Here is a 72,089-nt window from a genome sequence, read left to right on the forward strand (position 1 = left end):
ATAACCTCTTCATGTCATCCTGATATCTAGCTAGTACCTCTTCATGTCATCCTGATATCTAGCTAGTACCTCTTCATGTCATCCTGATATCTAGCTATAACCTCTTCATGTCATCCTGATATCTAGCTAGTACCTCTTCATGTCATCCTGATATCTAGCTATAACCTCTTCATGTCATCCCGATATCTAGCTAGTACCTCTTCATGTCATCCTGATATCTAGCTAGTACCTCTCTCCTCTGTCATCCTGACATCTAGCTCGCTCCTACAATATGAAAGTTGTAGGACATGCATTGTGAGTGGTAAGGTATGAATATGCACATTTGTTTGCGAGTGGTAGACAATCACCATCATCACCTAGCTGAGTGATAGCCAAACAATCACCATCATCACCTAGCTGAGTGATAGCCAAACAATCACCATCATCACCTAGCTGAGTGATAGCCAAACAATCACCACCATCACCTAGCTGAGTGATAGCCAATCATCAGCATCACCTAGCTGAGTGATGGCCAATCACCATCATCACCTAGCTGAGTGACAGCCAATAACCATCCTCACCCAGTTTTGGGGGGAAATATTGTATCTCCATACGCCGATCTTTTCAGAGTAGTCAGCCAAGTAGCAGAAGGCCAGGGAAAGCAAGGTTATTTAAACACCAACGATCCTGACCAGGCTGAAATGCTCACTGCAGCAGAGGATGAGAACCACAGAGACACCACTAAATCACAAACCTATTTCATGTTTTGTAAGGACTTCAAGGAACTCGAAAGACGTGCAGTTTTGGATTCCGAAGCGAAGTTATGATGTTGAGGGGAAAAGGGGTCTACAGGAAAGAATCATGAAAGCAGTCGGTTTTACTTGTCAAATGTATTTATAACATGAAACAAACAATAAAAATGCCAACTCTGATCCCATGATAAATAGTACATTAAGAAATATTTTCGTTTGTCAAACAGAAGCATACAGGTTGCATATCTATGAAAAGAGCCCAGGAAATATTACTCACAGTGGGGTTGAACTTCCATGGTTTGATGACGTATGAAGATGAAACAGGATGTTTAGGAGGGACTTTATTTGAATATTAGAGGGTAAGTTAAGAATGGTGGAGTCGTGGCTCTATTTCCTACTCATGGATGAAGTTCAAGGGTCAAAGGGTCAATAATCCACGCTGTGCTTCATACTCAGCAGTGGCTCAGGAGGATACAGTATGTGGCAGAAGTTGTAAAGCGCTTTGGATAAAAGAGCTATATTAATGCAGTCAGCATTTATACTCAGCTCATCCTAAGTTAGCCATAACACATTTTCCTCAAGTTAAAAGGGGCAACTACAAAAAAATACTTTCAAACTAACTTCTTTGCTTTGGGTGTGGAGCAGGTTTCAGCGTTCATGTCAGGGCATATACAGACTGAAGTGTTGCCCCGTTACTTGAGTGATGGGTATCCAGTATGAAGTCAGAACAGCATGGATTGTGCAGAGACTACGGATCAACATCATTGGGCAGCAGGACTTGGGTGTAAAGAAATTCTGAACTTCAATAAAAAATTACGCCAAATTTGAGAGTAACGATAGCCTTCACTCTTGTTGTTGAGATGCAATGCAAATTAAGTTGTACATGGTTGTAGTGGGAAAATGGGATTATCTGAACATTGATCATACTTTATGGGAAGTGTTGTAGAGGATGAGTCATGAGTTAACAAAATGAATAAGACTTTTTCACACGTTTCTCAGAGTTTTTTTTATAGTCAGGATTTCCTCGCAAACTTGGTTTACCTGCAAGACCGTTTAAGGGACCCTTCCTGCCTACTTCATTAACCATCTCCTAACATCTCCGTCCCCCTAAGAGTCCCATGTTAACGGAGTATCTCCAGAACTCCCTCCTATCTGTAGAGATAGGGGGGAAAGAGGTTAAGACGGGATATGACATGACTTCCATCCTCGTTGATGCGTGGCCTCCAGCCCCCGATGCCTCTGCTCAATACCAGTAGGACTTCTGGGGTCTTCTGGTCTCCTGGATGGCCAGTTTCTCCATGACCTCCTCCTCCAGGGTCTTCAGAGAGGGCACAAAGGTCTTCTCCAGGGTGTCTTCAGGACTGGTGTCTTTGGGACCATCTGGGGTGGCAGGAACAAAAAGCCAGTCACTCAAAAAAGCAAATGTCACTCGAAAAAGACAGGAGCTCAGCACTACCGACTTTGCATTGGTTTGTGGCTAACTAGTCAGAGCTGGTGTGAGGAACAGCATGGACTGTGCTGAGAAAGTGCTCTACCGATCAACACCATCATTGGTAAGTAAGAAATAGGGCTAGGGTTCCAGAACTATCCATTTAACCTCTGCTACAAAAGCATCTGCTTTGCTCCGCTTTCTTATGCTGACAACACTATGGTTCTCGGTATAGACCACCGCAACACTTCCGGTATTCTCAGCTCATGGGAGAGCGCATGGGAGAATACAATGAATGAATGTTGATGAGAGCCTTGACGTAAGTGGTTGTAGGCCAAGATAAACTCTGCATGCGCAGATTGCCCAGGGACTGGAGTCTCTCTGGATTGTCCAGACACACTCCCTGGGCAATCTGCGCATGCGCCGGTTGGGGAGTAGGTGCGGAAAAAGTGACTATAGCTCGGCCGAGAAAGTGCAGATCGACTTGGGATTGGTCTCTTCGTGTTCAGGAGACTTATAAAAAAAGGCGTATAAAAAGTATGTTGGACCATGTCTCCAGCACCCCCACAGCCGTAGCTACAACCACTTACGTCAAGGCTCTCATCAACATTAATTCATTTTACCCCCCCGCGCTCTCCCAGGAGCTCCATGTAACGCGGTGCAGTGGTCTATACTTGCTTTTAACCATGCGTACGATGTAGCAACATAAACATCAAACACGGCAACACTCGAGGAGGTTATGTTGAGATCATGGCAGAAAAAGGTCTCCGACCTGTGTTTTTCATATTGAGTTTTAGGCGTTTAGCCCGTCACATCCACACTGCCCCCACTGGTGACATGCTTCATTGCATCTTTCGGACATGTATCGTTAATTTCTGAGGACGTGCACAAAGTACATGCCAAAGGAACGCAGGATACACGGCCCTGCCCTCTTACGCACGTGAAAACATTAAAGAAAATAAAGGATACTGAGCATAGCACCTTGACTGTGATTAATATATTCATCTCTGCATTGTTAATCAAATAGTCTCTACATATAATACAGAAGGTTAGAATAGCGTTATTTTCAGATCTACTGGTTAAATTTGGCTAAATCGCAGCAGATTTTACGTCACCTGAAGGCCTGTTACTAGGTTTTGAATATTTGCTTTAAATTTGGGTTGGATATTGTTTGACTTTTTTTTCCAATCAAATTTGATAGTTCAAATCCATGCCGGTTCCTGAACGGTTCCAAAATCCATACTAAAATTGCATATAAAAAAAAAAGCCAATACGGAATTTCAAATTAAAATTTTGCGAAGAAAAATTGTTGAAAATGATATATTACTACATGGAATTATTTCAACTCAAGGAATACCCTTTGGCCAACATTAACCTTAGAATATGCTTCTTTATATTGTGTTTGTGGCAGGGAGAGGACACCACAGATACTTTCTAGGTCACACTGTGTTCCAGGATCCAGGTTCCCTCCTGAGACACTTTATTCAAGTCAAGCCAAGTCAAGTGTTCCTTTATTAATCCCCTTGTGGAAACTCAGGTGTCATAGCAGCATGGGGGAGGGGGTGGGGAGGTACAGGCAGGAAAGATAATAGAAATAGCAATAATAATAGAATAGAACATAATAATAATAATAGTACATGGTATATATTGTAGTAGCACACTGCACCAGTCTGTGCAGTGTTTAGTATTAAAGGGGCACTTCACGAAAAAACAATGCTAATTTATTTTGCACATAATCTCACACAGCTCTAAACCATTTTTCACACATTAATTTAGTTTGACAGTTATTGAAAGTAAATTAGTTTGAATATGGCCACCAGTGATGTCATTGGGGACATTGAATCCTTGTTGTGTTAATTACAGCATTAAAGTAAATGAAAGAATAGCCATGTCCAATATGGACTGCTACTTTATAATTTCATTGAGCTGTAATTAACACAACACAAGCTGTAATTAACACAACACAAGGATTCAATGTCCCCGACAACAGTAGTAGTGGCCATATTCAAATGAATGTACTCTCAATAACTGTCAAACTGAATTAATGTGTGCAAAATGGTTTCTGACATTTGACCCATTCACTCACACATTCACACACCGACGGCAGAGGCAACCATGCAAGGTGCCAACCTACTCATCAGGAGCAATTAGGGGTTAAGTGTCTTGCTCAAGGACACTTCGACACGCTGCCCGGGAGGAGCGGGAATCGAACCAGGAACCTCTGGATTGCCAGACGACTGCTCGACCTCCCACTGTCGCCCCCAACGACACAACACTATCTTGAGTTATCTTGAGTTTTCAGATGTTCGCCCTTTTCTCAAAACGACATAAACTTGGTGAATTGCATCCGTTGCATCATATAACCGTAGAGACGTAATACTCTCTCGCTGTTCCTTCCGTCTGACCAGTGCTGCATCAGACCGCTTACATACATACTACAGTGTTCTTGAATTGTGTCCTTGTTGTACTTTAGCCACGGAAACTCTGCTAGAAAAACAAGACCTGTGTTGGGCAGGGTGTTTCACAGTGTCTTGTCTTTCAGTTTCACCTGCTTGTGGCACTGGTTGATTTGCTGAAGAACTGTTAAGGGGTTACAGGCATGTTTATGGAAATGTCAGGGAGAGACCTCAGACATTTTGTCCACAGTAGAACACTGGAGCACACAGATGTAATGCAATAAACTTTGTTTTAAGCTGAGATAGACACAGGTTGTGTCTTCGTCAGAGTATAACCGGCAGTGTTCTACTCAGACTAAATCTCTGAAGTCTGGGACTCAACACTGGTTGGAGCGCGTGGAACTTCTTCCTTCATCTACGACTCAGAGCGCTTTGTTTTGAAAAATTCCATTTCTATTTATCCAGGCAGGAATAATGACGGCCTGCTGAGAGGACAAAATGCGCTCTTGAAGGGTAACAAGGAAAGGGGATTTTCTTTAGATAAAAGATTTATAAAAAAAAAAAAAAAAAACAGATAATACATACATCACAGAGAGATAAGGGAAATAATTAAAACACAGACCAAACAGAGAGAGAAGTTACACATGCTCCCACCAACCAACCCTACTCAAGAGGAGATGGTGGCCTGTCCGGTGCTCTCAGAAACGAGGGCAATGTTGAATCAGGGAGAGACTTCAGAGATTTAGTCCAAGTACAACACTGGAGCACACAGATTAAAGGCAATAAACTTTATTTATACCTAATGTTCGATGCAGGGTCTTCATCAGAGTCAAGACGTGTTGAAACTATAGTTTTCCTTTGATCCCCATTCTAAACACTCGCACGGACCTCCCTGTATCTCCCTTGCACCGCTGCCTACGTTAAAATTGCAATGACGATCGAATGGCAGTATCGCCTACCTTTTGAACTGGGATAGTTTACTGTGGGGCCACTTTAGTGTGGGGAGTGTCTGCAGGAACTCCTCTCCCTCAGAGGGAATCAGGACAGAGCAAACCTATTGTTTCCCGTATGATAGCCATGCCCAATATACACGAGTAATTGCGATCGCGATGGGATCACTGGGATTATTCTTTTTGGAGTACCTTCTGGCTAAGGTAAGGTCTATTCTATGTCTATTTTACCAAACCTAAAACATGCTTTTGTACCGATCACAGCGTAGTCTTTTACCGAACCTAAAACATGCTTTTGGTAATGATCGCAGTTTCGAAGTAAAACGACCCGCCCCCCCTTGATGATTTTGTGAAGAAACATAATATATATGGTATATACCTTTGATTTGAAAATATTTGGAGTTTCAGGCGAGCAACCCCGAACGATTTGGGCATATGCATATAAGACGTCATATCTCATATGGTTATTATGTTTTTTTTTTTTTTACTTTTGTTTAAGTCTGTTTGAACCCGTCAGCGGATAACAAAAGGATTTAAAAAAAATGTTGATCCACTTTTTCTCCTTATTTTCTATTTTTCTCCCATCCCAATTTCGTGTTTCCAATTCTCCCCTCCCCTGTCTTGAACGTTGCTCGCATATGCCCCCCACTGGTCGGTTGTAGGGAGGATAAAAGCCTTGCATCACGTGTGCCCTCCGGTACACGAGGAGGCAGCCTGTCACATCTTTTCACCTGCCAGCACGGACTCTCATTGGCGAGGTGTAACGTGTGGGAGGCTCACACTACCCCCGCCATTTCCTGTCTCTGCTGTGCAGGCGTCCCCCAACGACCTGTAGGAGTCGCTGTCCACAACATCCAGATTACCACCCATCGACTTCCACCCGCTGACTCTGCCAATTGAGCCAGTATGATGGCCGGCCCAAGCCGAAGGCAACGCCAACAGCCGGATTCGAACCCGGTGTCTCTTGCGTTGGTGACGAGCGCAATGTCCGCTGCGCCACCCAGCCGCCTTAACAAAAGGATTTATAATTTCTCCCAAATGCTCAAAAAGTACCTCTTTTCAGAAATCGGTTTAAATAGAAAAATTACATTTTAGAGTGCTTTGAGATGTTATATGTCTCCTTACTTGCTAAACTTAATATGACTTGTAAATATGTTTAATTCTTGCTAGATGGTATGATTGTAATTATCTCCGTTTGCCAGAGAACTACATTGCGTCAAGAAACGCACATACACACACGCGCACACACACAAGAACGGCGTGTGCGCTGTGAAAAGGTGTTAGACCCCGCAGAGGGGAGAGGTATCAGAGCCTACCCCCCATCCAAATTCTAAACAACAGATTGGCTTTTCATAATATGTATGAATTATCTCTTGCAATAATATCCACAGGACTGTGTTTCTGTGTGTGTCACGAACACACACGCCAACTTTCTCCTGCGTGCGGACATTCTCTCACAGCTGATGGAGAAAAAAAAAGCAATAGCATACTTTTCCGGACAGATCATCTGAGCTCCTCTCCAGTTGAACTGCTACTGTGTTTAAATCCAAATAATTCTCTGCCATTGTTGTGACATGTCATCTATTCTCTAGTATTCAGTCGTGTGAAGTTAAATCCTCTCTAGAAGTGAAACTGAAACTTACCAAGCCTATAAGTTGTTAAAGGGGCAATAGGCAATTAATTTACTCAGTGAATGCCTGAACACAGAATGACACCAGTATCACTGACTACCACGGCAAGCCTATAGAAAACTATTCTATTTAATAATAATAATAATTATTATAAATGTCTCTCTCTGTCTATATCTCTGTATCTCTCTCTCTCTATTATATTATATATTATATTACTATACTATTATATATCTATATATATCTAAATATCTAAACCTCGATCTATCTAGTGCAGGGATCGGCAATAGGCGGCCCGCGGGCCGAAATTGGCCCGCCAGCAATCATTTCTGGCCCGTCAGTTTATTTTGAGAATATGATATTTATTTTATTTTAATCATTTTTTTTATTATTATTATATTATATTAATATTATATATATATTCTTTTTATTATATGCATACTTTATGTTTTATCCATGTTGAGAGTGAATAACAGGTGAGTGCACCGTGTATATAGGCTTGCTCAAAGTGAGGTGGACAGCGCTGGTGCTGAAATGGGAAACGCGAGTCCATGAAATAAAAACACCATGTTCAGTAAGTCATTCAAGCTTTATCTTTACTCATGAGTCATGACTGACGGCACCACACATGCATGTGAACAGTAATGCAATTAAAAACAATGCAAAAACAATGCAATTAACTTTAAAGAAAAAGTGTGCTTGAAGAAGCTCCTGAAATGACGGCGCTATAGGTATTTGAATTAAATGAAAAATACAATTTTGCATTAAACAGTAATGCAATTAACACTTTGAGTGCCAGAAGACGCTTTCCAGCGTCCTTCCCGGTCATGCTCAAGTTGCCGAAGACGCGTTACAGCGTCTTTGATATCAATATTTCAAAAATCTGTGATCGGATTCATATTTCCCCTCCGCTGGCCTGAGATCCACCAGGAGGACCCACTGAGCTCTCTGGCGGTTCAGGAGCGCCATCTGGTGGCCGATCGGCGCAATCGCCAAACAGGAAGTGCTGTGGAGGTTGTGCTGTTCACCCATAATACTTCCGGCCACTCGGTTTGGCTCCCGGCACTCTGGCTTGTCACAATACATAGCGATCCATTGCCAATAACTCGATAAACATGATTTGGACGTATATACCATTATACAACCTGGAAATGGACCGGGTAAATCGACATCCCATAATGGTAAAATTTCTACTCTACGCTGATCGCCCAACGGCGCGAGGAGACTGGGGTGAGTTTTAGCGTGTAGTATTACCGTCTTCGATTCTAACTGCTATGATCAACATTTGACCCACATTAGATGATTGGTATAACGCTGCCCACGGAATTATAAACGTCCCCTCGCCCATCCGGTCAACATCAGATGACGTGTAGTAACTTCTAGAAGTACGTCTAGTTGGAATTTTTTATATCGCGCCGATTGCCAGCAAACTGTATTGCATCATCAATATAATGCATTTGGGGCTATAGATCACGTTCTGGAGAAAGCTGCAGAAAGAGATGAAAACATACTTATACATTAGACCATACTTTAGTATGAATATGTGAATGAAAAAGTTTAACGTTGCTTCACCCTGAACAATACATATAGGACTTTGAATGGGCCCTAATAATGGCAATCTAGCAATATGATTTAAAAAGTTATAGCCCTGCAAAGAAGGGGAACTTATCCATGTTAAATATAGCTGGCAATCCACAGTCATTTTCCGGATTTCTGGCCGGCACCCAAAGTGTTAAAAACATTGCAAAAACAATGCAATTAAACTTTAAACAATTTGGCAATAGCAGGCTTAGTATTCACTTTAGTTTAGTGTGAAAAGTGGCATCTCCCGTCGGTCACTATTCGCTGGATATCTGGTGATATGGACGTCACTTTAATCCGCAGGCATTTCTCAAGGCTTTTATGCGTCAGTCGGTTCCTCTGAGATGTCTTTATCGCATTCATTGATGAAAAAGACGACTCGCATACATAGGTGGAAGGAAACATTGTGAGCACATACAATGCGAGTCTCTTGATGTTGCTGTACTCTTCTGAGCATGCTATCCATGCTTTACATTAGCTAGCAGGCCTAGCAGCAGGTGAAATGTAAATGTCTATTTATGTCTGTCACTATAGCCAATTGAAATGCTAGAAATGATCACGTGGACTCGGAGAACCAATGGAAAATTCTTATAGTTTCTCTTTTCCGGTGCAGTGATCCCCCACGGCGTGCGCCAGCTAATTTAATTCAACTAAACCACGTTAGTTAAATTTAGTAAAAACAAAACAAACATCTTTGGATAGATTCTTTGCAAAGAGGAAATACCAACTCAGGACCCAGAAGAGGAAACTACGACTTCCAAGACACAAACAAAACGAGGAGTCATATTTAAAATATGGGTTTATCGCAACCGGTGTCTCTCGCGTGTTCACATGGCAACACGAGGCTGATTGATTGATTGATTGATTGAAAACTTTATTAACCGATTGCAGAATGGGTTCAATGAAGCAAGCAACTGTGTTCAAGTTGGGTGGACATGGGTGGGCATTCAATGCGAGTGGACATTTGACATATTTCAAACATTAGCATGGATTTTGGAGGACCGAAGCAGAAACAATAATAAGCCCAGGGCTGCCTGCATTATGGTGAGTTGTACATTCGATGTATAATACACCCGCCGTGGTGCTTCAAAAAATATCTCGCGATCCAGAAAAAGACTGGATTATTTTGGAAAGGGGCGGTGTTTAGCGTGTAATAGCACACAAACTAAAGTATGTAGAAATTAACTGGTTTGTCAGTGTTGGACTATAAATAGTGCCTGTCAAATGAGCCATACTATTGTCTCCATAGCTATAATACAGAACACAAGATGGGTCCGCAAACATTGCGAAAATGGTCAATAATGCTGGTGCCATTGAGTAAAGATGGGAAAACAGCATGGCAGTCAATGAGTTAATCTGTGTGCTCCAGTGTTGTATTTTGGATTAAATCCACCAAATTTAGAATAAATCCAATGCTATACTTCCCCCGTGGCACTAGACCACCCATCACTGACGTATTCCCTGTGATCTGTCCACCCGTCCTCAAGTCCCTTCACTGGCTCCCTCTCTCACTCAGGATTGAGTATAAAGTTTCCCTGTTCACTCACCAGTGCCTCCACGGAAACGCCCCCCCTCTACCTTAAAGAACTCATTATCACCCCTCACTCCTCCTCACGACATCTCCGCTCTGGCCAGGGAAACCTCCTCCAGCGCCCGAGGACCAAACTCTGCACCATGGGAGATCGGGCTTTCTGCTCATCCGCTCCCAGTCTATGGAATGCTCTCCCTGACCACCTGAGACCACCATTTTTATCTAGTTTTAGCTCGACACATTTTATGTTCTTTTACTAGTTTTAGCCCTTATTTTATGTTCTTTTACTAGTTTTAGCCCTTCACATTTCATGTTCTTTTTACTCTTTTACTAGTTTTTTTCCTTTTTACTTGTTTTTATGTTCTTCTACACTGTAGCGCAGGGGTCGGCAATAGGTGGCCCGCGGGCCGAAATTGGCCTGCCAGCAATAATTTCTGGCCCGTCAGTTTATTTTGAGAATATGATATTTATTTTACGCAAGGGAAATATTCACTTGTGACGCCAGAGTGTCTTTGAGAAGCTGTATCTATCTATTCATCATATCTAGGTCTGTCACTATAGCCAATTGAAATGCTAGAAATGGTCACGTGGACTGGGAGAACCAATGGAAAATTCGTATAGTTTGTCAATAGTCCGGGCCGCGTGTATATTTTCCCTAACGCACTTTCACTTCCGCGTTCGGGTACCGGGCCGCGTGTAGTCTTTTACCAGCAAAAAGGTGTTAAAAAAAACAAAACAAACGTCTTTGGATAGCTTCTTTGCAAAGGGGAAATATCAACTGAGGAGCCAGAAGAGGAGCCTACGACCTCCAAGACACATAAAGCTTCTTTTAATAAACAGGAGTCATACTTAAAATACGGGTTTATCGCAACAGGTGACTCTTGCGACATCCTCTCTGCATAATATGTGGCGACAAGATAGCAAACGAGGCAATGATGACAACTGTGTTCAAGTTGGCAGATAAAGTAGCTGCATTCAACGCCAATCTGGAATTTGAGGGCGGCGAGTGAACATTTGACATGTTTCAAACATTAGCAGGGATTTTGGAGGACTGAAACAAGCCCAGGGCAGTTATGGTGAGTCGTGTTTTCATGCATTCTGATCTGCTGTTCATGTGTTGCTTATGCACTCGCCGCGGTGCTGCATGAAAATCAAATGCCCATCCTACTGATCTGCTGTTCATGTGTTGCTTATGCACTCGCCGCGGTGCTGCATTTTTCACTATCATTATATTAAATTAGCCATTGTTTTTGGTTCTGGCCCGCCATTCAATGGCTTGGGGAAGAATTGGCCCGCGGCCAAACCTAATTGCCGACCGCTGCTGTAGCGCCTTGAGATTTGTTCCACAAATATAAAGCGCCCCTACAAATAGAATATTATTATTATTTCCAGCAAGACATTTCTATATTTGTACATATGAAGTAATTTGTGTTCTGTAGGTTAACCAGTCATTCATAATATCCCATCATCCTAATCTATAACAGGATCACCTCACATTCTCAAACTACACCCAAATCTTGCCCCCCCCCCCCCACCCCTTCCCGCCATGTGCGCTCACCTTTCCACTGCTGTGGCACGATGCCGTCTCTACGCTGGAGCACTGGTTTGGGAACGATGCGACCCGTCCTGACAGATACCCGCACCTTCTCCCCCTCCTCTGTGAATCTCCAGTCCACCTCCGTGGGCTTCCTGGAGGGGATATCAGCACGTCAGAGCCGGCATCACTTCAGACACCATTATGGGAAAATACACCAGATGGCAGGCGTTTTGTAGGTTTTGTAGTTTAAAGGTAGATTCTGTAAGGCCGTCAAAACGGTGACCTCTAGGCAAAAGAGCCCCACTTGGCACTGCACTTTGTTTACATGTTTTGTTTTGGTCTGATGTGTGGGTTGGAGTTGAGTGGGGATAGGGGGTTTCAACTGCTGGCCACACCGCAGGCTCTGCCAAGAGAGGTCTGGAGAAATTCACAATATAATAAGTTACTAAACTCAACCCACACCAAAAAATTAATTATGTAAACAAAGTGCAGTACCAAGTGGGGCTCTTTTGCCTAGAATTACAGATTACAGTGAAAGTTAAATGACACCACAGATGCAGTGGAGCAGTGCGTGGCCCTTTCTGTCATTGGGGAGGCGGTGGCCACATAACCATACTCAGGTTACACCAGTGGTTCCCAAACTTTTTCATTCAGGCCCCACTTGGGTAGTTCGAAATATTTTCGAGCCCCACCTAACCTGGTCCCCACCTAGATGTAGGCTAGAATACATTTTAGGCTACAACAAGACACAAAGACAATTATAGTTTTATATTTTATTTTAAATTGAACAAAAGCTTGGCGAAACGTATTTAGGCTTCTGAATGTGCTCTAGGGCTGGGCGATATGGCCTAAATATGATATCACGATATTTTCTGACCTTTCGACGATACAAATCACGATGTTTTTCCTTTTTTCCCCAAACAATTCATTATGAGGCTTACCAAGACAGTATTTGAGTTTGCAAGCTAACATTAAAGACAAAAGACTCATGCATTTAGCATTTTTATTATTATATATTAGATTTAGATGATTGGATTATTAGATTATATATTGCATATATTTAGCATTTTAGCGTTTCGTTTTTTTAGATTATATATTAGATTATATATTGTAACTATTTATTGTAGGGCAAATATAACTGAGAGGGCATACAGTACATAGTACTTATTATTAAAAAAAAATTGACAGTTTAAAAATAAATGGACCACACATTTACATTAGATATAAATACTGATATTTTTTATGTAAATCTACAAACTAGTAGTTTATAACTGGTAATCGAATGCTTTTGCATACATTTATATGAACTATTCCACTTACCAATGGCCAGGTGAAGCCTGTGCCCAAAACACTGGAGTCGAGTCGACTTGTTCAAAGCCAAGGCTTTGACAACGTTGGCTCCGCGGTCTTTTCCATGGTTGTCAATGGAACCATGTTCTTTCCTATGTGGAACGTTACAGCATCTGTGATCTCCCTCCATCGCTTGCTCTTCTTGTCATAAGGGATACTGCTGCTAGCAAATTATGTAGTTAGCGTCGTCTGTTTTGGCTGTGGTTTTAAAACACTCGAGGTACTATAGTAGGGCTACCGCGCAACTTAATGCTTTCGGCATATTGGTAGTGTTTCCTCCCGTTGCCCCGACTTTAGCTTTACAAAGTTTGCACAGAATGGTGCTTTGACTCACGTCTGTTCGCGTGTAGCCGAACCAGGTCCACATTACTGATGTAGAACCCTTTTTTGGAATTAATTCTACGGTAGAGTCCTCGCTTTAGTTTTCGCCTTGGTCACTCATCTTGTGGCACCGAGCCACCGCCTCTGGCTAGGTGTGTGCGCCTGCGTGCGTGTATGTGCGTGTAGATGACGTAATTTGGGCAAGTGTGTGTGTGTGACTGACTTTTTTTCTACGAGGGAGACTGTTTTTCTGCGAGAGGGAGAGGCGAGAGGAGGAAAGCATTATACATTTAGCGCTGCGCTTGTCTAATTTCAGCCACGGCGGCCTCTAACGTGAGGGCATCACGATATCCACGATACGTTTAAAAAGTGTATCGTTAATGAACTGTACCCGATATTTATACAATATCGTCATATCGCCCAGCCCTAATGTGCTCTGTATAAAGAATAACACAGGACAGTCAGTTAATTTTGAGACCGGTGGGAACAACTTAGGCCGCAGCAGTTCGTCACGCTATGGGGGCGGAGTTTGGCGCAAAACCCGCCTGGCAACATGTTGTTCGCACTGGATTACTCGGATGAAGCTGCAGAGCCAGGCTAGACTAATATCACTGTTGCGTGTTATTCAAATCAATGCAACACTCGTGGAATTATTATAATCAATGTTTTTATAATTTTTTTTGCCGACACTTGACATATTTTCACCAAGGCAGACTGGGAACCGACCAGGGCGGCCGCCTCAGAATTCCCTATGCAGAAAAAACCCAGTTACCTGTCTGTGGGATCAATAAGGGCAATGTCTCGAAGCAGGAGGGGTGCCTCACTGGCGATGTAGGTCCCGTGATAATCCACAGTTTTGCCAATGTACCTGTAATGCTGACATGGAGAATAAGAAGGCTCTTTAGTTCCGTCTTGTCCAAACCTCTGGGCTCCTACACATTTTACATTTCAGAATGGCATGAATGTCTATACTTTTTCAAGATTTTGGTCAAGATTGATTCCACACAAAGTTTAACACAAGGATCCCCTAAGGAGGCTTCCACACTAAGTTTAACACAAGGATCCCCTAAGGAGGCTTCCACACTAAGTTTAACACAAGGATCCCCTAAGGAGGCTTCCACACTAAGTTTAACACAAGGATCACCTAAGGAAGCTTCCACACAAAATCAGATCAATCAAGTCAAGTCAAGAGTTTTATTTGTCACAGCATACAAGTATACAATGAAATGCGGGTGGTCTTGCCCGCAACGATGTGCAATACAGTGGTACAACATATAATAGAATCCAATAAAAACAACATTGTGCAATAACAGGTAACAGGTAACATGGTGTGACATCTCGGTATCTGTACATAGTTATTTACAGAGCATATAGGACATGCTAGGTAGCTTTGGTAGTGCATACACTGTTACTGTTGCTATACTAATTTAAAGTGGCCTTTCCTTTTGGCAATAAGTGTGGGTGAGTGCGGCATGAGTGTGTGCCCGCTCATGTTTAAGTGTTAAAGTGGCTGCTATTGCACAGCGTGCGTGTCGTGTGTGTGCTCATGTGTGCTTGTGTGTGGATAGTTCAGTGTTCTGTGGCACTCAATGTTCATTGTTCAAGGCTCTGATGGCCTGGGGGAAGAAGCTGAGCCTAAGCCTCTCTGTCCTAGTAGCTGGGGTTCGCAGGCGTCTGCCTGACCTCAGCAGCTGGAACAGGCTGTTATTGGGGTGGTGGGGGTCTTTCATTATTCTGCAGGCTCTGGATTTGCACCTCTTGTTGTATAGAACCTGCAGGGGAGGTAGTGCAATACCCGTGGTCCGCTCGGCTGAGCGCACCACTCTCTGTAGGGCCTTCTTGTCCTGTGCCGTGCTGTTTCCATACCAGGCAGTGATGTTTCCGGTCAAGATGCTCTCTACAGCTCCTGAGTAGAAGGACTGGAGTATCTTCCCCGATACTCTGAACTTCCTTAACTGTCTCAGGTGGTAGAGGCGCTGCTTTGCCTTCTTTACTACTGTGTCTATGTGTGTTGACCATGTCAGATCCTCTGAGATGTGGACCCCCAGGTACTTAAAGCTGCTCACCCTGTCCACGGTAGCCCCGTTAATCCTCAGTGGTGTGTGTGTCTCCTGCTGTCCTCTCCTATAATCCACGATCAGCTCCTTGGTTTTACCAATGTTCAGGAGCAGGCTGTTGTCCTGACACCAGCGTTCCAGTACCTCAACCTCCTCCCGGTAGGCCTTCTCGTCGTTGTCCGAGATCAGCCCCACCACCACCGTGTCGTCTGCGAACTTCACTATGGAGTTGGAGCTGAACTTGGCCACACAATCGTGTGTGTAGAGTGAGTACAGCAGGGGGCTCAGAACACAGCCCTGGGGGGACCCGATGCTCAGGGTGATGGTGTTGGAGGTCTGACCCCCCACCCTGACCGCCTGGGGTCTTTCGCTCAGAAAGTCCAGTACCCAGGCGCTCAGGGCGGAGCTCAGACCCAGCTCGATCAGCTTGTCCACCAGTCTGGTGGGGACTATGGTGTTGAACGCTGAGCTGTAGTCAATGAACAACAGTCTCACATAGCCCCCCTTCTGACGGTCAAGGTGAGAGAGGGTGCTGTGCAGTACCTGGGAGACCGCGTCGTCAGTGGACCTGTTTGTCCTGTATGCAAATTGCATAGGGTCCATATCACTGGGGAGGGAGGCACAAATGTGGTCCTTGACCAGCCTCTCGAAACATTTCATGACCACAGAGGTGAGTGCCACCGGTCTGTAGTCATTTGGACATGTTGGGGAGGGTTTCTTCGGTACAGGGATGATGGTAGACATCTTGAAACAGGCAGGGACCACTGACTCCGCCAGGGATTGATTAAATATGGCGGTGAACACTGGGGCTAGCTGGTTGGCACAGGACTTAAGTATGCGTCCTGTTATACCATCTGGGCCAGCAGCCTTCCTGGTGTTCACCTGCATAAGTGCTCTTCTCACACTGTGTTCCGACAACGAGAGAGCGTCCCGCCCCCCCGCGGTTGCCCCCCCCCCCCCCCCCCCCCCCTCCACAACAGCCGGGACGCCAGTGACGTCACTAGCCGGCGAGCTAGCAGCGCCACTGTCTACACTAAACCGCAATAAACATATAGTCAGTAATGTTAAATGTCACTTTAAGAATAGTATAGTATAACTTGAGATTGTACAATATAGCATTGTATAGCAGTGTACATAAAGACCCAGTGCCTCATCCGTAGCTAACAGTGTATTGCACTACCACAGGACCTAGCATGTCCTACCATCCTCTGTAAATAACTCATGTACATATACCGATATGCCCTACTTTGATTACTTGTATTATTGCACAATGTCGTTCTATTGGATTCTTATTATATATTATTATTGTATTATGCACAACCGTTGCGGGCAAGACTCCCCGCATTTCATTGTATACTTGTATGCCGTGACAAATAAAACTCTTGACTTGTTTCCTCAATTTCATCAAGGGGAGGGGGGGTTGGAATCTCTTACTGTGTTCAGTCCTTCCAGGATCACCCAGTTTCTGTGTCTGAAGACTTGGACCACTTTTCCCTGCTTGCCTTTATCTTTCCCCGCCAGAATCTCCACCTGGAAAAAACAGGAACCACACTCTTCCATTAATTTGTGCTAAGCGAGACTAGCTTGCAGCTGGATAGATTTCTACTGAATGCACAGAGAGAAAATTGGTATCCATCTTCTTGTCTGACCCTGGAGAAGACGGTGTGTTCCTTTAAGGCATGAATTTGGAGTCACTGGAAAAAGACTAGGCTTAAGCCATCGGTGGCCGACAGCACAGCATAGGCTATATCCCTATATATATATATATGATATTAAGTTATATGATATTAACCTCTTAAGCCTGAGCCATATTTTCAGAAAATTCGCCTAAAAGTACATACCTAAGTAAATGGAAAATTGCTCCACTTCTACAAGGTCCATTTGTATGTTCTTGGTATCTGGGGACATCTATGGATCTCAGGGAAAGTATTCCCAGTGTCAGAAATATTGTGTCTGTTACTAGGCTTGAGTAAATTGTAATGAAATAAGAGAATATCGGAAGAAATGTACATTTTTGACGGTGAATAACACCATGCTAACATTGACCAGACGTGAAAGATTGCCACTGAGCTCATTTAGCATATATATTTAAAAAAAATCCCCATTGAACAAAATGTCTTTTATTACAGTGCACAAACACGCACAGCTTTTCTGTAAGTGTTATTATGAATGTGTGAAGACTGTTTGTATTACACACCGATGGAACTGTCTGACCACTTTCAAACCAAGTACAGATACAAAAAAAAAAAAGATAAAAGAATTCCAAATAAACTTTCATGATTATGAATATGTAGGCTACATGTCAAAAGGGCAATACGTTTTGTTAATGTAATCTACTTGCACAGATGTATGTTATATAGCCTAGTACTATTCTTACTGGATTAAACATACATTTTGACGTCGAGTTGATGTTTAATACATGTTTAGCGTCGTCTTTCGACACCCCGCCTTATACTCCTATCCTTCGGCACTACACTTTCATGATTATGAATATGTAATGGACGTAGGCCAATCTCGCTAACATTAGTCAACCGAAATCAATTGGCAACATATCACCGGTACTAGTAGCTAGCTGGCTAACTAGCTAACGTTAGCTAGCTCCCGTCAAAACAAGCGGTTTATATGGCCGTTACGTTATTTATAATTGACATTAGCTATTTATGGGTGGAATATTCTGATTCTAGCTCACTAGATCAGTCACATTAAACAGAATTTTTCGCAAAGAATAAACACGTTTGACAGACGCTGGTGTGAGCTGGGTAGTGTAGTTTTATGAAATTTCGATGTCCATCGAAAGCCCCGGGTCTCCTCTCTCTTAGGTCTACAAACATGAATGACGGTGTAATTTCCTCACGTCTAATTGATCAGGTTTCCACCGGGATGCGCAGAGATATTTATACACTCATATTTCGCTAATAACATTAAATTAGCAATAACAATGACAATAAAACAAACAGTGCTGAAAATATACACTTTGACTGCTGTTTTGATGGGGTTAGGGTATTTCCTCTTACATTTGAAAAAGAAACGCAACATTAATTAATACGGATACTGTATTGATCTATTTATGATGTGATATTAATTTAAGATATATTAAGTTCATATCTTCAAACCTCTTAACATGCAACGGCCCTGGCCTGGGCCGTCGTGCCTGCCGTCGTAACGGACGAAGGTCACGGCACTTTGCAAGCATCTAGCGGCTTGAATAAGGGATCTACTGTAGGTGAAAGGTGACGAGCGAAAACCAGAAGAGAAAAAGATTCTGAATGAATCACCGTGGATGAGGAAATGGAGAGCTTTTTTCTTGGCACACGGTTTACCCAGATCTCTAGAAGACTCCTTTCTGAACGGATCTTTATAAAATTTGGACCTGTACTACATAAGACTTCAGGCTATGGATTCGCTGTGTTTTCCAGCTAATATTATTATTATTTTTTTTTTTTTTAAATGTGAGTACACAAGTTCAACTCAAGTTCAGCCCTATGTTACTCTATTTCATTAGCACTAAAGGTTCATTTCCTTTTTTGCATTAGTAACTTCAGAATGTTATCTTTCAAAAGAGACCAGGCTTATGTGCTATAAGCATAAAGTATAAAGGTACACTTTTAAAAAAAAGTAGGCAGTCCTCAAGTTCAAGTAAAAAAGATTGCCACTTTTCTGGGTGCACGTTAACTCATTCACGGCCAACCGGGCGGCTACGTGGCGTAGTGGGCAAGGCGCTCGCCACGAATGCGGAGACGCTGGGCTCGCCTGTTCGAGCCCAGCGCTCCACATTGCTTTCAGTTTAGCTGGTCGTTCATACTAATACACATTGGCCGTATTAGGGGGTGGGAAACTGATGGGTGGGGATCGGGCGTTGTGGACAGCGACTCCTACAGGTCGGTTGGTGCGCCTGCGCAGTAGAATCAGGAAGTGTCGGGGGCAGCGTGAGCCTCCCACGCGTTACTCCTCGCCACTGAGAGATCGAGCTGCGCGGGTGAAAAGATGCGACTGCTGTTACCTCAAGTACCGGAGGGGACTTGTGCTATGTATGACTAAAGGCCTCTGCATGCTACAGCAAATTCAAAGCAACTTCAACACAACATCGGCGCGATTTCAACGCGCTTGTTGCAGACAGTCTTGTAGACTGTGTTGCTTGGGCGTTGCGTACCTGTCTCCAAAATCTAATCTAAAGACCCGTTGCGTTGGTATTGCGTAGCAGTGATTGGTTGGTAGTGAATGGGGGCGGGGCTGTCTGTCACTTCTAGTGTTCCTGGCTCGAGACCAAAAGAAAACTTTCTGACAGGAGCTCGAGACCAAAAGAAAACTTTCTGACAGGAGCTCGATAGCTAGTGTATTGTTTCATTACACTTGTTTAATTGTTTGTTTAAAATGAATCAAATGCAGGAACGTATTGCAGAGGAGGTCCGAAAGTACCAACATTTATATAATAGCGGGTCTAAAGACTACAAGGATAGCATTATGACGATGAATTTGTGGAAGGAGATTGGGGAAACAATAGGGATGGACTGGGTTGATGTGGCGATATAACTACAAGAACACAAGCGAAAACAAACATAAACAGGGCTATTATTAATTATACTAACGATGTATGGTTGAGAAGGGAAATCCGTTTGTAATTGCTAGAGTGCGCACCTTCGGCTGCCCAAAGTATTCAGGCGGGCTGGGCGCGCTCGAGCCGCACATCCGGGGTACATTTTGTTGCATCATAGGCTGCGCGTTGATTTTGCAGAAGCATAAAGGTAATGTGTCTGCAACACCGTTGCTTTGTCGATGTTGTGTTGAAGTTGCTTTGAAGTTTCTGTAGCATGCAGAGGCCTTTAGTCCACATTGCAGCCGGCTTGTGGGAGGCAAGAAACAGCGTTCGTGACAGGGGAGGGTTGAATTGGATGACACGAAATTGGGATGGGAGAAAAATATAGAAAATGGGAGAGAAAGTGGATAAAAAAAAAATAAAAATCATTCACGGCCAACCACGACTATAGTCGGGTTATCTCGCCATGCGTTGAGCGCCAGAACCCGAGTATAGTCGGGTTTTTGATTGTTTATCGTATTTTCTTTTATTCGATTTTTTTATTCTATACAGTCTCACGGACCTCTGTGTATCACTGGGACTCATTCTGAGAAGCAAATATTGCAATGCCGGCCGAATCCTGCTGGGTGGCAGTATCGCCCACCCTTTGAAACCTTATTTCACACTGTGTGTTACATTATACATCGGACCGGGTGGAGAATTTGGACTCAAGCAAGTGAATCGCTTCATCCGAGCACTTTGGAACGTGTTCAGCACACTTCATGGATATTTTGTGCCATTTCATGTCAGGGACCCAATGGACATCAATACTGGAAATCGCAATCAGAAAATTGGAATATTCTTTTTGGGATACCTCCTAGTAAAGGTAAGGACTATATGACATCAATCCTACTTTGATCCAACAATGATTTCACATCGATCGCAACGATTCTATACATTGTTTTTAGTGATCATTGAGAGGGATTATGTTTGTATGAGTCTATACAGAGTTGGTTGAGAACTAGAACCATAGAGACTCATCACCGGTTCGAGCCCCAGGCAAGGCCGTTGTCGGAAAGTGGTGTTGTTGTCCAGCAGGGGGCACTCTGTCCTCTGGACTAGTCAGTAACAATGCCCCTGTTACGATGATAGGGACACCGTACAGCTGCGAGTGCCGTCCTTCGGATGAGACGCTAAAACCGAGGTCCTGACTGAATTCGGTCGTTAAAGAACGCAGAATGCAAGAAAAAAAATCTGATCCAATATTTATGGCTTAACACTTTGACTGCCGGGACACGTCTTTAGACGTCTTTGCTGGCCATGCTAAAGTTGCCGGGGGACGCTGTACAGCGTCCTTATATCAATATTTCAAAAATCTGCGAGCGGATTCATATTCCCCCTCCGCTGGCCTGAGATCAACCAGCAGGACCCACTGAGCTCTCTGGCGGTTCAGGAGCGCCATCTGGTGGCCGATCGGCGCAATCGCCACACAGGATCTTGAATAGAGGTTGTCATGACGACCGTAGTACTTCCGGGCGCTCGCTATGGTTCATGGGACTCTGGCTCGTCACGCTACACTGTGATCGATTGGCAATAACTCGATAAACAACATGATTTGGACGTATACCATTATACAAGCTGGAGATGGACCGGGTAAAAATATATCCCATAATGATAAAATTTCTACTCGACGATGATCGCTCAACGGCGCGCGGAGACTGGGGTGAGTTTTAGCGTGTAGAGTTACCGTCTTAGATACTAACTGCTATTATCAACATTTGACCCACATTAGATGATTGGTATAACGCTGCCCACGGAATTATAAACGCCCCCTCGCCCATCCGGTCAACATCAGATGACGTGTAGTAACTTCTAGAAGTACGTCTAGTTGGAATTTTTTATATCGCGCTGATTGCCATCAAACTGTATTTCATCATCAATATAATGCATTTGGGGCTATATATCACGTTCTGGAGAAAGCTGCAGAAAGAGATGAAAACATACTTATACATTAGACCATACTTTACTATGAATATGTGAATGAAAAAGTTTAACGTTGCTACACAATGAACAATACATATAGGACTTTGAATGGGCCCTAATAATGGCAATGTAGCAATAGAATTTAAAAAGTTATAGCCCTGCAAAGAAGGGGACTTTCTCCATAGACAAATAGCGCTGGCAATCTATGGTATATCATTAATTTAACCCAAGGCAACCAAAGTGTTAAAAGAAAACCAATTTCCGACAATTAGTTACACTTTAGATAAAAAAATTATATTTCTTGATTCAGAATTATTTTATCATGGATGAACAAAACTTTCAATGCGAATGGTTGATTTGAATTTCAATGACTTTCTAAGGACCTTGTTAAGTTTTCTTTTGCGGTTTAAGGAATTCCAGGCCTTGACTTTTTTTGGTCAAAAATCAAGCACTTTAAGCACTTCAAGGACCTTGTGCGAACCCTGCACCTGATAAACACGTTGCTGTTCCGTGCAGTCCTTGGTTCTCTGCTTCAGTTTTCAAGAAGGAAATCGGCGTGTCAATTTCTCTCTTTCTACCTAAGTTGAATCCAAGATATGTTTATGACATTTTTAGTGGTAAGTTGTATATAATATTGCTGGATCTTGAGTCATATTTTATCTGCAATGCCTAGTTTGACAGTTTGATCATAAATACATTCGATGGTAAAGGCTTCCGATATAAACACCACATTGTTTTGGTGGGCTCTAGCAACATCTAGTGGCTGGAACTACTTAGCCTTAAAGAAAATAAGTGCGTTCATAATTGTAAATATATTTTTTTTTATCCACTTTTTCTCCTCCTATTTTTCTTGTATTTTCCTCCCATCCCAATTGAGTCGTTATGCCAATTCCCCCCCTCCCCTTCCTGGTCGTTGCGCACATTTGCCCCCTACTTGCCTGTCTAGGGAGCCCTGAAGTTTATCACATGCGTCCTCCGATACATCCAGCAGCCTCTTTTCACCTGGCAGCAAGGACTCTCATTGGGTGAGTGTAACGCGTGGGAGGGCACACTACCTCACCCAGATCCCTTCCTCGCTGTGCAGGCGGCCTGTATCCTTTCGGCAACAAACCTTCCCTTCCGCGTTGCTCTGATTGGCCAGCGATCTACGCTCGTTTCGCCCCTACGCCGGTAACGCGCGCATGCACATTTTGTTTTTGCCCCCACACGCCTCACACGCTCAGCCACACGCAGGTTTTAATAATAATAATAATGCAGGTTTTGCCGCCACGCCGGTAGATAATAATAATAATAATAATAATAATAATAATAATAATAATAATAATAAAAATAATACTTAGAATAATAATACTTAGACAAATGCACGCAATTGGCACAAGTGTAAATTATGCATTCGTCACTCAGTTTTAACATCGACGCACTTAGCTCAACTCGTTCGCCAGCTTGCTGTGGAGCCTATGGTCACAAGTTCAAATCACTCTTAGTTCAATTTTTTTTTCTTTTTTCGCTTAATTAATTTATCATCTCTCTATATTAACGTAACTAGCTATTCATATCAATTGAAATAATGTATTGAATTGTTTTCATCTCTATATTGACGTGATTCCATCAACACATAGGTAATATTTAGATCACAGGCTGGTCATGCATAATCTCGCCCACCAGACTCTTCTACCGAATTGACTAGGTTGCGCAAGTCAATCAATAGATTACACTTTCTGTAGGCCTAACACTCACCTACTCATTCTGTTGTGACACAACATGACATGTTAGGGTTGTCACCTTCCGTGATCGCGTTTGAACCAATGTGTAAAAAATCTGTTTTTGATTAGGCTGTAAAAATCATCAATTTATTGCCATCATGGACCAATAACAGAACAGATTGACAGGTGGTGACAAAGCACAAGACTGGGCATTTATTTAAAAAACATACATACCCTAACCACACAACAGATATTTAAAAGGTAATTAACAGGCATGTTCTGCAACATATATCCACTCTTGAACAATGGAAAAACTCCTTTTTGTTCTATTTACAAATAAGAGCAGCTCTGAAGGCTCACGGAGATGAACGTTATTTCAATAGCAGTTGTTGTGAAGGGCCAGATTAAACCGAATATATATATTTATTTATATATATATATTTAATTGTATTTGTATATTCTCTAATATTCCCTGATATCCCTTGTATATTCCTTGTACAATATGCATTGAATATCCATTCTAGCCTACTGAACATCCCATAATAGTCTCCATTCTACTATTGGTCGAGACCTTGGTGCCAGGCTGCCATACCCCTCAGACCCAGTTCAAACGTACTGCTCGACATGTACGAACAAGTCCTAGTTCCGCGTAGGAATTTGGCTACCGCACCACTAATGGGACTATTTGTTCATAGTGCGTATATATACTGCGCTACTAAAGTAGGATTTTCTTTTCAGTCCAGTTTCTTACCCTCCAATAGAGTCACAGACGTAAAGCCTCCCCGCGATGCCACGTGTGGGAGTAAGGCCAAGTTCGGCCTACCATCGGTATTGAGACATTGTGTATATTAATATTTGAATAGTCATATTTGGCACTATATCGTCGAGTTGGACGTAGTCTATTAAGCTAATAATAGTCTGTTAATATATAGTGCTTCGTGCGGTGAGAATACTACCGTAGTCAGTACCCCATCGTTTCGGGCAGAGAACTGGCTGCTTACCCAGGGTGGTTGACCCTATGTGAAGCTGCACCCGAGGAGCCCCAGAGCCGACGAGCGAGTGGACCTGTATACCGGATTATTCTACCGACGACAGCCCGCCTTCCCAGGCACGGATTATGCTTTGGATACTTTGATTATTCTATGGATAAAGACCCCCGACACTACCGTGTGTTGGAACCCCCCCCCCTGGAGAGGACGCAAGGTGAGGAGACGCTCTGCAAGACGAGGTCTCTCCACATCTCTCCCCCGTGGACCGGAGAGAGCCGGCCCACAAAGAGTCCACCTGCTTTCATCTGTGGTCCAAGGATCGCCGGCGCATTGAACGGCACTACAGTGGGTTCACCTGGGATACCCTTGGCCGGACGAGGCAGCTGGATTCTACCCCCCCCCCCTCCTACTCCTGTCGGCTTACAAGCGACCGGATTAACCCCCTCTAGTGTATCCAGCCTATAATCATTAAAGTATCATTGCTGTTATTCCTTAACTATTCCAGGTCGTATATTTACCACCTGCGCCTTCAGAGATTGGACATTATCTATTGATATACCGACGAATACTCCTTGCCATAAAAGTGCATACTATTTCAATTCATAAATGTAATTAAGTGATTAAGTGCTTATTCTACACACCATCGCTGTGTAGGAAATAAAGACCTGTTTCTAATTCGTACATTTGTGTTGGATCCGTTTCATCTACGTGAGAGTGTTCATGATAATATATTTATGCCGTGTACTGGGTGGCCGAATATTAAGTACAAAGGTAGTGGTAGTAAGTATCATATCTAGTAATACAGTCAGGGAATTGTACCCCTCAGTTACAATTGGTCCTTCGAGCCGGATGGTAATTAGTGTAATATTAATATAGTGTTATTAATATTGAAATGGCCTATGATGAACACTCCACGAAACGATCCTCCTAACCAACGCCCGCAGCGCGAACGACGGCTCCCTCAGTACTTAGAGGCTTACGCTGTCAGTCAACAACCTAGTCTTCTACTAACAGTAAACGCGGTAAAACTAGAAAGTAAAAGTATGTCTAACCCCAACGCCCAGACTACCCCGACCATAGAGGCCCCTACGGGCTCTAATGTAACTGACCAAGTTCACGGTGGGGACCAGTGGGAACCAGACATGACTTCACACCCCGCCAGTACTGAAGAAGTAGTCCCCGATGAGTCCCGGGAGGAATACAACGCTACCGAGAGAGAACTCGGCACGGAAGAAGACGGGGAGAGCACCGTGGAGATAGAGCTCCAAGGCTCCGCAAGGAGTACCCCGAGGGAAGGCTCCCCTATACAACCGCCTTCTCCCAGCGAGGCAGAGAGGACCCTACAGCAGGCATTCCTCGTCAGCCTGAAAGCCTCTACTGAACGCGATAGACTCCAGGGTGAACGCGATCGATTGCAGATACAGCAACGGAGCGAAGAAGAGCACATACGCCTGGAAATAAGACGCATTCAGATGGAAGAGAATGTGGCCCGAGACCGAGCAGACAGCCAGCGAGCAGCTGCTGGTGCTCTACGGGACGCAGAGCGCGACAGACAGCAAGCGCAACTAATAGAACAGCTGATCAGACGGACAACACCCTCTCCCTCCGCCAGAGGCTCCAGGAACTCGTCTAGACACACCTCCAGGGCGGCATCCCCTAGCCGAGTAAACAACCCTGAACTTGACCAACAGACGAGGTCTATACCCCCCACAGACCACCTCCCCCCACCGGTCCAAGCGAGACCTAGCAACCGGGAAGGAGCAGCATATCCTGTGGAGAGGCTAAACCAGAGACTACAAGCACTGGATGACCTAACTGAAGACGAAGAGGAAGAGGAGGAGAACCGCGCCCGAAGACAGCACAGTACTCTACCGGACCAGGAGGTCCGGTACAGCCCAGGCTATACTCCCGCGGAGCTGCGCTACAGACCCCCGACTCTATACACGGGTGAGCACGACGCACGACCCGCACCGAGGAACAGCACCTGGACAAGCGGGCCATGGTACACTGCCGGTACCAGCCCATACCAAGGAGCGGGAGGAGACTCGCCTAGGAGGCCTCTCCCCCAACGCTCGCCGATGTATCCACAGTCAGCGTCATACATTGGCACGCCTATGGTACCCGACTTCACCCAAGAGAACCGGGCCCAGTATACAGAACTCCGCATGTGTCTGGAGACCATGTTGGTGGATGTATTGGATGAACGCCACAAATACGCCATCCTACTGCAGCACTTAAAGGTGCCCCGCGCACATAATATAGCGCTCGCCTACGCGACTTCCACCACCCCATACACAGCAGCGCTGGTAGCATTGGACCAGAGGTATGGGCGCATATGGGATTACGTGATCCAGGAGATCCGACACATCGACCGCTTACCCCCAGCAATAGACAATCGAGCACTGGACGACCTGTCCATCAGAGTGCAGTCCCTGGTAGGGATGTTGGGAGCGCAAAGAGAGAAGGGGAAGTATGAACTTTACGCCAACTCAAATGTGGAAAGGATCCTGGAGAAGCTGCCGCCCGCTCGTCAGGAGCGCTTTAGGCGGCAGAGGGACCACAGAGACCCGAATGGCCCCGAACCGAACCTCCTCGATCTAGCAGACTTCCTGGCGAGAGAAGTCAGCAGCCTACGGCTAGATACATTCGGACGGAGCACCCCTGGCTCCAGAGAAGGAACCAGACGACTAAATGATGGAAGAAGATCGGTGACTGTGATGCACCAATCGGAGTCAGTACCGAGCAGCAGGAGCCACAGTACCCCCTCCAGAACGGAGAAGTGGAAGAGAGTGTGCCCCTACTGTGAGAAAGAACACTGGCTAGCGCAATGTGACTCCTTCCCCAAGCTGAACGCGGAGGAAGCAGGTCAATGGATAAAGTCCAACAAGCGCTGTTTTCGCTGTGCGCGCTCACACATGGCAGCCGAATGCCGCTTAAAGAAAAGGTGCACCAAGTGCGATGGAGCCCATCTGGACATACTTCACGACAGTAACAGACGGCGCCCTTCACCTGCACCATCCAGCCGCAAAGCGAGCGTCATGTACATCGAAACCCCGCCAGCAGCAGTGGAGCCCGAGTACTCCTAAAAGTAGTGCGTGTGACACTAAGCCACCAGAATAAAGTCCTGGACACTTACGCCGTCCTCGATGACGGGTCAGAGAAGACCCTGCTGCTCGCCTCCGCTGCGGCCCAGCTAGGGCTGCGGGGAAGCGAAACCCAAATGACAATTCGGACAATAAGACGAGATTTGAAGACGATAAAGGGCGAGAATGTCTCATTCTCTATCGCAGCAAGCGGCCAGCCTGAGCGACGGTACCAGATTGCAGACGCTTTCACCAGCCAAGAAATAGGACTGTCGCGGTACACATACCCCGTCGCCAAGCTGATGGAGAAATATGCACATCTGCGCAAGTTACCGATCCCGCTCATAGACAATGCTATGCCGACCCTGTTGATAGGCTCCGACCATGCAGACCTCATTGTCCCGATAGACCGGGTTCATACCGGACCCCGAGGCTGTCCTGCAGCAGTCGAGACCCGTTTGGGATGGACTCTCCAAGGCCCGCTCGCCAAATCTCTCAACCGAAGTACAGCCACTAGATGTCTCCACTCCCGAGTCACAGAGGGAGAAACCGCACTCCTGCAACACGTAGAGCGGCTATGGAGCTTGGAACAAATGCCCTTTAAGAATGGAAAGAAAGACATTCGCTCTAAAGATGACATTTACGCCATTCACCTCCTCGAGACAGGGACCAAGAGAGTCCCGGTCAACGGCGTGTTGAGATACGCCACGCCACTCCTGCGGCGAGAAGGAATGCCTACTTTCCACGCCAAGACAGACGCCATAGAACGGTACCTGCTGAACACGGAGCGGCGCTTAGCCAAGAACCCCGCCCAAGAGAGTGTATACCGCGCTGAGATTGAGAAGCTCATCACAGCGGGACACGTCACAAAGATGGACATTAAAGAGGCTGACCAGACCACTGAATCGTGGTACGTGCCCCACCACAAGGTCCATCACAACGGTAAAGACCGCATAGTATTTAACTGCAGCTACCAGATCGGATCCCAAAATCTGAATAAAGAGTTACTGCCCGGTCCCACACTCGGCCCCTCCCTACTCGGCGTTCTACTCCGCTTCCGCCAGGAAAAGGTGGCCATCAGCGGGGACATTAAAGGAATGTTCCTGCAGGTGAGATTAGTAGAGGCGGACAAGCCCCTGTTACGGTTCCTATGGAGAGAGAAGCCAGGAGATGAGCACCCAGCCATCTACCAATGGGAAGTCCTCCCCTTCGGAACGACGTGCAGCCCCTGCTGTGCGACATTTGCACTACAGAAACATGTAGCAGAGGACCCAGCAGCGGACGAAGAGGTCCGACACAGCGTAAAGAACAGCTTCTACGTAGACAACTGTCTACAAAGCCTTTCAACCCAGGAAGAAGCCGAGGCTCTCCTGATTAAACTCCGCGCCTCATTGATCAAAGGCGGCTTTGATCTCAGGCAGTGGGCCAGCAGCGATCCGCAAGTACTGCGCAGCCTCTCCTCCGAGGACAAGGCAGCCAGCAGCGAGACCTGGATGGCTACAATCCCGGGAGAAGCCCAGGAGATGACCCTGGGATTGGTGTGGCGATTCAAAACAGATTCGCTTCACTACAGACACAAGCCCCTGACTACGGAGCAGGGAAGGCCGGCGGCGGCGCCGACCACCAGACGGAGTGTGTACACAACACTCGCCCGACAATATGACCCGCTAGGATGTATTCTACCGTACACCACCAGGGCAAAAATGATTGTACGAGCATTGTGGGACAAGGACCAGGGCTGGGACGACCCCATTCCCGCACACCTTGCATCCACCTGGAGAGAGTGGGAGATGGAGCTCCACTCACTCCCAGGCGTTAATATGCGCCGAAGCTACTTCCCACCCACGGTGAGGCCAGAGACATGTAAAATGGACTTACACGTCTTCAGTGACGCCTCAGAGGTCGCATACGGATCAGTAGCCTACTTGCGGGCCCAAGACCAGGGGGGAGAGATCTACACAGCATTTGTCCTCGCCCGCTCGAGAATAGCCCCACGCAAGCAACAATCTATCCCACGTCTAGAGCTCTGCGCAGCCCTAGCCGGAGCGCACCTAGCCACGCTCATCCAACGTGAGCTCACCATACCGGTGTCTAGAACAATCCTGTGGTCAGATTCCACGACGGTACTCGCCTGGATCAAATCGGACTCATGCAAGTACAAAGTCTTCGTGGGAGTCAGAGTCACCGAGATTCAAGACTTAACCGAAGAGTTAACCGGAGAAACAGAGTGGCGCTACGTTGATACAAAACAGAACCCAGCTGACGTCATCACCCGGGGGATGCCCCTGGATGACCTCACCCGTCGCAATGTCTACAGTGACGGCCCCGCATTCCTAAGACTCCCGGAAGGACAGTGGCCCATGCCTATCCCGAGGGAAGCAAGTCCAGAGGAGGTGGAAATTAAGAAGTCTGTGTTCTGTGGATTGAGCACCGTAGCCTCCACCGACCCTAACATAAACGATTGCACGTCCATAGAGAGTGCACAACAAAGAACATTCCTGCGGTACCACCCGGAGTGCAAGTCCCCCGCTGATATGTCAGCAGCTAACTACGAGGAAGCAGAATTGCTTCTACTGCAGCGAGCCCAGAGAGACTCGTTCCCCGATGAATTGGCCTGTCTACAGGGAGGAAAGCCCGTCCCATCCGACAGCAGATTAATTCATCTGGCCCCCGAGAGCGACGCTCATACCCTCATCAGAGTGGGTGGTCGCCTACGCAGAGCCCCCAATCTACCGGATGACATTAAATACCCGATCGTATTGAACAGCCGACACAAGGTCACAGAGCTGATTATAAAGAAATACGATGAGGATGTACATCACGCAGGAGCAGAAACAGTCCTCACGGAGATTGAGGGAGTATTGAACTCTAGGCCCCTCGGCTATGTCTCCAGTGATGTGGCGGATATCGACCCAGTTACCCCCAACACACTCCTGATGGGGCGGCTAGATCCTGCATTACCACAGACAATGTACCGGCCTGAAGAAGCGAACGGCCGACGAATGTGGAGGTACAGCCAAGTATTAGCCGACAAGTTTTGGAACAGTTTCCTACTGCACTACCTACCGTCTCTACAGACCCGCCAGAAGTGGGTAAAGGAGAGAGACAATTTGACAGAAGGAACAGTCGTCATGATTATTGATCAATCACTGCCCAGAGCTATGTGGCCGGCCGGCCGCGTAAGCAAAGTGATCACCGGTGCCAACGGCAAGGTCCGAGCAGCTGAAGTGCTCGTCCAGGGTCGCACTTACACCCGTCCCGTGGCAAGGCTCATAGAACTGCCTCGACTCCCAGACACAATCGATGATGACCATGACCCTACAACCCTATGACTTTGTGAAGTTGACTGACCCCTACAGCAAACCCTTATGTGTAAATAGACAACGCGATTAATCTGTCTCCGTTTAACTGATTAGGTCTGGGACCTATTCAGGGGGTGGCTGTTGTGAAGGGCCAGATTAAACCGAATATATATATTTATTTATATATATATATTTAATTGTATTTGTATATTCTCTAATATTCCCTGATATCCCTTGTATATTCCTTGTACAATATGCATTGAATATCCATTCTAGCCTACTGAACATCCCATAATAGTCTCCATTCTACTATTGGTCGAGACCTTGGTGCCAGGCTGCCATACCCCTCAGACCCAGTTCAAACGTACCGCTCGACATGTACGAACAAGTCCTAGTTCCGCGTAGGAATTTGGCTACCGCACCACTAATGGGACTATTTGTTCATAGTGCGTATATATACTGCGCTACTAAAGTAGGATTTTCTTTTCAGTCCAGTTTCTTACCCTCCAATAGAGTCACAGACGTAAAGCCTCCCCGCGATGCCACGTGTGGGAGTAAGGCCAAGTTCGGCCTACCATCGGTATTGAGACATCGTGTATATTAATATTTGAATAGTCATATTTGGCACTATATCGTCGAGTTGGACGTAGTCTATTAAGCTAATAATAGTCTGTTAATATATAGTGCTTCGTGCGGTGAGAATACTACCGTAGTCAGTACCCCATCGTTTCGGGCAGAGAACTGGCTGCTTACCCAGGGTGGTTGACCCTATGTGAAGCTGCACCCGAGGAGCCCCAGAGCCGACGAGCGAGTGGACCTGTATACCGGATTATTCTACCGACGACAGCCCGCCTTCCCAGGCACGGATTATGCTTTGGATACTTTGATTATTCTATGGATAAAGACCCCCGACACTACCATGTGTTGGAACCCCCCCCCCCTGGAGAGGACGCAAGGTGAGGAGACGCTCTGCAAGACGAGGTCTCTCCACATCTCTCCCCCGTGGACCGGAGAGAGCCGGCCCACAAAGAGTCCACCTGCTTTCATCTGTGGTCCAAGGATCGCCGGCGCATTGAACGGCACTACAGTGGGTTCACCTGGGATACCCTTGGCCGGACGAGGCAGCTGGATTCTACCCCCCCCCCCTCCTACTCCTGTCGGCTTACAAGCGACCGGATTAACCCCCTCTAGTGTATCCAGCCTATAATCATTAAAGTATCATTGCTGTTATTCCTTAACTATTCCAGGTCGTATATTTACCACCTGCGCCTTCAGAGATTGGACATTATCTATTGATATACCGACGAATACTCCTTGCCATAAAAGTGCATACTATTTCAATTCATAAATGTAATTAAGTGATTAAGTGCTTATTCTACACACCATCGCTGTGTAGGAAATAAAGACCTGTTTCTAATTCGTACATTTGTGTTGGATCCGTTTCATCTACGTGAGAGTGTTCATGATAATATATTTATGCCGTGTACTGGGTGGCCGAATATTAAGTACAAAGGTAGTGGTAGTAAGTATCATATCTAGTAATACAGTCAGGGAATTGTACCCCTCAGTTACAGCAGTGATCGTCCATCTTAGTTAGTTAGGCTTTGGAGTATATAGCGCGGCGTATATTGATGCAGGTAGGTATTATCTGATGCAGCTAGGTATTATCATGCTAATATGGCGTGTTCTGCGATACCCATTTCAGCGTGTGTGCGAGGGCTCTCGCATTATTATTATTATCTACCGGGGGCAAAACCTGCGTGTGTGCATGGGCTCTCGCATTATTATTATTAAAACCTGCGTGTGTGCGAGCGTGTGGGCGTGGCGGGGCAAAAACAAAAACCTGCGTGGGGGGGGCGTGAGGGCATTATCGCAGGTCATGCGCATGCGCGCGCTCGCACGGGCGTAGGGGCGAAAACGAGCGTAGATCGCTGGCCAATCAGAGCAACGCGGAAGGGAAGGTTTGTTGCAGAAAGGATACACGCGTGCAGGCGCCCTGACCGACCTGTAGGAGTCGCTGTTTACAATGACCAGACTTCCCTCCCGCTAACACTGCCAATTGTGTCAGTATGACGACCGGCCAAGCCGGAGGCACCGCTGACAGCTGGATTCGATACCAGTGTATCTGTCGTGGTAGACAGACGCTTAGTCCGCCTCATAATTGTAATATTTTTATATTATTATCACTGTTATTATTATTACTGTGTGCAGATCATTTGACTAAATGATTATCCTGTTTGTTCATTATGAGCCACCATACCAGTGTGTGTGTGTGTGTGTGTGTGTGTGTGTGTGTGTGTAAATACATAAAAGTAAACATGTTTACTCAAGTACTGTACTTACCGGTAGGTCAAATTTCAAACTACTTGTACTTTACGTGAGTATTTTCATTTAGGGTACAATATACTCCACTACATTTCAAAGGAAATATTGTACTTTTTACTCTACTATTATTACACACTACATTTATCTGAACTAGTTACTTTGAAGATGGGAAATATATGAAGATTATATACTTTCACATTTGAAGCCTGTCAACTTCAAGAGGACGTAATCAGAGCAGCATAACTGGACCACACACACTACTTTAACATAACCATTAACCAGAGCAGCATAACTGGACCACATACCACTTTAACATAACGTTTAGAGGTCAATGGATCAAGGGTTGAATGCTCCCAAGCACTGGGATACACAAACGTCATATAGAATGCATACTTTTACTTTAGATACTTAAGTACATTCAATAGCAAATACTTCTCTACTTTTACCAGAGTACTCATTTATCTGAGTATTTCTACTTTTACTTAAGTAAAGGAACTGTGTACTTCTTCCACCACTGCCTGTAACTAGGCGGGATGTACCGAAATAAAAATGCAGACACTGTTTGAACCATGGTCTAAGCGGCTGAGTAGGAGGAGCTTGACAACACTGTTTGAACCACGGTCTGAGTGGCTGAGTAGGAGGAGCTTAACACTGTTTGAACCATGGTCTGAGCAGCTGAGTAGGAGGAGCTTAACACTGTTTGAACCACGGTCTAAGCGGCTGAGTAGGAGGAGCTTGAGGGCAACGTTTGCTTCAGGCTCTTTCATAGGAAACGAATGGGATGCGGTTGGGATTTGAACACATCATAAATAGCCGCAGGAGAGCAAGGAAACAGCCATAGAGATAATATAATTATTTGGAAAAAGCGTCACATTTATGTCTATGCTTTTGCTACAATAAAATAAAATAAAAACACACATTCAGTCAAGATGTTTAGCCTGTTCACTGCCGAATGTGTTATTAATTGCTATTTTCAGGCTAACGGAATTTCGGTGCCTCCCTATCTGTAACGTTAAGAGATAAGTTGATTTTACAAAAGGTGTTCTCCTGTAGAGTTACTTACTGTATCCCCCCTGAAAACAGACCAGTTCTCCTGTAGAGTTACTTACTGTATCCCCCTGAAAACAGACCAGTTCTCCTGTAGAGTTACTTACTGTATGTATCCCCCTGAAAACAGACCAGTTCTCCTGTAGAGTTACTTACTGTATCCCCCCTGAAAACAGACCAGTTCTCCTGTAGAGTTACTTACTGTATCCCCCCTGAAAACAGACCAGTCTTCATTGGGTATCGGCTCCACAAACACCTTATTCCTCCTCTTACTAGGGTGGTTCTGCTTCTTGGAAGCAATGGTCCACGGCCTATTTGTGCCATAGCGGTAGTCTTTAGGAAAACCAGCCTTGGCTGCCATCGACAGGAACGCTGTTAGACGCATTTCTCTGTAAGGAAAGATATAGAAAATCAAGCACTCGACACAAGAGAAGTGCACAATTTCGAACAAGACAATAAACACTCCAGTAGGTTACTGTGCAGAGGCTCGTTCCGACCGCCTCCAGCCAAGTCTAGCAGCCCGGCTGCATTCATTTCAATTTCCTTACGGCCACAAGTCACTAGGTTTGGGTACCAAACTCTGTGCTTTTAAGGGTAGAGACAGAATGATATCGATACTACCGAGTACCAATTCACGCTAGATCAATTGATACCAAATTTCGGTACCTTTACACGTTTAGTATATGAGTGTAATATAAGAGGGAGCCTTTTCCACAAATACATATATTACTGTCCCATCTCTTGGGTCTTTGGAAAGACCAGATGAGTCAGAGGTCATATGTATGCAATTTAGTTTATTTGGTATGTTACAACAATAAATAACAAAATGTTCTAAATAAATAACCATGTTGAAATTGAGAAGTTTGGACTTGTTTTTTACAACAAGAATTAGGGGTGTAAGCTAACGATGCATAGATTAATCAATATGCATCGATTCTAATGTGACGATTCAACTGCATCGATTTAAAAAAATAAAATAAAAAATTGTTTGTGTGTATTGTTTTTATTGACCTAAATCAGTTCCCCCTGCCACATTTGTGTATTCAACATTTTTTGGGGAATTAACCGATAGAAAATGTATCGAAAATTTATCGAATCGAGGTCAAATGAAGAGATTTCATGATGCATTGAATCGTTGCCTGAATAATCGTAATCGAAATTAATCGTTGTGAGGTCCCATCGTAGGTCCCATCGTTACACCCCTAACTAAAATATATTTTTTTGTTATTACAGAGAGTTAAGTACCGAAAAAAGGTATCGAATTCCACAAACTGGTACTGGTAGCGGTACCGGTTCAAATGTGAACGGTACCCAACCCCACCGGTCACGCTGATTCCAACCACCACAACACGTCCGGTATTCTGAGCTCATGGAGGAGCACAGGGGATTGTCCAGACACACTGCCTGGGCAATCTGTGCATGCGCCGGTTGGGGAGTAGGTGTGAAAAAGTGACTATAACTCGGCCGAGAAAGTGCCGATCGCCTTGGGGTTGTTCAGGAGACTCAGGCATATAAAAAAGGTCTATTGGATCGTGTCTCCAGCCCCACATCCGTAGCTACAACCACTTACGTCAAGGCTCTCATCAACATTCATTATTTTTCTCCCCCCGCGCTCCTCCATGAGTTTAAGTTTATTTGGATCCCCATTAGCCGTTACAAATGGCAACAGCTACTCTTCCTGGGGTCCACACAAAACAATAAATACAAACAAACAACATAATTAAAAATAAAACCAACAATAAACATACGAAACAATATACATAACCTAATCAAACATAATTCCCCCCCCCCCACACCCATCCAATCCAACCCACCTCATTACATGAGCATTATACCAAAATATTACAAAATGACTAGTAAAATAATAAAATGTTATATATCAAGCATTGTGCCTGTACCCAAAAGTAACCTCTCTACTTGCTTTTTAAAGCTTTCTTTGCTTGTTGCTTGAGTAATTAATTATATATGGCAACCTATTCCACTGTGAGATGGCTCTATACATAGCAGTTATTTTCATTGCATTTGATCTCAGTAGAGGAATTGAAACATGACCCCTGGTAACTTGTCTTGTCCTGTGCTCATGTCTGTCTTGTGAAAAAGTTATTCATGAGTACAGGTAGCTTGGTTGTTTAGACACAGTTATATTCCTAAATAGTGTTAGTAGGCTGCGGGTCGATCTGTCCTCTCCTTTCAACCATGCAAGATCGCTATGCATTTGGTCTACACCTGTTCTCGTAGAACACCCGAGTGCAAGATGAGCTGCTCTATTCAATTTCTGCACAATCTGAAGGTTGTTGAGATCTTTTTTTGCTGCACTTGACCAGATTGCTGGGCAGTAGTCAAGGTGTGATAACACCAAGGTTTGAATAACCTGTAAGAGGGTAAGTGGTGTTAATAAAGAGGAGTATCTTCTTATTGTAGACACGTGAATGTGTCTGACTGTGTTCATTATAACTGTTTCAATGACCCGTTTACTTGTGGGCCCGGCGGGGCATCGTGGAGGACTAACACTAGCTGGTTGGCGTCGGTCTGGTAGTCGGTAGAGAAATGCGAAGAGGACCGGTATCCACAAGGAGCCACATGTGCGGGGTCTCTTCGGCGCTATCCACGGAAGCGAGTGGACGTGTTGGCCACGAGCATTCTACTTTTTGAAACACGTGAAATACCTATTGTGCACCGGAGCAGAAGAAGTAACGCCACGTGCCGTAAGCTTATCAATATCAAGTATAGGGATTAGGTTACGTCAAGACTAGGGATGCACCGATATGAAAATTGGCCACCGATACCGATACCGATTGTTCAACTAACACTATCGGCCGATACCGATACCGATACTTGTATATAAGTATTTGTAATTTTTTTTTTTTATGAAACTACTGTATATTTGTATGTTTGTATTTGTAGGCCTCTTTACTTACTTAAAAAAAGGAAACATCAAGAAATATGTTTATGGTATTAATTCCACCATGCCATGTAGCACTATTTCTCTCCCAGTATCGTCTGGCGGCCTGCAGATGGATACTATTCTCTCAACCAGAGCTCTCAGCCAATGCAATAGAACCATTTTGATTGACAGTCGATTCGGCCAATTACGCCACACCGCTAGCACCCACCTCCTGCTGTTCTTACCACCAATCGGCAAGCGTTTATTCATTTTCCACTTTCGGGCATGCCGCCATTGATCTGCTTGCGACTCGAGAGCACAACAAACTTAACGTAGCTAATACCTTAGCTGCCCGGCCCGCCGACCAGCGCTCCACAGCATGACCAAATGAGACATAATGATTTTACTGCAACAAATGTTATAATAAAACAAAGCCTTTCTATACATTTGTCTGGTTGAAAACTTTATTAACAGATTGCAGAATGGGTAGTTGGGTACGGAATGAGCAACGGAATGGAACTGAGCTATGAACGGAATAATGCCTTGCTTACTTGCTGTGTTCGGGTAAATAATAAGCTGATGTTATATTGAACGTGTAACACTAACTATATAACGTTATTAACTAACTAGCTACCGTACTGGGAGCTCACGTTGATGCCTGGAAGGTGCTAACTAACTAGCTACCGTTCCGGGAGCTCACGTTGATGCCTGGATGGTGCTAACTAACTAGCTACCGTACCGGGGGCTCACGTTGATGCCTGGATGGTGCTAACTAACTAGCTACCGTACCGGGAGCTCACGTTGATGCCTGGATGGTGCTAACTAACTAGCTACCGTACCGGGGGCTCACGTTGATGCCTGGATGGTGCTAACTAACTAGCTACCGTTCCGGGAGCTCACGTTGATGCCTGGATGGTGCTAACTAACTAGCTACCGTACCGGGAGCTCACGTTGATGCCTGGATGGTGCTAACTAACTAGCTACCGTACAGGGCCCGGGGCTCACGTTGATGCCTGGATGGTGCTAACTAACTAGCTACCGTTCCGGGAGCTCACGTTGATGCCTGGATGGTGCTAACTAACTAGCTACCGTACCGGGGGCTCACGTTGATGCCTGGATGGTGCTAACTAACTAGCTACCGTACCGGGAGCTCACGTTGATGCCTGGATGGTGCTAGCTAACTAGCTACCATCCCGGGAGCTCACGTTGATACCTACTAACTGGCTACCGTTCTGTGATTTGTTTACTTCGAGGTTGAAGAAAGTGCACTTTTAGGTTGAAAGAACGGGGGCCGGGGGCGGCGTTGTGCAGGTCGCGACGCGTTTTGCCGTTTGATGCGACACAAATTGATGGATATTTATCGGCTACTGCCATCGGCACATTCGAGCTTATCGGCCGATAGGCCGATTGCAGTCAACAAGGCACTTATCGGCCGATACCGATACCCGACCGATACATCGGTGCACCCCTAGTCAAGACGAAGAAGACGTTCGGCAGATGGACTGTGAAGATGAACGTTAAAGTGTTGCGTATTAGCATGTACAGTTGTACAGAGAATGCAGCTGTGACTGCGTCCCCGACCGCCAAGAACCTTGGTGTTGTCCTCGACGACCGGTTGAACTTCTCTGCTCACATCGCAGCGACGACCAGAACCTGCCGATTCCTCCTGAGCAACGTCAGAAGGATCCGCCCCTTCCTGACAAAAGAAGCCACCCAACTCCTCGTCCAATCAACAGTCATCTCCCGCCTCGACTACTGCAACGCACTGCTCGCTGGCCTCCCGGCCACTGCCACCAAGCCTCTTCAACTCATTCAGAACGCAGCGGCCTGCCTGATCTCAAACCTACCGAAGTCGGCCCATGTCACCCCACTTCTTAGGGACCTGCACTGGCTCCCCATTGCTGCACGAATCCGCTTCAAGGCCCTCGACCTAGCATACCGTGCGGCCAGGGACCGAAACTAAAGCCCGCCGCCCGCCAGGGGCGCTCAGTTTTTACCTTTGGCGCTTGACACTTAGAGGGCTGCCCGCCGTGTGGCGTGTAGACGTGTAGTTCATAACGATACTCTTATTTTGATTGTGCGAGTACAGATTATAGCCTCTCTCGTCTTTTTTTTCTCCGCCGCGAGATCGTTAAAAAACTACAAGTCCCACATTGCACTCAAGTCAACGGTCCAATCACAGTAGAGTGACGTGACTGGTTTCATGAGAAAGAAAGCAAATGACCAATCGGAAGCTCTCATTTGGCTTGTTTACTTCCTGAAACGCCACCATTGCGATATGCGGGCAGTCTGCTCTAGTCTATATCGGACCTCCATGAGCTACCGTTACTGTTTAAACAATGACCCAGTCAACTATTCACTTTTAGTTTAATACATGACGAGGCATTGTCTAACGGTATCTAGCTGGCTAGCTACTGATAGCTGCTGATATCAACAAATGCTCCAGCAATAGTCGACTCGAGTGCATAATACCTCCGTTCCCTCGTTAGCTAGCTTAGCTAGCTCACGTTAGATCTTATCTGTCCCAGTAAACTAAATTGTCTTAACGTTATAAATCTACCGGGCTAGCAGTAGCTACAGATAGCTCCTGATATCAATGTCTTATAACATTGATTGAATGCGTATTCTAGCTGAGGGCATGTTGAATGTGATTTGACAAAAGAACCGTAACGTTATAAATAGGGTCCAGCTGCATCGCCGGAGAATCCTTGCATGCTGAATGTAGGGTCTAGCTGAATATAGGGTCTAGCTGCAGGGCCGGAGAATCCTTGCTGGAGCTGGAGGCTACTAGGGGTGGGAATCACCAGTTTCATCATGATATGATACGATATCGATTCTTTGGACAACGATACGATATTTGCCGATATCACAGTCTCTCACGATACAATACGATTAGATTAGATTCAGGTGCCTGCAATCGATATGAGATGATATCATATGCCCATTTAACACAATCAGTAACATTTAGATCAACTAAAAAAAGGTAACGAAAATATCATTTGACATTTGTATTTTTGAGCTCTTCCAGACATTTAAAGGAAAATCAATCTATTGTTTTTAATACAAATAGACCTCCTGTTCACTGTAAAGTGCCACGTTTTGATATATTGAGCTTTAAACTTTAAGCTCCATTTTTTGGAACTCAAAACTCAACCTAAAACCCCTCCCTACCTCCCTCTCCCAAACCGTTCCTACAACAATTTGTTGATGTTGCATGATCATGTATAGGCCTACATTTATTATGTATTATATTGTTTATGTTTAAATAACATTTAAACATCAAACTCCTCTGACCTCATCTGCTCTTTCCAAAGACGCGCGCACACACACACACAGAAAGGGAGAATGCTATGCTGTAACGTCTACACACACGGAGCTACTGCTGTTGTTCTTGGGCGGATATGAGACTCGCCACAGGATTTTCAAATAAGAGTATCGATATGAATCGATCTTATTACATTGCACCGATCCGATTCGATCGTTGATAATTACATCGATGTATCGATCTGGATCGATGTATCGTCCCACCCCTAGAGGCTACTCAAGTATACACACAGACAGTGGAGCTGTTTGCAGATAGCAAGCATTTTGACTTATTGCGTGGTGGCGATGTCTCGCAGATAATACAACTACAAGTATGATTATATAATATATATTTTATTTCAATTTTTTTTTTATATAAAATATATATATATATATATTTTTTAATCAAACAAATTTTGGCAGGTAAGAAATATGCTTGGCGGGTAGACTCTTCCCATCTACCCGCCACTGGCCGGTGAGTCAAAAAGTTAATTTCTCTCCCTGCGTGCGGCAAAGGGAACCGCTCCCGCCTACCTCCGGTCAATGGTCTCTAACTACACACCCTCAAGACCCCTTACGCTCTGCATCTTCTGGCCGCCTCAGACCTACTCCTATCCAAGCTCCGGGAGGGTCATCAAAGAGAAGTCGCATATTCTCAGTCCTTGCCCCACAATGGTGGAATGAACTAGCCACCCCAGTTAGGACAGCCGAATCACATCCAATCTTTCGCCGTCGACTAAAGACGCACTTCAACCATTATCTGAATAAAAAAAAATAAAAATAAAAAAATCTAACCCTAACTAACCGTACTGTCATGCACTCACTTAATAAACTAACCTACACTGTAGCACTCAACACTTTGATGAACATTGTTGCTCAGCTGATAGAGTTGTTCCCTTAGGGCTGACCTTCGAATTTTTTTTTGGCAATCAAAGCTTCGGGGCCGAGCTTCGATTTTAATTCGAAGCTTCGAATTAAAAAAAAAATTATAATTTTTTTTTTTATAATATATATACCGGTATATATATATATTTTTTTTATATATATAATTTTTGTATCTTATGTTGTGGGACTTGTACAGCACTTTGGTAAACTTTGTTGTTTTTAAATGTGCTCTATAAATAAAGTGGATTGGATTAATGAATTAAGTAGCCCCTTTCGTGACTGTGACGCAGCCAACACAGTGTGATTTAATTCAAGGTGGATCGCTGTTGTCGTTTGAACTTCAGATTTCATGGGAACTACCAATCCCCCAAATCAAGAATGTTTAAGATGAATGAAGTAAGATTTTGATTATTTGAAATATGGCCTGTGTAGACTAAACTATGCACAGAATTATGTCAGTCTACAAGGTTCGGATTCTACATGGTCCGGCAATGTAGACCTTGTAGACTCCACTACAGACCAATTATCAGTGAATGTTCATGCATTTTTAAGAAGGGCTACTTCCACAAAAAAACAAAGAACTCACCAAAACATCTCAGTAGCACCTTATCTAATGGAGATTCATATTTATTTATGTATTGCATGCATTTCTACATTTTATTTCCCATTTGTTTATTCATCCCAGTATCTTTCTTTCTTATGTGTGGAATTCTACAAGGCATTTACATTCACATTTACATTTAGTCATTTAGCTGACGCTTTTATCCAAAGCGACTTACAAGTTCTGTACGACAGGTCATCAGGAAGGATACAACTCTATCAGCTGAGTAACAATATTCATCAAAGTGTTGCGTGTTACAGTGTAGGTTAGTTTATTAGGACAAGTGCATGACAGTAAGGTTAGTTAGGGTTAGATTTTTTTAAATTTTATTTTTAAAATTTTATTTCAGATAATGGTTGAAGAAGTGCGTCTTTAGTCGACGGCGAAAGATTGGATGGGATTCGGCTGTCCTAACTGGGGTGGGTAGTAGGGATGCACGATAATTATCAGGCCGATATCAGCAATTATGACGTCATCCCGATAAACTCGATAACGTTATTGATAGCTCCGATAACATATAATACATTTTTTGGTTAAAAGAAATCCGGTGTGGGTGGATTTGGATGAAGGGCGCTTGTTTTTATTATAGCCTCCTCCCGTTTTGCCAGTACTGTGGTAAAACTGATAGCGTGTGGTTTAGGAACAGGGAGTTTTTCACAAATCCAGCGCTCCCTTTCTTGGCTGTGACGTAGTCACGTTACATTCGGAGACAGACAGTCGATCTGCCAATTACGTCCCACGGCTTGCACCCACCTCTTCTTCATACCACCAATCAGAAGCTCTCGTTCGTTTATTTACCTCCGGATTGTCAGCCATTACTCTACTCGGAGCTAACGTTATCTCCCCGCCAGCCACATTGACAAGTACCAGCGCTTAAACATTACTGGCAAATGTCTTGTTGCACTTGTGGCAACGAGCGTTGTCAGCATCGACTTTAGTAAAATAGACCCAGACTTTTGAACATTTCGTTCTGTCCACCATTATGAGAGCAGAGAGCGGTCTGTACTCGGCAGCGCAGCACCCGTGTCTGTGTGTGTGTGTGTGTGAGTGAGTGAGTGAGTGAGTGTGTGTGTGAGGGGAAGAGAGGAGAGAGCACAGCAGGCAGAGAGCACAGAGCTCCCCGCGCAGGCAGAGACACAGGCAGGAGAGATATAGACAACTGCCAACAACAGGCCTGTACAGTGCGACATATATCTCGCACGTGCTACAGCAACAGCGGTCTGTGCGATGGATGGATTTACTTCAGTAGCACTGGTGCGATAGGGATTCGGTTCATATAGATACTCTTATTTTGAAAATCCTGTAGCGGGTCTCATTTCTGCCCACGCGCAGCTCCAGCTAGGCTCCGAAAGCTAGCAACGTTCAGGTGCATATGATAATCTTATTTTGAAAAAACTCTTGTGACAACTCGACGAGTCATATCCGCCCTATCCGTGCGCCTTCTGCAAGCAGAGCAGCGCGTTGGTCGGTTGCTGCGTTAACACAGCAGTGCGCCTACACGTCCCGAAATAAGTCCGTGGTGTTTTTTTCTTCTCGCAACGGGTCAAATGCATCTACATGCTTTGCACCGTCGCCATTCCTTTATGCGCACATCGCCCGAAATTAACGTTTATGTACCATTACAATCACTACAACGTTAGCAAGCTAACAAGCTAATCCTGATCACAGGCAGAGCCAGCAGACACAGTGTGGAAAGGGAAATGGGGGGGCACTCTCTCCCCTTCCCTGTGTGTGTGTGCGTGCGTGCGTTTGGAAAGATGATGAAGTCACTAGTCAGGACAGGAGTATATTATAGTAAACTGAGGATGGACAGATAATGTTGATATTCAAATAAACAAGTTTCGAGAGGAGTGGAAGTTTGAAGACAGACTAGACTACAATATGATGCGGGGGTGGTGAGTTGAAACAGTGTGTGTGAATGAATGAATGAGAACTTTATTTAACAGATTGCAGAATGGGTACAGTACAGTATGGCTCAATACACACAATTGTTAAGGGGATGCAGACCTGAGAAAGACGTTTGTCTTGTTTACATCAGGGTCCCCCATTGTGTGTGTGTGTGTGTGTGTCCCAACCGACCCCACTTCTATGTTTCAATAAATTATTTGCATTTAAAACTATTAACGCTGACTCATTCCTTCAGTCCACTCAAAATTATGCTAATATTCCTTATGTTGTTTATGATATTAATTGAAAATAGCATATGAGAGTATCATAGTAATAATAACACATGGCGATATACTAAATGACAGCCAAACATGGCACTGCAACTAAATAACACAAATACAATAGGCACATTTGTGACTGTTACAAATATAACAAGTTTTATACTTGTGCTACAAGATTTTGGCCTGTGCTACAAAACTATCAACCTCTGTAGCACCAGTGCTATGTGCAAAAAAAGTTAACGTACAGCCATATTCATCAAAGTGTTGCGTGTTACAGTGTAGGTTAGTTTATTAGGACAAGTGCATGACAGTAAGGTTAGTTAGGGTTAGATTTTTTTAAATTTTATTTTTAAAATTTTATTTCAGATAATGGTTGAAGAAGTGCGTCTTTAGTCGACGGCGAAAGATTGGATGGGATTCGGCTGTCCTAACTGGGGTGGGTAGTAGGGATGCACGATAATTATCAGGCCGATATCAGCAATTATGACGTCATCCCGATAAACTCGATAACGTTATTGATAGCTCCGATAACATATAATACATTTTTTGGTTAAAAGAAATCCGGTGTGGGTGGATTTGGATGAAGGGCGCTTGTTTTTATTATAGCCTCCTCCCGTTTTGCCAGTACTGTGGTAAAACTGATAGCGTGTGGTTTAGGAACAGGGAGTTTTTCACAAATCCAGCGCTCCCTTTCTTGGCTGTGACGTAGTCACGTTACATTCGGAGACAGACAGTCGATCTGCCAATTACGTCCCACGGCTTGCACCCACCTCTTCTTCATACCACCAATCAGAAGCTCTCGTTCGTTTATTTACCTCCGGATTGTCAGCCATTACTCTACTCGGAGCTAACGTTATCTCCCCGCCAGCCACATTGACAAGTACCAGCGCTTAAACATTACTGGCAAATGTCTTGTTGCACTTGTGGCAACGAGCGTTGTCAGCATCGACTTTAGTAAAATAGACCCAGACTTTTGAACATTTCGTTCTGTCCACCATTATGAGAGCAGAGAGCGGTCTGTACTCGGCAGCGCAGCACCCGTGTCTGTGTGTGTGTGTGTGTGAGTGAGTGAGTGAGTGTGTGTGTGTGGGAGGGGAAGAGAGGAGAGAGCACAGCAGGCAGAGAGCACAGAGCTCCCCGCGCAGGCAGAGACACAGGCAGGAGAGATATAGACAACTGCCAACAAGATTAGTTTGCGACGTTTAAATTCCTCAAAAAAAACTCCATAATTTCTCGAGTACCGATAGCAGTACCGATGACGTCGGAGCTTATAAATACTCAAAAAAAAATTTTTTTTGATAAAAAAAATATATATATATATATATATATACCGTTAAAAAAAATATTATAATACAATAAATATCAGTTATCGGTATCGGCTTGAGGAGCATAAAGTTATCGGTATCGGTGTCAAAAAAAATCAATATCGTGCATCCCTAGTGGGTAGTTCATTCCACCATTGTGGGGCAAGGACTGAGAATAGGCGTGTAGTAGGGCTGGGCGATATGACCAAAAACGTTATCGCGATAAAATGATAAAATTATTTTCATATAATTCGATATCGATAATTATCGTCGATATAATGTCTGTCAAGTTTAATTAACTTCTAATATGCTGCTGCGAATGTCTCAAGTCGAGTTGATGTCGTCATCAGTCCGCGCACGTTAACAGTTAGCCGACAAGCGGAGTATCTCATGACAATAAATATGACACTAAAATACTCTCTTCCGCCACAATATATTGAAACGACGTCCACTCCCACACTACTATAAACGTGGCCTCAGAATTCAAAACACACACATACTCGGCACGTAAATATATAAAACAGTGCCGTGCAAGCTAGGTATCCTAGCCAGCCTGTTGCTTCTAAGCGGTGTATTCCACGACAATGTGCTAAATATGACACTAAAATACTCTCTTCCACCACAATATATTGAAACGACGTCCACTGTATACCCCACACTACTTAAACGTGGCCTCAGAATTCAAAACACACACATACTCGGCACGTAAATATATAAAACAACGCCGTGCAAGCTAATTAGCCTAGCAAGCCTTGTTGTTGAGTGAGTCCTAGTACCTCTGGGTCTCCTTCCGGATCTCGTTCGCTCTCTGCCATCTCCTTCACTGATTGGTTGTTAGCTGTTGTGCGTATGCACGTCACGTCATCACGTAACGTTGGTTGTTGTTAGTGAGTGTGGTGAGCCGAGGCTGAACGGAGCCAAGCTTGGAAATCGATATATCGAAACTTTGCGACCACGTTTCATGTTTATTTCGAGGAAATAATTTATCGCGATAGTTATCGTTATCGTTTTATCGCCCAGCCCTAGCGTGTAGGTGGTGTATATGTGTTTGAGGATGATATCCTTCAAACAGGCAATAGTGATGATATAATTTGGGCAGTGCTGAGCTGGGTTACTTTCCTCCAGTGTATTTGTCCCCCGGCCCGACCCAATGGCCCCATGCACACACACACACACACACACACACACACCGAAGTAAAAATAAAATAAAAAATTTGAAAAAAAAAGTTGAACAATTAATTTTTTTTCTTTTTTTTTTAAACTTCGATTTTTTTTTTAATGTTCGAAGCTTGTGCCATCGAACGAAGCTTCGAAGTATTTAAGACAGCCCTATGCCCTTCCTGATGGCTTGTCGTACAGAACTTGTAAGTCGCTTTGGATAAAAGCGTCAGCTAAATGACTAAATGTAAATGTACAGTCGGGGAGTCAGGCTAGCCATTTCGGCTATTAGCTTAGCTAAAGTATAGTGCACTAGCCTTTTTAGCTTAGCACGTCGTATCGCCGGTTTCCAGCGGCAGGAGGATTCGGGCCTGAGGGATTCTACTGGACATTCACAACATTGCTACAGACTACCTGCCAGACCAGCCCCTTCTAAGTATCACAGGTGACGGTTTCTCTGGACCTTTTACGGCCAAATAACTCCAGACAATTGCTATGCGGGGCTAACCAGCACTTCGTCTATAGACTCTCATTCAAGGGTGAGTCGAGTAAAGGTACATTTCGCGCCTACAGCGCTGCGGAGTATTAACTATTTATTTTGTAGCATGCTCGGACTGAGTGAAGGGGCTGTCCCGTTTTGGGCCACTACGTTCCCGAGCCACAACAGGGTGCTCCAACGGGGGTTATTTTCTAGTAATGCCGGCTTAGCTCTAGTGACTATTCTTACCAAAGTGTGGGCCCTACTTAGGTTCTGTTGATTTCGAGTGTGTTATGTTTACCAGTGTTTTCAGACTGGGGAGTGTGTGCTGCGAGTGTTTATCTGTACAGTAGCACAGTTGTGTACTGGAATATTACCGTGCCGCCACAGGGCGAAGGTCTATCTATAATATACAGTGCTATGCGTGGTGCTATGGCCGGGACGCCTTTAAAGGGAACGTCCACTGTGCAGGTATTTTGGTGACGTGTGTTCTTTCCTTACAGAACAGAAAGAGGCTGTGTACTGTGTAGCAGTATTGTGATGAAGTGTTTATGTGATGGTTCATTGGCAAATTACAGTAAACAAGACTGATAATTGGATCCACTGTGTTGTGTGTGTGTTTCAGCGAAGTGTCAATGTATAACCTGTCTCCTAACATTAACGGGGGGGGGGGGGTACACTAATTTCAGGTCTTCAACGGTAATGAGATAAGGTACAATTTTGGGGAAGACTATTGATCACTACTTTCACCGGGTGTGAGGGGGTACGCCGCTTATTAGACAGGACGCAGTTGTTAAGGGGGGTACAGGGTACTGATGAGTATTTGTCATTATAAAATCCTGCATGACTATTGTACCTGTTCCTAGGTTAGTAAATCCTAAGGCCCTGCTTACTGCATCCCTACCCCTTATGTCTAACCACGCGGCCACTACAGTTGGGGGTTCGGTGGGACTTAGCTCCTCCGTGTCCCTGCTATCCGGTGTTCGTATAATCTATCTCACCCTCACTAAGCGGAGGTTATCCACCCCGCTACATTATCATAGATATTCCTTTCCCCATTTTACTCGTCACCTTGTCATGTGATTCTGTCACGTTAGCTGTTCATCAAGCAGGACTCCTAGAAGTTTAGCCTCAGTAACCTGTTCTATACAGTTGCCTTTGATGGATAATCGTAATTGGTTAATTGTGTCACTACTGATCACTGTTGAATATATTTTCATTTCTACACAACCCCCTTTGTATTACTATTGAAAAAGGACACATTACTACTATTTGCATATTTAGTATGATGCTATATTACAGTGCATATCAATTATTCTTATCAAAAATGTATGTTGTAAAGTTTTATTTCAACAATTTCTATCAAATTGACGGATGTATGTCCAATAATCTACACTTTTAAATGGCATGATATAGCATTACATGTCATATGACTACATTCATGTTATTGACCAAATGTGCTGTTATTCATGACGATAATAATTTATATTTGGGTTATTATTATCCATGTGAAGAAAACGACATAAACTAACACTCGTAAATTCGATTCTGGTCGTTAGTCAATATTCGGCCTAAAACGTTTTGCTGCTTTTTGTAGAACTTTGATTTGAGCGTCTCGGTGTATATATTCTCTTTGCAACTTTGATTCACTGATAGAATGGTGTCATCGTGACAACAACAACACGGCAGAAAACTAGCCAACAACGAATGAATGAAAACTTTATTTAACAGATTGCAGAATGAGTACAATACAGTACGGCTCAATACACACAAGGGGATGCAGACCAGAGAAAGACGTTTGTCTTGTTTACATCAGGGTCCCCCATTTTCAATTCATAGCTTCACGCATCCATTTCAACGCAAAAGCACAGCTGAAATGAAACGCATCGGCAACGGTATCGCTATTAACGGATTCTCTCATTCGTTATGAATGAATATTATGAATGACCGTCGGAGAGCAACGCGTTCGTGATGCAGAATCAATGTGACCGCGGCTAGCTCTAGGGTTAGCTAGACCCTAAACACATATCTCACTTTCCCAGAACAACATACACAAATCTCTAATTACATCACCATCTAAACATATAACGTTAGCTTAGCCAAGTGGAAAAAGCAAATGAAATTTCCTTTTTTCGTTATAGCAATAGCTTATCTTACCGTTTCTGGTTAATGTGGTCAATGTCACCTACTACATGTCGTCACCAAAACACCACGACAGACAAACAACATGTGTTCCTCCAGCGACAGCAGACTTCCGGTCGGACATTTGTTTCAAAATAAGAGCACGAAGTCTAAAAAAAAATATTATAATAATAAAGTCTACTTTATTTTGGGCATTAAAACAACAAACTAAGCATTTAAACGAATCTATACAATAATAATTATATTTATATAATTATATTTATAGAAGAATTATAATTATAGGCCTATAGATTGGACACTGTGCATGCTACTCTGCTTTAAAAACTATGGACAGCATGGAAACTAACAGTCCACTGTTGTCTGCAGCTGTGTCCGAGCCGTCGTTGCCGACCCAGAAAGTCTTCCACCCAGTGCCATTTTCAGACTCAAAGTGGACACTGTACAAATCGTGTCTGCTGGTCTCGGCAGATAATCCACAGACCTCGTTGTGAACAGTTTGGGAACTATTTCCTGCCGTGGCACGCCTGCCGTGGTGTATATGGTTTGATATGCAGAGAGAAACAAAGTAGGGTCCATACAGTGTGCACTTTGAGTCGGACAACGTCTTGTCTGCAGGTGTGTGTCTCCTAATTCATAACTTAGCTGTAACTCCTGTTAAAGTTAGAGGTTATATATGATTGCTAGTAACTGTCTAACTATGCATAACTGTTTCCACTAGAGGGCGCTATAGGCGGAGCCGCTAATGCTACCGCCAGGTAGAGGGTATTTAAGGAGATGTCTCCTCCCCCTCTATTTCTTCCCACCTACCTCTCACGGAGAGGAGAACTCATGTGCTGCTGTGTGCCAATGTAAATAATAAACCACGCTGATTAAAGGCTGAAGGGAGAAACCATGTCTCATGAACATATTATTGTCGCCCCATAGCCAGACTCTGTCAACAGGTTATGGGCCCAGATCACGCAGGGGCGAAATAATAAGGGTAGCAAGCTTAGCTGAAGTATAGGCTAGTTTAGCGCCGGGAGCACCGCGTGGCTAGACGCTAGGCCAACAAGAGCTAAAGCTACGCCCACCATCAAAAGAGCAACATGGAATCCAACATGACGATCCTGCGCGTCAAGAGGAAGCGGGGCACCGCACCCAACCGACGCGCTGCTGCTGGCGTGCAAGCGGACCCGCCCAGAGAGCAGCGCGCAGAACCCCGGGGAGGCGGCACCGGGGGAGACGGAGCCTGCTGAGCCCAACGGAGGCGAGGGGGAGAACCCTGTCTTCAAACTCGTGACGACCAAGGGAAGGAGCAAATGGCCCTCATTCAATGGAAAGGCAGAGGACTATGAGCTCTGGGAAGAGCGCATGTTATGCATGGTGTGGGACTGAAGACGACGATCTTGACGGCCCCCACGGGAGACCTGACGGCGGAAGCACAAGCCCTGGACGACAAGCATAATGCAGATGCATACTGTGAGTTAGCACCACTGCTCGACGACACAAGCTTGGGGCTGATATTCCGCGACACTAAAGACAAAGGCCGAGAAAGCCTGGAAGTGTTGAGAGAACATTATATCGGGCAAGGAAGACCCCGAGTCATGGCCCTCTACATAACACTAACAGCACTGAAGAAGGGGCACACCGAGACTGTGACCAAATACGTCATCAGAGCTGAGCAGATCATTACGGCATTGAAGAGTGCAGGAGAAGCACCAAGCGATGGGCTAATGATGGCGATGGTGATGAGGGGACTACCGGAGCTGTACAAACCGTTCACACTCCTGGTAACACACGGTTCAGCGGACATGACGCTGGGAAAGTTCAAGGCCAAGTTACGAAATTTCGAGGCCTCAGAAGATATCCAGATCAGTCCATGAGATTATGGGTCATTGTAATTACGAGGATTTACTGAAACTGCAAGCAGTGACAGAAGGCATGCACATTGAAGGTGAAAAGCGTAGACCTGACAAAGAATGTGTAGTGTGCATAAAGGGGAAGTTTACTCAATCGAGAAACAGAAATCCCACAGAAAAAGTCAAGTCAAGTCAAGTCAAGAGTCAGGTCAAGAGGTACCACTTGCGCTAGTTAACACAGATCTAGCGGGTCCAGTAAGCAACGAGTCCATAGGAGGCTTTAGATATGTACAGTCTTTTACAGATGTGTGTACAGGGGCAGTGTTTGTTTACTTTCTCAAAGCAAAGAGTGACACACTCCAGGCTACGGAGAAATTCCTGCCAGACGTAGCCCCTTATGGTAACATAAGATGCTTAAGGTCCGACAATGGAACCGAGTTCACAAATAGAGAGTTCCAATCACTGTTGAGAAGGAACAAGATAAGACACGAGACGTCATGTCCATATTCCCCACACCAGAACGGAGTGGCAGAGAGGGAATGGCGCACTCTTTTCGAAATGGCTAGGTGTAAGCTAGTAGACAGTAACTTACCTAAGAGTCTATGGCATTATGCGGTGCAAGAAGCCGCTTACACCAGAAACAGGTGCTTTAATAAGCACACAGGCACCACCCCGTATACAGCACTGACAGGAAAGAAGTGTAATCTAGCTAGGATGCACCAATTTGGATCAGTGTGTTATGCTTACCTGCAGGACAGAGGAAAGCTCGAGTCCAGATGTGAAAAAGGACTCTTTGTAGGGCACGACAAAGGAAGCCCCACTTTCCTAGTTTATTATCCCGGTAAAGGGAGAGTGCAGAAACACAGGCTAGTCAAATTTGTCACAAAGACAACATGTGAGAACGAGACACAGACAGAGGAGCCAGAGCTGGACTCCAGAGTAAGGTGTGAAGAAACAGAGACACCTCAGCCTAGTGTACTTAGCACGGTCGTGCAGACAGACAGTCAGCAACCCCCAGAGGACGATGACGAGGAGCACCCGAGGGTGACGTCACATGCCCCAAGCAGTGGGAGGTATCCCTCAAGGGAACACAAACCCCCAAAGTATCTGACAGACTATGCCCGGAGAGAAAGTGACGAGGATGACAGTACACTTACCAGCATCGATTACTGCTACAGGGTAGTCAGTGGAGTACCTCAGACCTTTAAAGAGGCCATAGTGTCCCCTGAATCAAGTAAATGGGAGCGAGCAATGGATGAGGAGATGAGGTCCCTAGAGGACAACCAGACCTTTACTCTAACCAAGTTACCAGAGGGCAGACAGACAGTGGGAGGGAAATGGGTGTACTCAATCAAGGAAGGTATTGAAGGACACGACAAGTACAAAGCGAGGTTCGTAGCTAAATTGTTTAAATACTGAAGGAGGGTACTCCATGTTTAAATACGGAAGGAGGGTGGCTACATGCTTAAATGCAGGAGGAGGATACTCCAGGTTTAAATACAGAAGGAGTAGATTCCAGGTTTAAATACCGGAGTGGATTCCATGTTTAGATACAGAAATGGATTATATGTTTAAATACAGAGGTGGATGATTTAATTATGTGGAAAAGATCCTGAAACATTTTGACATGCAAGAATGTAGATCAAGGGAAACACCATGTGATCAAAAACTAGACTACCAGGAGGATGCTCAGAAACTGACAGATGTAAAAATGTACAGAGAAGCTGTGGGTAGCCTCATTTATTTGACGACATGTACTCGCCCTGACCTATGTTTTGTAGTGAGTAAATTGTCACAGCATTTTGCTGACCCCACAGAGGAGCACTGGATTACAGCAAAACATGTTTTTTCGTTATCTCAAAGGTACAGCAGATAAACAGCTGTGTTTCAGAAAGAGCAGCGAGGGCTTAGGGCTTAAAGCCTACAGTGATGCAGACTGGGCAGCTGACACCACAGATAGAAGAAGTACCACAGGATATTGTGTGGGTTTGAACACAAACAGCTCACTGGTTTCATGGAAAACAAAGAAGCAGCCCACAGTGGCACTATCAACTTGTGAAGCCGAATACATGGCTCTAGCTATGACAATACAGGAATGTATTTATCTAGAACAACTGCTTGAAGGAATGGATACCTATGTATATAAGAAGACTGTTGTTTATGAGGACAACCAGGGAACCATTGCGATTGCTAGAAACCCTGTGTGCCGACAGAGATGTAAACATGTCGATATAAAATATCATTTCAGAGAGAGGAGTCAGAGGCAGCTTCTGTCAGACCTTATAAGGGCATATAGCCACGCCCCATTTAGTTGATTGATTGTAGCCACGCCCCTTTGATATGATTTATGCCCCCCTAAGTCCCGGCCCCTTTTCTGATTGGTCGAGGATTCAAGGAGACGGGACATCCGGTTTCGAGGGGAGGGACATCCGGTTTTAGGAGGGGAGGGACATCTGGTTACTTTATTTTTCAAAATAAAAGTTCTCCAAAATAAAAGATTCAAAAATACGTTTTTTTTATTGTCAGAAATAAAAGATTCAAACGTTTTTTTTTTCAGATTGTATTTGTGTATTCCAAGGTTTTCAGATTAAACATTTCACAATATGTATTTGTGTATTTTAAGAATATAGTTTCACAATAAGTATTCCAAGGTCTTAAGAATATATAATTTACCCAAAATGAAAGCCCTGTCACGTATAAACTATAAATACATTACTGTTACTGTAAAAATTTGTAGTTCGCTACATACTTTTAAGAAATTACTCAAATATAAGGTGATACATAAATATAAAACCTCATTATTATCCTAGTTATATTTTATCTATAACATAAAAAAGAAAAAGTATAAAAAAAAACTAAAAAAACATAAATAAATTTGTATTTTTTTGTGTGTAAATAGCGTAATGTAAAAAGGGTAGGCAATTACAAGCCTCGGCTTCAGCCTACACCTTTTCGGTAATTTTATTGTTTTAAAGACAGAAATAAAATCAATCAGAAATAAAATCAATCATTCATTCATTCATGCATTCAAATACATTACTGTTACAATCTTGAGATAAAAAAAAGAACTGATTTGACTGTTTTGCTGACGTGAATAAGGCACTCTGGTTGTAGTCACCGCCCACAATCAATTCGCTCAACAACAGAGCAAGTGGAAATACTGACACTTCCTCAAACGGGTTGACGTGGCGTGGGTGCCGACACAGAGAGCAGAGAACGAGCGAGAGGGAGACAGAGAGGGAGAGAGAGAGAGGGGGACACGGAGCACCCCACATACACTCCCGACCGCGTGCGCAGGGAAACACACACGCAGTCGGGAGCACTCGCATATCACTGTCAACCTGCTGCAAAATATCATTGCGCGCACCCATATTCCGATCCATGCAATAATATTCACAGGGATATATATTGTAATTTTACACAAGTTACCAATGCATTGTCCCGTGGGATTATGCCCCCCCCCGCGGCTAATTAATTAGTATCCCCCTCAATCTCTCTATGTCTCTCTCTCTCTCTGTCTGCCAGTGCAGACTGTGGGTGACTGTCACTCAAAGCGCTTTGCGAGTATGGGCGGAGCCCAGCCCAATACAGCTTGAAATCTTGAAGTGGAAAAATGCTGCTTTAGAGTACTTGATTAGAAATACAAAACAATGCATTAAAAAAAAAAAAAAAAAAAAGCTTGCAGATGTGTTCCATAGACTCACAGGAATTGTGTAACATTGCCCAAATAGTGAAAGGAATAGCTAAACATGGGACCTTTAACACTTGAACTGCCACACACGAGATATCTCGGGTTTCCAATAGTTATGTTGAAAGCCACTCACGAGATTTCTCGGATTTTTTTTTTATTATTTTTTTTAACGATCTGAAATCATATTGCATCACGCGAGCCTACCCGAGTATACCCGAGCACCGCCGGCGATCATATGTGGAAAAAAGCGCCCCCTATCGTCTCCCAGATGACATAAGGGATTTTGGAATGGACTCAATGAAAATTGATGGGGGAAAAAATCCGGTACTCCACATTTTCCAGTCCACTGATCCAGCCGGGGTTACCACAGTTCATTCTGGAGCCTCTCAGCCCCGCGGAATCATGTACTGCACTGTATACACGTTGGATCCATACACTTATCGATTTTTTCTAATGGTGATCAGGAATTGGAATATACCAGTTGGATACCATCTGATGTCAGGTAAGGAATCTATGTTATCAGTGTTAGGATAATCAGACTAATTTTGATGAAGATATAGGCTGTTTTGTGAAATGGGCTCTTTCGGTTTCACTGGAAAAGTCCAAGAGGAAATGAACACGCCGATTATCCGTGCGCGGCGCGAATGTGCTTGCGTGCACGTATAATATTGATCATCTAGCGTTTATTTGAAAACGATTCATAAATAGGCCGACGAATATCGACGTTCTGGAATATTCCAGTAAAAGACGATTATCACAGAATGGTCTAGAATGAACTGTTTTTTATTTCAAAACGGGTGCTTTTCAAAATGCTCTAAAACGGAAATCAAGCGATAAAAAACCAATCTGCCTTGACAGCACTGACTGGAAAATAGTCTTTGATAAGCGACGGGCAGATTAGACACATAGCCATAATTTAAAACATAGATTAGGCGATATTAACGTTAACATTGAAGTGGACCGTGGCATCAAGGGGGTAAAAAGGAAAACCCGGCGTGGCACTCAAAGTGTTAACAACACATCACGCATATCGCTGTGGCGTACATTGAGTTAATGATCCATTAACCAATACCTTTTTGGGGGGAAAGCAATCATTTTATTCCGCACCTTTCTAAAAGCTCTGTGGATGTATTATATTTTTTAATTATTACTCTACATAAAAATGTTATCTATAGCACCTTTAAACATGGTAAATACTTCACCTAGAAACATAATACTGTTCCGACAGCCCAATATGGATGTAATTAAGAGTAGCTGAAAAGAATACTTTCTTTCAACCTTGAGGTGAATGGAGCCTGTCTGGAAGTGGAGGGGCCTTCTCTGGAGGGCTTAGACAAGCCTTCTCTTGAAGAGGCCAAATCTTCTCTGGAGGATGATGGGCCATTTCTGAACTCTGAAAAAGGTTTTCTAGAAGAGGACAAGTCTTTGCCAGACACTGTGGAGTCATCAGAGCTGTCCTCAGTTTGCATTTCAGACGAGGTTGTGGTTGGAAGTCTCCTCTCTTGGCACTTGCGAACATTCTTTGCTAAATCGTCTTCATCACTCTCTGACGTGTCCTCACCTTCTTCATCCTTACAATCGGACTTGGAGGGAGCTCTTCTGAAACTCTTCTGAAGCTTTTTGGAAAACCTTTTGGACACCGTTAAATAGTTATATTTTGGTGAAGATGTTGAGTAATCAGAACTGTGTTCAGTTTCAGAGGTACTTAGCTCCCCATCACATTCAGACTCAGACTCAGTTTCACATGAAGGTGTCATCTGTGGCCTCGGGTTCTGATTCCTGGTCTGAATATCGTTGTCCTCCTCTGGGGCAGACAAAATGGTACAGTGCGCATAATTGACGTTCTTCGCCTTTAGGAATCCGCCGAAAGAGTCGAACACCTATGTCAGAGGAGGGAGACGCTGCTAGTTTTGAGGTGGAGTCTTGCCTCACAAAGAGGAAGAATGACTACATCGTCTTCTTGGTTTTCTCCATTTCCAGAACAGGGTCTCCATCTGTGTGAGGGTCCTCCGTCTCATCTCTATATTGAAAGTCTTTGTCTACCGTCACAGATGTACCGGTACCAGGGTTTCCGTTAGAAAAAATTGTTGCCGGCCTCAGTGTCCGGTAGATTTCAATCTACCGGTCAAATGAGAGAAATTCCGGTCAGAGTTTATTGAGCTTAAAAACAATTGATAGGCAAAAGAATGACAACAAAACAAAAGAATGACATCATCAAGGCATGTAGATTTATAATATTTTTACTTAAAACTAGGCTACTTTTGCGTATAGTCATTATATTCCAAATAAAATAAGTCCCGAGACTCCGTGCTGCTGCCGACTTTAAATCAAATAGGTGTCTGTGGGCAGTCGCCCGACATTAATAAACAGCAGTCTGTTATAATCACATTTTATGAGCTAACGAATTCCGTTATATTGGACATTTGTATTAATTATATCAAGCGAAGAACTGAGAAATTTGGCAGAGAGAGACGGCAACATTATCGTGGGTTTGCGTGGCGACTCTCTCTCTCCACCTCCCAATGACTTATTTGCGAGAGTATGTCGATGCAGAGCAGCAGATTCAGCTGTTTTCTGGCTCTTTTCTGGCTCTATCTGGGGACCGCTCAGCAGCGCCACCCACCCAACAGCTGAAGTGCCAATGGCTGAATTAGAGTACTGCACTGTGCCGCTGCTGCTCCGGCTCTGCAGCTGCACATGCACTCGCAAACCCAGAACTAAGCTCTCGCTGACAACGTCGTTGTCATTATTAGAAGCAACGATGAAACAAATGTAATGATCGTTTCGTTCATCGCATAGGCTATTTAATTTTAGCCTATTTTAATACAATTCAAATAATCAAATTGTGCTTAGAGGGAATTATTTTCACCGGACATTAACCGGAGAGATTAAATATGTCGGACTTCAACAGATTTTGCCGGAAACGCTGACCGGTACCCTCATTTTGTGGAGATTCGTCCCTCAGTTCCCTGTGGTCTAGATCTATGGATTGTTCACGTTGCAGATCTTCATGTTCCAACCCTTGCTCTTTAAGTGAAGCTTCGGTCTTAACCGCACTTTCACACTGTGAAGAGTAAAAGAGTGCATGTTTAGAAGATTCAGTACGTTATAGGCTCATATCTCTGATTCATACTGATGTGTATACACAGATACTGATGCCGGTACTGAAGGTGATACCAGGCTAAAATACTGCAGGTACTGAGGGTGATACCATGCCTCAGGGCAGCTCTGGCTGCAATTGTAGCTTACCACCACCGGTATGACTGTGTATGAACGAATAATGGACTCTGTAAGCGCTCTGGGGTCTCTGGGGTGTCACAAAGAGCGCTATATAAATCCAATCCATTATTATTATTATTATTATTATTATTATTATTATTATGATACCAGGCTAAAATACTGCAGGTAATGAGGGTGATACCAGGCTAAAATACTGCAGGTACTGAGAATGATACCAGGCTAAATTACTGCAGGTACTGAAGGTGATACCAGGCAAAATTACTGCAGGTACTGAAGGTGATACCAGGCTAAAATACTGCAGGTACTGAGGGTAATACCAGGCTAAAATACTGCAGGTATTATAGATAATAGGCTATATATAGAGAGAATAGTCAGATTTAACCTCAGTTAGTAAATATAGAGAATAGTCAGATTTAACTTCAGTTAGTAAATAATAGAGAATAGACAGATTTAACCTCAGTTAGTAAATATAGAGAATAGTCAGATGTAACTTCAGTTAGTAAATATAGAGAATAGACAGATTTAACCTCAGTTAGTAAATATAGAGAATAGTCAGATGTAACTTCAGTTAGTAAATATAGAGAATAGCTACTGATGTTTATATGATATGGACCTATGATTGACTCCTACAATGTGATTGTAAGGAGGAAAATGATTCACACATCCTTACATGAACATATTCTTTTTTGTTATCCACTTTTTCTCCTATTTTTCTTGTATTTTCCTCCCATCCCAATTTAGTCGTTATGCCAATTCCCCCCTCCCCTTCCTGGTCATTGCGTGCATTTGCCCCCTACTTGCCGGTCTAGGGAGCCCTGAAGTCTATCACATGCTTCCTCCGATACATAGGAGACAGCCAGCAGCCTCTTTTCACCTGGCAGCGAGGACTCTCATTGGATGAGTGTAACGCGTGGGAGGGCACACTATCTCACCCAGATCCCTTCCTCGCTGTGCAGGTGCCCTGACCGACCTGTAGGAGTCGCTGTTTACAACGACCAGATTACCACCCACCGGCTTCCCTCCCGCTGACACTGCCAATTGTGCCAGTATGACGACCGGCCAAGCCGGAGGCACCGCTGACCGCTGGATTCAATACCAGTGTCTCTGCAGTGGTAGACACGCTTAGTCCGCTGCGCTACCCGGCCGCCCTACATGAACATATTCTGTACACTATGTTCTCAGTCGCTCTATAGCCATAAATGGACTCCTATCTCTGCTCAGTATCTGCTTCTGACACTATAATGTAAACAGCCTATGCCCTATGATATATAATCAGCGAAGGGAGATGTACCTTATGGACTAATATACATAGTCGAGACACAGTATATGCATCATGAGAACTTGCATGTTAAATATGTATCAAGTAATATGACTCTCTTTGTCTGTGAGTTATAAAACATGTACACTGTTACTGTGTTATTATCTCTTCCATCCTCCGCTCTTTATCATCTCCTCTCTGCCTCCCTTCTTCCCCACTCTATTACTAATGAAAGAGCATTTTTATTTAACAAACTGTATGGATCCATATTATAATAAACAATCTTATTGAACTTCAGGAATTGTCTCCTAATCATTCTGATATTGATTTCAATATTGGTATTCATTATTTTAATTCTTTTTTTTGTATCTACTTTTTCTCCCATTTTCTATTTTTCTCCCATCCCAATTTCGTATCGGCCAATTCTACCCTCCCCTGTCTCGAACGCTGTTAGGCCATGCCTCCGACAGGCCGGCTGCAATGTGGACCAAGCCTTGCATCACGTGTCCCCTCCGGTACACGAGGAGGCAGCTGTCGCATCTTTTCACCTGCACAGCGCGATCTCTCAGCGGCGAGGGTCTGCGTGGGAGGGACACGCCGCCCCCGTCGCTTCCTGATTCTGCCTGCACAGCGCGATCTCTCGGCGGCGAGGGTCTGCGTGGGAGGGACACGCCACCCCCGTCGCTTCCTGATTCTGCTGCGCAGGCGCACCAACCGACCTGTAGGAGTCGCTGTCCACAACGTCCGATCCCCACCCACCAGCTTCCCACCCCTAACACTGCCAATTGGTTGCGTTAGTATGAACGACGCAAAATGCACTTGCGTACATTCTTTGCTAAATCGTCTTCATCACTCTCTGACGTGTCCTCACCTTCTTCATCCTTACAATCGGACTTGGAGGGAGCTCTTCTGAAACTCTTCGGAAGCTTTTTGGAAAACCTTTTGGACACTGTTAAATAGTTATATTTTGGTGAAGATGTTGAGTAATCAGAACTGTGTTCAGTTTCAAAGGTACTTAGCTCCCCATCACATTCAGACTCAGACTCAGTTTCACATGAAGGTGTCATCTGTGGCCTCGGGTTCTGATTCCTGGTCTGAATATCGTTGTCCTCCTCTGGGGCAGACAAAATGGTACAGTGCGCATAATTGATGTTCTTCGCCTTTAGGAATCCATCGAAAGAGTCGAACACCTCTAGTTTTGAGGTGGAGTCTTGCGCCTCACAAGGAGGAAAAATGACTACATCGTCTTCTTGGTTTTCTCCATTTCCAACATCCTGTGGCAGAACAGGGTCTCCATCTGTGGGAGGGTCCTCCGTCTCATCTCTATATTGAAAGTCTTTGTCTACCGTCACAGATGTTCCCTCATTTTGTGGAGATTCGTCCACCCTCAGTTCCCTGTGGTCTAGATCTATGGATTGTTCACGTTGCAGATCTTCATGCTCCAACCCTTGCTCTTTAAGTGAAGCTTCAGTCTTAACCGCACTTTCACACTGTGAAGAGTAAAAGAGTGCATGTTTAGAGGATTCAGTACGTTATAGGCTCATATCTCTGATTCATACGTCACATGCATACTGATGTGGATACACAGATACTGATGCCGGTACTGAAGGTGATACCAGGCTAAAATACTGCAGGTACTGAGGGTGATACCAGGCTAAAATACTGCAGGTAATGAGGGTGATACCAGGCTAAATTACTGCAGGTACTGAAGGTGATACCAGGCTAAAATACTGCAGGTACTGAGGGTGATACCAGGCTAAAATACTACAGGTACTGAGGGTGATACCAGGCTAAAATACTGCAGGTACTGAGGGTGATACCAGGCTAAAATAATGCAAGTACTGAGGGTGATACCAGGCTAAAATACTGCAGGTATTATAGATAATAGGCTATATATAGAGAGAATAGTCAGATTTAACCTCAGTTAGTAAATAGAGAATAGGCAGATGTAACTTCAGTTAGTAAATATAGAGAATAGACAGATTTAACCTCGGTTAGTAAATATAGAGAATAGTCAGATGTAACTTCAGTTAGTAAATATAGAGAATAGCTACTGATGTTTATATGATATGGACCTATGCCTCCTACAACGTGATTGTAAGGAGGAAAATGATTCACACATTCTTACATGAACATATTCTGTACACTATGTTCTCAGTCGCTCTATAGCCATAAATGGACTCCTGTCTCTGCTCAGTATCTGCTTCTGACACTATAATGTAAACAGCCTATGATATATAATCAGCAAAGGGAGATGTACTGTACCTTATGGACTAATATACATAGTCGAGACACAGTATATGGATCATGAGAACTTACATGTTAAATATGTATCAAGTAATATGACTCTCTTTGTCAACATGTACACTGTTACTGTGTTATTGTCTCTTCCATCCTCTGCTCTTTATCATCTCCTCTCTGCCTCCCTTCTTCCCCACTCTATTACTAATGAAAAAGCATTTTTATTTAACAAACTGTATGGATCCATATTATAATAAACGATGTTATTGAACTTCAGGAATTGTCTCCTAATCATTCTGATATTGATTTCAATATTGGTATTCATTATTCTAATTCTTAATACCTCGGACCACAGATCTTGATTTACATCAAAACACATCATTACAGTGATATAACCACCTGCATAAACAGCGGCTCAGGAGGTAGACCGGGCGTCTGGTAATCAGAAGGTTCCTGGTTCGATTCCAGCTCCTCCCTGGCAGTGTGTCGAAGTCTCCTTGAGCAAGACACATAACCCCTAACTGTTCCCGATAAGCAAGTTGGCACCTTGCATGGTTGTCTGTGGTGTTGTTCAAGTTCTCTCATTGTCTTGAAGCTCATATCACACTGGTCACAGCTGCAAGGTTTCTCTCCTGTGTGTACCATGTGGTGTTTTTTAAGTTCTGACTTTGTCTTGAAGCTCATATCACACTGGTCACAGCAGTAATGTTTCTCTCCTGTGTGTACCATGTGGTGTTTTTTAAGTTCCGACTTTGTCTTGAAGCTCATATCACACTGGTCACAGCAGTAATGTTTCTCTCCTGTGTGTACCATTACATTTTGGTGTCTTTTAAGATATGCCTTACTCTTGAAGCTCTTGCCACACTGACCACAGAAGTAAAGTTTCTCTCCTGTGTGTACCATGTGGTGTTTTTTAAGTTCCGACTTTGTCTTGAAGCTCATATCACACTGGTGACAGTAGTAAGGTTTCTCTCCTGTGTGTACCATGTGGTGTATTTTAAGATATGCCTTTGTTTTGAAGCTCTTCCTACACTGGTTACAGCAGTAAGGTCTCTCTGCTGTGTGTACCATGTTGTGTATTTTAAGATATGCCTTTAACTTGAAGCTCTCCCCACACTGGCCACAGCAGTAAGGTCTCTCTCCTGTGTGTACCAGGTGGTGTTCTTCAAGATGTGCCTTTCTCTTGAAGCCCTTCCCACACTGGTCACAGAAGTAAAGTGTCTCTCCTGTGTGTACCAGGTGGTGTTGTTTAAGACCTGACTTTCTCTTGAAGCTCTTCCCACACTGGTCACAGCAGTAAGGTCTCTCTCCTGTGTGCACCAGGTGGTGTTCTTCAAGATGTGCCTTTATCTTGAAGCTCTTCCCACACTGGTCACAGTAGTAAGGTCTCTCTCCTGTGTGTACCAGGTGGTGTTCTTCAAGATGTGCCTTTCTCTTGAAGCCCTTCCCACACTGGCCACAGCAGTAAGGTCTCTCTCCTGTGTGTCCCAGGTGGTGTTCTTCAAGATGTGCCTTTCTCTTGAAGCTCTTCCCACACTGATCACAGGAATGACTCCTCAATTCCTCCATGTCTCTATTGGTTGCCGGGCAGCAGGACAGGATTTGGATCTGGGAAACAGAGAGAGAAAGAAACATTAAAATTAAGAGATTGTAAACTGGTGGTCTAAGGCTATTTATAGATGTATGCTTTAAGACTAGGAGCCGTGCCTTACAGCGAAATTACAGAGGTGACTGTTCATTCTCCACTGGACACATAGCATGAGGTGACTGTTCATTCTCCATTGTTCACCACATGGATTAGTTAGAATAGAAAAATAATTTTACACAGTTAATGCAACTCCACATATATAGACATATGGTACAGCTGGTCACTCCAAGACCACAGTGTCAAACAGACTGACATTCTCCACCTGGTCAACCAAGATCACAAAGTCTCTCTCAAAACTCCAGTCCTGCAAACCCACCTGCATGCTGATAAATCAGCCCAAAGACATTGTCTGGACTAATGAAATGCAACAGGCAACACGGGGGTCCATATTACTGGCCTGTAGCAAGAATACTCATTCCAAACCATAGTCATGCGGCAACATGGCTACATGGGTACAAGGGGCTACACAACCCTGACTGTATTGAAATGCTAGATTAAACCACTACTAAAGAATATTAATTAGCCAGACAGTATAGGTACACAAAATGGCGGACACTCTATTAACACTTTGAGTGCCACTCACGAGATTTCTCTAGTTTTTTTTAGGTGGTTGCATGCCACTCACGAGATTTCTCGGAATTATTATTATTATTATTTTTTTGCGATCTGAAAAATTATTGCATCACCCGAGCCTACCCGAGTATAGCCGAGGGGCGCCGGCGATCACTGTGGAAAAAAGCGCCCCCTGTCGTCTCCCAGATGACATAAGTGATTTTGGAATGGACTCAATGAAAATGAAATGGGGAAAAAAATCCGGTACTCCACATTTTCCAGTTCACTGATCCAGCCGGGGTTACTAGAGTTCATTCTGGAGCCTCAGAGCCCCGCGGATCATGGAGTTCTATTGTATCGCGTTGGATCCATTAGGGCTGGGCGATAAAACGATAACGATAACTATCGCGATAAATTATTTCCTCGAAATAAACATGAAACGTGGTCGCAAAGTTTCGATATATCGATTTTCCAAGCTTGGATATGAGCACGCACTAACAACCAATCGGTGAAGGAGATGGCCGAGAGCGAAGGAGACCAGGAAGGAGACCCAGCGCTGCACCTCTGGGTAGAGAGGTAGGACTCACTCAACAACAAGGCTGGCTAGGCTAACTAGCTTGCACGGCGATGTTTTATATATTTACGTGCCGAGTATGTGTGCGGCGTGAATTCTGAGGCCACGTTCATAGTAGTGTGTGGTATACAGTGGACGTCGTTTCAATATATTGTGGCGGAAGAGAGTATTTTAGTGTCATATTTATTACATTGCCATGAGATACTCCGCTTGTCGGCTAACTTCTAACGTGCGCGGACTGATGACGACATCAACTCGACTCGAGACATTCGCAGCAGCATAATAAGACAACAGGCTGGCTAGGCTAACTAGCTTGCACGCCGATGTTTTATATATTTACGTGCAGAGTATGTGTGCAGCGTGAATTCTGAGGCCACGTTCATAGTAGTGTGGGTATACAGTGGACGTCGTTTCAATATATTGTGGCGGAAGAGAGTATTTTAGTGTCATATTTATTACATTGCCATGAGATACTCCGCTTGTCGGCTAACTTCTAACGTGCGCGGACTGATGACGACATCAACTCGACTCGAGACATTCGCAGCAGCATAATAAGTTAATTAAACTTGACATACATTATATCGACGATAATTATCGATATCGAATTATATGAAAATAATTTTATAATTTTATCGCGATAACGTTTTTGGTCATATCGCCCAGCCCTAGGATCCATACACGTATCGATTTTTTCGAATGGTGATCAGGAATTGGAATATACCAGTTGGATACCATCTGATGTCTGGTAAGGACTCTATGTTATCAGTGGTAGGATAATCAGAGTAAGTTTGATGAAGTTATAAGCTGTTTTGTGAAATGTCTTCTTTCGGTTTCACTGTAAAAGTCCGTGAGGAAATCAACGGAGCGATTATCAGTGCGCGGCCGTAATGTGCGTGCGTGCACGTATAATATTGATCATCTAGCGTTTATTTGAAAACGATTCATAAAAAGGCAGACGAATATCAACGTTGTGGAATATTCCACTAAAAGACGATTTTCATAGAATGCTCCAGAATGAGCTGTTTTTTATATCAAAACGGGGGCTTTTCTAACTGCTCTGAAACGGCAACGAGGCGATAAAAAAACAATCTGCCTTCACAGCACTGACTGGAAAATAGTCTTTGATAATGCGATGGGCAGATTAGACACATAGCCATAATTTAAAACATAGATTAGGCGATATTAACGTTAACATTGGCGCCGATGGTGGCATTCAAGCGGTAAAACGGAAAACCAGGCGTGGCGCTGAAAGTGTTAACGGCAAGGGGACAGTGATACAAAGTTGAATAATCACTTTAATAGTAATAGAAAGCATACATATTATACATAGCGCAGATCTCCTTTAATACGATAATGTCAATGCAACAATGTCAGAGGTAACGATAGTCCTGAACTACGAGTACTCGACCATTGATGCTTGGAATGGAGTGAGAAGAAGCGAGCAGCACGGGGAAAGCAAGATGGCGGGTGGAGACGGTAATTCTCTGGAGCTCCTACTCCAGAGAGCCGCAGACAAACTTGGGATAATCCTGTCGTCACTGGTGAGGAGGGTCTCGTATGGACCGGGTTCCTGTATTCCTAGCGCCCGATGGCAGGATTAATAGCTATTAGTCCAAAAAGCCCGTTGGCATGGTTGCTAGCTAGTTAGCCCTTGTACACTTAGGCCAACCCGCATGTCGTCTTCAATAGGTAGTTAAATCCAGAACGCCGCTGGGTTCAGCTATAAGTCTCTCAACGTTACTTCGCTTGAACAAGTCACTATACTGTGCCAATAGTGGCTCGACAATATTATGTGGTATCTAATTAGCTGTACAGCTCTCTGTCAAGATACGTTGCTTGCCGTCCTGTTACTGCTGCCAAACATTTCTTCTATAACACACACTCTGTCCAGGCATGTCCCAAGAACCCCACGCATGCGCTCACGCTGTCTACGGCGTTAAGAGTGGAACATATACAAATAAGCGAATGATGAATACTGGTAGGTAAACAGATGACGTGAAAATATATATCTTATATATATAAACAATATATAAGTTATACAAAATAATAAACGCAGACTCTATGTGTTAATCTGGACCTTCAGAACAGCCGCCCCCTAATTAGTCGGAACCTAATTAGCAAATAAAATTTGGGGCACAGATTAATATCAAGAATCAAATCAATTTCTCCATAATGGGCTATGGGGAGTTGGAAGTAATCTATGAAGTCGGTGGGTTATCGTCGTCGTCAGGGGGGGTCAGGGAACGCAGGAAGCTCTATCAACTTAGCTACTGGTCTAGTATTCTCCACTTGCACAAATTGAAAGTAGGCACTTCCGGCTGACTTCCGGTTGCCAATAGTACTTCCTCCTGTCCCATCCAAATACATTGGTTTTAGCTACTTTTCTCCCCTTATTTAAACAACTTTGTCGGCACAGAGAGGCAATGAAACGTTTGTATTATTATAGTATAGAATGTATTTAATAAGCAAACGTTTGTCAGCAGGGTTTTTGGGCTGTATTTCATGTAAAAACGTTTACTGTTAGTTTCCTTGCTCAGCCAGCATTAGCTACCAGAAGCTAGTGGTTAAACAGGCCGGATTAGCTTTGAGCTAACTATCTTTCCCGACCCATGTATTCATTCCATTCTAAACATAACGTTAGTTTACAAAACATGACCTGTCTATATAACGTTGAGGAACAAATTATAAGTGTGTGGGTGTGTGTTTTGGTGAACATTGGACTGCAAACAGAAAATGCATCACAGTTAGACAGTAGCTACTGTTAGCTGCCCTTCCGGATTAGCTTTGAGCTAACTATCTTTCCCGACCCATGTATTCATTCCATTCTAAACATAACGTCAGTTTACAAAACATGACCTGTCTATATAACATTGAGGAACAAATTATAAGTGTGTGGGTGTGTGTTTTGGTGAACATTGGACTGCAAACAGAAAATGCATCACAGTTAGACAGTAGCTACTGTTAGCTGCCCTTCCGGATTAGCTTTGAGCTAACTATCTTTCCCGACCCATGTATTCATTCCATTCTAAACATAACGTCAGTTTACAAAACATGACCTGTCTATATAACGTTGAGGAACAAATTATAAGTGTGTGGGTGTGTGTTTTGGTGAACATTGGACTGCAAACAGAAAATGCATCACAGTTAGACAGTAGCTACTGTTAGCTGCCCTTCCGGATTAGCTTTGAGCTAACTATCTTTCCCGACCCATGTATTCATTCCATTCTAAACATAACGTCAGTTTACAAAACATGACCCGTCTATATAACGTTGAGGAACGTTATCTCCAGGGACGAGTAGCCACGTTAGTTAGCCAACAACCAGCCAGGCAGCGCCGTTGTCTCCCGGGACGAGTAGCCACGTTAGTTATCCAGCAACCAGTCAAGCTAACGTTAGCTGGCTCCAGCAGCTTGTCGATGTCGTCGGGAGCATTTTAGCCTGCTGGCTACCTAGCTCCACTTCAACCAGCATCGGGAGCTCCAGCAGCTTGTCGATGTGCTAATAGCCTCAGCAACCTAACGTTAGCTGGCTCCAGCAGATCGACAAGCTGCTGGAGCCAACCTAACGTTAGCTGGCTCCAGCAGATCGACAACGTTAGCTTGACTGGTTGCTGGCTAACTAACGTGGCTACTCGCCCCGGGAGATAACGGCGCTGCCTGGCTGGTTGTTGGCTAACTAACGTGGCTACTCGTCCCGGGAGATAACATTCCTCAACGTTATATAGACAGGTCATGTTTTGTAAACTGACGTTATGTTTAGAATGGAATGAATACATGGGTCGGGAAAGATAGTTAGCTCAAAGCTAATCCGGAAGGGCAGCTAACAGTAGCTACTGTCTAACTGTGATGCATTTTCTGTTTGCAGTCCAATGTTCACCAAAACACACACCCACACACTTATAATTTGTTCCTCAACGTTATATAGACAGGTCATGTTTTGTAAACTGACGTTATGTTTAGAATGGAATGAATACATGGGTCGGGAAAGATAGTTAGCTCAAAGCTAATCCGGAAGGGCAGCTAACAGTAGCTACTGTCTAACTGTGATGCATTTTCTGTTTGCAGTCCAATGTTCACCAAAACACACACCCACACACTTATAATTTGTTCCTCAACGTTATATAGACAGGTCATGTTTTGTAAACTAACGTTATGTTTAGAATGGAATGAATACATGGGTCTGGAAAGATAGTTAGCTCAAAGCTAATCCGGCCTGTTTAACCACTAGCTTCTGGTAGCTAATGCTGGCTGAGCAAGGAAACTAACAGTAAACGTTTTTACATGAAATACAGCCCAAAAACCCTGCTGACAAACGTTTGCTTATTAAATACATTCTATACTATAATAATACAAACGTTTCATTGCCTCTCTGTGCTGACAAAGTTGTTTAAATAAGGGGAGAAAAGTAGCTAAAACCAATGTATTTGGATGGGACAGGAAGTACTATTGGCAACCGGAAGTCAGCCGGAAGTGCCTACTTTCAATTTGTGCAAGTGGAGAATAAGTCCGCCCCTGGGACGATGACCTCTGCTGCTCTGACCTTCCCATCCGAACCATTGATCACTCTGCTCACACGGCCGGCTGGCCACGTAGCTCGGGGTAGTGACTGGTCTATGATCATCACGACGGTCCCCACGGTCAGGTTGTCCCTGTCTTTCACCCATTTCTGACGGGCTTGAAGGGAGGGTAAGTAGTGTAGGAGGAAGCGGGCCCAAAACTGGTCGGCCAGTACTTGGCTGTGTCTCCACATTCTCCGTCCGTTCATCTCGTCCTGTCTGTACACAGTCTGAGGAAGGGCAGGGTCCAGCCGCCCCATCAAGAGGTAGTTTGGGGTGATGGGGTCAACGTCAGCTACGTCACTTGAAACGTAGCCGAGGGGCTTGGAGTTCAGAACTCCCTCAATCTCAGTGAGGACCGTAGCCAGGACTTCATTGCCCACTGTCTGGGCTCCAAGTACGGTGTACATAGCAGTCTTTATTGATTGGACCTCTCTCTCCCACGTTCCCCCGAAATGGGGGGCATTCGGAGGATTGAACTGGAAGGTGACCTGAGCAGGAGCGAGGCGGATCTTGAGTTCTTCACCCATGTTCAGGAAGCTCGCTCTCAGTTCCGTGTCTCCTCCTCGGAAATTTGTCCCTTGGTCTGACAATAGCACTGAGGGGGTCCCTCTCCTCGCTTGGAACCTCCGGAATGACATGAGGAACGAGTCTGTACTCATCGACTGGAGGAGCTCAATGTGAACAGCTCTGATGGTCATGCATTTATACACGATGCCCCACCTCTTCTCTGTTCCTCTTCCCCTCTTGACGTTGAATGGGCCGAAGCAGTCCACGCCCGTGGAATGGAAGGCCCGCTCGCCGACTCTGAGGCGGCAGGGAGGCAGGTCTGCCATCTTGGGGATAATGGGCTATGCCCTCCACTTGCGACAGGTCGGGCAAGTTCGTTGGAATCGGCGTACAGCTTCTCTCCCTTGGAGTATCCAGAAGCGCCGTCGGATCTCCGCAAAGACTCGCTCGGTCCCCGCGTGGCACACCACCTCGTCGTATTTCTGAATGATCAGGTCTGTTATCCTGTGTCGGCTGCTTAGGACGATGGGATGCTTAACATCCTCGGCCAAGTCCGGGGCCCGTCTCAACCGACCACCCACCCTGATGAGGCCCTGGGCGTCGATTTCTGGGGCTAAGGTGAGGAGTCGACTGTCTGAGGGGACTGGCTTTGCCCTTATCAGACACTCCATTTCCTCTGGGAAAGAGTCTCTCTGCGCCCTCTGCAGCACAAGAAGTTCCGCTTCCTTGTAGGCAGGTGCATCGAGGTCTGTGGTGGGGGGGAGCTCCGGGTGGTGCCATAGGAATGTCCTTTTCTGGGCACTCTCCAGAGTTTGACAGTCGTCTAGGTCCGGGCCCGTTGGAGCCGGGGCTTGACTCAGCCCGCAGAACATGGACTTTTTTATTTCTGACTCGTCTTGGTTCGCCTCCCGCGGTGTGGAGATAGGCCACTTCTCCTCCGGGAGCTTGAGGAACTCTGGACCATCACTGTATGAGTTAGGACGGGTGGGGCCTAACAAAATTAATAGTTGGTTTCAGGTTGGTTGTCAGTTTGGCCATGGGTAGGTAGGGAATTTATTTTATTTTATTTTTTTATTTTATTCTTTCCCACGGCGACTATGGATAGGGAATTTCTTTATTTAATTAAAATGTTCACAACAACATGGATGCATGTACTCTGCCAGCATGTTTAATATCCATAATACTAAATGTTTGACTAAGATTTCTATGAAACTTTATTAAAAAAAAAAAAAAAAAAGAAAAAACAGATTTTTTCTTTTTTTTTATACTTTTTTCTAAAAACTCATAAAATATATTGGGTCGCACCTAAATCGGCAGGGTCGGTCGGCAACCTGAAACCAACTATTAATTTTGTTAGGCCTGAGGTCGGCTAGGGACATCCCCCGTGTGATGACATCCGCTGGGTTCTGCTTGGTGTCAACATATCTCCAACATTCCGCTCCTACCAGGTCTTGGATTTCGGATACTCTGACTCCTACGAAAACCTTGTACCGACAGGAGGCGGACTTGATCCAGGTGATCACGGTCATGGAGTCTGACCATAGGATGATCTCACACACCGGTATGGTGAGTTCACTTTGCACCATTTTAGCGAGTTGCGCGCCTACCAGAGCTGCGCAGAGCTCTAGTCGCGGGATCGACTGCTGCTTGCGGGGAGCTATCCTCGAGCGGGCCAGGACGAAGGCTACGTGGACTTCTCCTCCCTCTTCTCGAGCTCTCAGGTAGGCCACTGATCCGTACGCCACTTCAGAGGCGTCGCTGAAGACGTGCAGGTCTATCTGACACGTCTCCAGTCGCACGGTAGGGGGGGGAAGTAACTCCGCGGGATGGCAACCTCGCGGAGTAAGACAAGTTCATCCTCCCACTCTCTCCATGTGGTGGCTAGGTGCTCGGGTATGGGGTCGTCCCAGCCCTGCTCCTTGGCCCACAGTTCTCTCACCAGCATCTTCGCCCGGGTGGTGTAGGGGAGAATACACCCCATTGGGTCGTACTGGCTGGCGAGTGTTCGGTACACACTCCGCCGAGTGGTCAGTCTAGTCGTGGACGTCTCCGGATCCGTCCTCAGAGGTGTGTGCCGGTAGTGAAGAGAGTCCGTCTTGAAGCGCCAGACGAGGCCCAGGGTCATCTCTTGCGCTTCGCCTGGGGTGTGCGCCATCCAGGTCTCGCTGCTAGCGGCTTTAGTCTCTGGAGGGAGGTGCTGGAGAACTTGAGGGTCGCTACTGGCCCACTGTCGGAGGTCGAATCCACCTTTGGCTAACGAAGCCCGTAGCTTCATTAGGATGCTCTCTGCTTCTTCTGGCGTGGATACGCTCTGTAGGCAGTTGTCCACGTAGAAGCTTCGTTCAACGCTGTGTCGGACATCATCGTCGGCTCCGGGGTCTTCGGCCACGTGCTTCTGTAACGCGAACGTGGCGCAGCACGGGCTGCAGGTGGTGCCGAAGGGACCCTATATCAAATACTTTGTTCGATTTATCGATGATGTTTTCATGGTCTGGTCAGGAAACGAAATAGAGCTGTCATCCTTTTTGTCGTATTTGAACTCGTGTAGAATCCATCACTTTTAGTATGGAAAAGAGCCGAGAATCCATTCACTTCCTAGATGT

General features: G+C 44.6%; 1 protein-coding gene across 1 annotated transcript; it reads right to left on the reverse strand.

Moving 5' to 3' along the window:
* Nucleotides 1-860: 860 nt before the first annotated feature.
* Nucleotides 861-49,451, reverse strand: mrpl24 (mitochondrial ribosomal protein L24). Its single transcript, XM_084313149.1, has 6 exons — nt 49,395-49,451; nt 34,659-34,845; nt 16,946-17,041; nt 14,227-14,330; nt 11,805-11,935; nt 861-2,111 (listed from the first exon to the last, which is right to left on the reverse strand). The coding sequence occupies exons 2-6, from the start codon at nt 34,839-34,841 to the stop codon at nt 1,975-1,977; spliced, it is 651 nt and encodes a 216-aa protein (XP_084169275.1). The 5' UTR covers nt 34,842-34,845; nt 49,395-49,451; the 3' UTR covers nt 861-1,974.
* Nucleotides 49,452-72,089: the final 22,638 nt, after the last annotated feature.

The sequence above is a fragment of the Notolepis coatsorum genome, assembly GCF_963971535.1.
Source record: "Notolepis coatsorum genome assembly, chromosome: 4".
Classification (NCBI taxonomy): Eukaryota; Metazoa; Chordata; class Actinopteri; order Aulopiformes; family Paralepididae; genus Notolepis; species Notolepis coatsorum.

What these genes read in the sequence shown, in the direction of transcription:
- mrpl24 (XM_084313149.1), bottom strand. Translation starts at nt 34,841, where the DNA reads ATGCGTCTAACAGCGTTCCTGTCGATGGCAGCCAAGGCTGGTTTTCCT. An exon ending in CTTATTGATCCCACAGACAG is followed by an intron (nt 11,936 to 14,226) that starts GTAACTGGGTTT and finishes TATCCCCTCCAG; the next exon opens with GAAGCCCACGGAGGTGGACT. An exon ending in CGTGCCACAGCAGTGGAAAG is followed by an intron (nt 2,112 to 11,804) that starts GTGAGCGCACAT and finishes CTGCCACCCCAG; the next exon opens with ATGGTCCCAAAGACACCAGT.